This window comes from Epinephelus lanceolatus, chromosome 19, assembly GCF_041903045.1.
Source record: "Epinephelus lanceolatus isolate andai-2023 chromosome 19, ASM4190304v1, whole genome shotgun sequence".
Classification (NCBI taxonomy): domain Eukaryota; kingdom Metazoa; phylum Chordata; class Actinopteri; order Perciformes; family Serranidae; genus Epinephelus; species Epinephelus lanceolatus.
Window position 1 is genome coordinate 15452901 of NC_135752.1, and position 51926 is coordinate 15504826.

At 40.6% G+C, this 51926-nt stretch overlaps 6 protein-coding genes across 8 annotated transcripts; 4 read left to right on the top strand and 2 right to left on the bottom strand.

Annotated features, from left to right (window-relative positions):
• Positions 1-1218: 1218 nt before the first annotated feature.
• On the top strand, positions 1219-19681 carry LOC117269159 (alanine--glyoxylate aminotransferase 2, mitochondrial-like). Its single transcript, XM_033645981.2, has 14 exons — positions 1219-1662; positions 2711-2799; positions 2955-3145; positions 3263-3386; positions 3473-3567; positions 4669-4762; positions 6392-6485; positions 7139-7239; positions 8261-8353; positions 8722-8854; positions 9019-9107; positions 9250-9399; positions 14538-14636; positions 19173-19681. The coding sequence occupies exons 1-14, from the start codon at positions 1566-1568 to the stop codon at positions 19272-19274; spliced, it is 1551 nt and encodes a 516-aa protein (XP_033501872.1). The 5' UTR covers positions 1219-1565; the 3' UTR covers positions 19275-19681.
• Positions 19682-20001: 320 nt separating this feature from the next.
• On the top strand, positions 20002-32456 carry LOC117270074 (alanine--glyoxylate aminotransferase 2, mitochondrial-like). Its single transcript, XM_033647520.2, has 14 exons — positions 20002-20198; positions 21571-21659; positions 22625-22815; positions 22898-23021; positions 23100-23194; positions 23300-23393; positions 25019-25112; positions 30337-30437; positions 30602-30694; positions 30776-30908; positions 30994-31082; positions 31274-31423; positions 31531-31629; positions 31964-32456. The coding sequence occupies exons 1-14, from the start codon at positions 20102-20104 to the stop codon at positions 32063-32065; spliced, it is 1551 nt and encodes a 516-aa protein (XP_033503411.1). The 5' UTR covers positions 20002-20101; the 3' UTR covers positions 32066-32456.
• A 121-nt stretch (positions 32457-32577) lies between these two features.
• Positions 32578-41816, bottom strand: dnajc21 (DnaJ heat shock protein family (Hsp40) member C21). Of its 3 annotated transcripts, none has more exons than XM_033647631.2 (12): positions 41387-41816; positions 40628-40721; positions 40364-40487; positions 38817-38948; positions 38316-38620; positions 38046-38209; positions 37685-37781; positions 34574-34756; positions 34419-34467; positions 34179-34315; positions 33443-33533; positions 32578-33190 (listed from the first exon to the last, which is right to left on the bottom strand). In XM_033647631.2, the coding sequence occupies exons 1-12, from the start codon at positions 41481-41483 to the stop codon at positions 33029-33031; spliced, it is 1635 nt and encodes a 544-aa protein (XP_033503522.1). In that variant the 5' UTR covers positions 41484-41816; the 3' UTR covers positions 32578-33028. The 3 variants fall into 3 exon arrangements, with proteins under 3 accessions (XP_033503522.1, XP_033503520.1, XP_033503519.1); XM_033647629.2 differs by having other exon boundaries at positions 33443-33530; positions 34179-34318; XM_033647628.2 differs by having other exon boundaries at positions 34179-34318.
• Positions 41817-43185: 1369 nt separating this feature from the next.
• On the top strand, positions 43186-46269 carry bxdc2 (brix domain containing 2). Its single transcript, XM_033647650.2, has 10 exons — positions 43186-43366; positions 43747-43858; positions 43985-44028; positions 44110-44180; positions 44270-44319; positions 44415-44488; positions 44844-44894; positions 45114-45215; positions 45377-45505; positions 45591-46269. Exons 1-10 carry the CDS (start codon positions 43217-43219, stop codon positions 45831-45833), a joined length of 1026 nt encoding a protein of 341 aa, XP_033503541.1. The 5' UTR covers positions 43186-43216; the 3' UTR covers positions 45834-46269.
• Positions 46074-50285, bottom strand: rad1 (RAD1 homolog (S. pombe)). The gene is made up of 7 exons (XM_033647651.2): positions 50155-50285; positions 49178-49379; positions 48947-49055; positions 48627-48784; positions 48262-48362; positions 47723-47821; positions 46074-47141 (listed from the first exon to the last, which is right to left on the bottom strand). Exons 2-7 carry the CDS (start codon positions 49370-49372, stop codon positions 46964-46966), a joined length of 840 nt encoding a protein of 279 aa, XP_033503542.1. The 5' UTR covers positions 49373-49379; positions 50155-50285; the 3' UTR covers positions 46074-46963.
• Positions 50234-51656, top strand: c21h18orf32 (chromosome 21 C18orf32 homolog). The gene is made up of 3 exons (XM_033647652.1): positions 50234-50362; positions 50797-51012; positions 51265-51656. The coding sequence occupies exons 2-3, from the start codon at positions 50833-50835 to the stop codon at positions 51328-51330; spliced, it is 246 nt and encodes an 81-aa protein (XP_033503543.1). The 5' UTR covers positions 50234-50362; positions 50797-50832; the 3' UTR covers positions 51331-51656.
• Positions 51657-51926: the final 270 nt, after the last annotated feature.

Genomic DNA, 51926 nt, shown 5'->3' on the forward strand with positions numbered 1-51926 from the left:
CAGCTAACGGTTAGCCCAGCTCAACGTGCACACAGAAATAGTAATGTTTGTTCAATCATTGTGTTTATAGACTTTACAAACAAGCTCTGCTGGTTTTCTACCCAGAAGTATTTGTAAACAACAAGTCGATTGCCTCTATAGTCCGGCCGGACGGATGAGTCATGGCCTTGTAAAAGATTATGTTTGTTTCTTTTAGTTGGCGAGAATGTGTCGCCGCAAACGCGACAAACACCCACTAACTTTGACGGCGTTTGACTTTGTACCGCTACACGTGTTTCTAGTGGGACTATGTTTACAAGCACAAGAGTTCAGCGAGCCACCGAAGGACCGCCCTACAGATTTACTACTGGTTCTGCAATGTAGGGATTTTTTTTTTAAACTCTGAAATTGTATCCGCCCATCTAAACACAAAATCAGGGAGAAAGACATCAGTCTGAGGGTTAGGGTTAGCAAAGCGTCTGATTTGTGAGTCTAGACCGCAGCAGACCCGCTTGCATACAAAAACACACAGACAAACCTAAGTATATCGCTATTAATTATGCTTACAATGCTACTCACCTCGTGATAGCTTGGTCACAGCTGCTTTTTCACGTTTTTGTAAAGCAAAATATAGACTTTAAAAAAACAAAACGAAGAAAAACGGCCTAGATGGCATCTTTACATATTACATCCACTTATTAAAAGTTTAACTTAATTACTCCTTCAAAATCACCCCATAAGCCAATCTACCAAAAAAAAAAAAAAAATTAAAAATTTTTTTTTTATCGAGAAACACATTAATGGCGACGTCACATAGTCAGGAATAAAGATTTATTTACAGTTTGTACAGTAAGGGGACAGTAATAATAATAATAATAATAATAATAATAATAATAATATATAGGATATTTATTTTAATATGATATCTTATGTTATCTTCCTTCCAAAACTGGCATATTAAATTGATATTAAAACACTTTAAAACGTACACCTCTGTCGGGATCCTTCGGAAAACGGTGGAAGGCCAGGTGCGGGGTGTTCCACTGATAGTTCTTGCAATTGATTGCACTACACTTTTTTCTTTTACGTTTTTTCTCCTCTCTCCTTGACATCTTGCATGTTGTCTGGCCGCAACAGTCCAAGCTCGACAGTCCAAAATGGCGGCAGCGCTACCGCAGCGCCCCTAGTGGCTGTTGGCAAAAATTCAACGGAGCTTCGCCTCTTGGTATCCATGCTCTTTGGTTCAGTGTCACTCATGGGCCCATAATGGCCACAAGAGGGTTAGCCTCACATTACTTGTTAAATGCTTTTGTGTAACAGTTAAAAAGTCCAGGATGAGAGGAGAGGTGTATGACACATTAACATATACCCTATGTTATGTTGATATGCTGTTTACATGCTGACTTGTATACGTGCGCACACAGCCTGTGACGTAGCAGAGGGGCCACACTGGTGGAATTAGGTGGTGGTCGACTGAACGGACGCTGATCGCCCATCTGAGGAATTTTTCAGAGGCTGGAAAGCCTGAAGTAACCCCTGCTGCAGAGAGTCAGACGGAGAAAGGAGTCGGACAACTGTGTGGCAACATGTATAAAGTTGTTTCCTCTCTCAGAGGCCGGTGTGCAGTTTTAACAGGACAGTCCTGCTCTCGGTCCTCTTCGGCCAAACTCCACTTGGCAAGTGGTGAGTTTTAGCGAACGTTAATTGACATTAGTTGTTGTCTGTTAATGCTGCTTACACAGCCTGAAACTGGGGTGAGTTTAGGTTAGCTTTGATGGTTGGCACTGTAAGGTAACGGACAAACAGTTGTTGTTAAGTTTTAGCCAATAACATTAGTTCTTTCAGTTAGCAAAACCCGACTAAACGTAGCAAATTGCCCAGTGTTAGCCAAAATGAACGAGAGTGAACCCACAAAGCTGCCAAAAGTTAACTACATTAGGTAGGTGAACGTGAACCTAACACTGCTTGTTAATTCCTCAAGTTAATGCAGGTGAATACAACAGTGCAATAAATCCTGCCTTCATGAAGTTTCTAATGTTCACTTTGAACTATTTTAGATTCAACTTTATGTGTGACGTGTGTTTTATTATTCTTTCCACCCCAATTATATCATTGGGTATGCTAAATAACACTAACACCTGTCAGTGAAATGCAATACAGCCGAACCTGTACAGTCAAATCAGAACCTCTCTATCTTATTGCAGGACTGTTGTATTAGACTGCATTAATTTTAACTAGGTGTACCTAATAAAATAATACATGTTAACAGTAGAATCATTGTAGCATTTCCACTGCAATGTCTCTGGTTCATTACTCAAACAAGGCATGTGTTACAGGATGACCTATGAGTAACTACATCAGAAAAGATTGCAGCTGTATATGTCATTGCAAGAAAATAAGGTGATCTTAATGTTGTGGAAATGTCAGCCAGAGTTTACACTGATGAAATACAGACAGTCTGGCTTTGATGAAGTAATAATAGCATTAACACTAATTATTATATGTGTCTGTAGATGATAAGGGGAAAGAAAGATGTGAGTTGAGAGACCTCAACTCAAGAGAGTAAAATTTCAGTGACAGGTTGTTTCACAAATCAGTCCCAAATGTCACATGAAATGTCATTAAAGCTTTGATCAGTAGTAGCCAAGTAATGCAGTCAGCTCATGTGGCTCCTCAAAGAATAAATGTCCTTTACCTCGCTGTTTAAACTTCATTTGCAATTATTTGACAGGTGCATTATGTCAGAAATCAGCCTTCAAACACCCTCATACAGATGTCCCAGATATGCCCCCATGCAATTTCACGCCAGAGGAATACACGGTAAGAAAGAACAATATCCTGCAGGCATACAGTGTCTCTGTCTTGCACAGTTGGGTCCAGTATTCTGTAATCACTGAAGTAATTAACATAAAACGTAGACACTTGCTGGTTATGACATTGACTGTAACTCCTGCCTTGTGTATTCTTCTGCCCAGGGTATGTCCAAAGAGCGGATGATGGAGATTCGCAGACAGAATTGCAACCCGATGATCATGAAGGTTACCTATTATAAGAAACCAGTGTTTATCCACCAGGGATACATGCAGTGGCTGTGGGATGTGGATGGGAGGCGATATCTTGATCTATTTGCTGGTGTGGCTACTGTCAGTGTGGGCCACTGCCACCCGTAAGGTCCTTTTTCTTTGCTGTGTCACACAGTGGTACTAGGCTTATTTCTTAAGCACAGTTCGTAATGTTATTAATATATGTTCTTATATCTGAATCCTGAAATCTGTGGGTACAGGAAAGTGACAGCAGCCGCGGAGCACCAGTTGAAAAGACTCTGGCATACTACAAATATCTACGCCTATCCTACTCTACACAAGTACTGTGAGAAACTAGCTTCCTACCTTCCAGATCCTCTTAAGGTACCATGGAAAAAAAACATATATATTATAAGTATGCATAAATATGTGTAATTAAAATGTCTGCTGGTCTTTGTTTCCTCGTCCAGGTGATCTATCTGACTAACAGCGGCTCAGAAGCCAATGACCTGGCTATGCTGATGGCTCGCCTTTACACTGGCAACTATGACATCATCACTTTCAGGTACAATCATTATGTGCTTTATGATTGTGTAAAAAAAACAAAAACTGTAGCCTATTTGAGAATACAGATATTTTTTATGTTAGTCTAACAGGAATGCTCAAGAAATTACACCATGTAGGAGTAAGTAACTACTTTTTTAAATGCTAAAGACTCAAAATTCAAGATTCAAGATTCAAGATTGCGGTATTTTTCCCTTGGGAAATTTCTCTTGGATATAAAGGCTGCCACATAAAAATACGTACATGGTGCAGAACCTGGCGTAAAGTGCCTAGCACACACAAGTGCAGACATAGTGTATGCCCCTCATTTTACACCTTCCTTTTGTCCTGAGTTTAGGAGATTCACTGATAGAGTGATAGGGTTCCTATACCTATTAATGTATCTCCTCCTGTAAATAATTGGTACCTTGTAGCATCTACCTGATGGGATTCAGATTCAGATCAGTTATCTGTCATACACCACAAGATGCCAAGCCCATATGGGCTTACACGACATTATAAAACATTGTAACAAGAACAATAACATCATGGTACAAACCATATCTTTATAATGTCAAACATTAAGTGTGCTCATATGCAGTTGGTAAGCATTTGACACAAACCCAGCTAAACTCAAGTGTACATTCATCAGACATGGAAAACAAATCAGGACATCCTGCAGACAATTTAAGGAAAAGCTTGCATCTGAGATTGTGACAAAATGGACAGAAGAACAAAAAGTGTATTTCATTTTCAATAGGGTCCCACAGGTGACATTTTCTATTCTATTTCTATTTGGGAGCAGTTTGTATTCTTATTAGACAGGCAGATGTCTCACATGTTTTTAGTAGATTGTCCTTTTTCTGCCACTACTGTTGGAACAAAAATGGAATGTTCCATGACACAGAGACAGGGGGAGTACGCAGTTTGCTTAAACAAGAGATTAAAAAGATAAAGAGTCCAGCTCATACTCAGGAGTACGAAAAAATATTCTTTGTGAAAGTGTGTGTTTACATTACATTCATGTAAACATTTAGCTTGTCACACATTCTCTAGCTTGATTTAATTATAAACATTCTCCTAAAATCTGTCCTAAAGTTTCTGATTGATTTTTCTTTTTCAGAGGATCATACCATGGTGGCAGCCCACAGACCATTGGTCTTACTTCCAACGCAGCGTACAAATATCCCATTGCCAATGGTTTAGGCTGCACAAATGTATGTATGCATTAATATATTACAACACTACACAAGAAAAGCATTCAACTGAAGATGCACATTAAAATGTGTATTCTAATGAAGGTGAATAATATTGTTACATAAATGGTCAGATGCATTTGATATATAAACATCTCATAAAAGACAGAAGGGAAACTGAGTTGTGCACTTCAAACATTGTTTAAGGCCTTACCTCTTTGTGCTTATATTCTGTGCATTAAAGCCATAGTCGGAAACTTCTATAAAAATCCTTTATTGTCAGATTTGCTGAAACTGTCTCTATACTTACAGAGTATTACATCAAACAGAATTCACCCCATGTGAATGAAAACAACCGATCAGAGCCAAGGAGTTTGTAACACAGCTGTCAGTCATGTTAATAACTCCATGAACTGCAATCAGACTATTAAACTAGTAGGGCTGCCACTAACGATTATTTTCATTGTCGACTAATCTGTCGATTATTTCTTCGATTAGTTGACTAATCATTTCATTGAAAAATATGTTAAAATGTTGAAAAATGTCGGTCTGTCGCGCCCAAAACCCAAAATTATGTAATCTAATGTCTTGTCTCGTACTCACGCCAAAGGATTTTAGTTCACTGTCACGGGAGAGTGTGTAATGCTGCCAATATCTGAACGTAAGAAGCTGCAGTAAGAGTATTTTGGGGTACTTTTATAGTGCTTTTCTATGAAAAATGACTCACGATTAGTTGACTACTAAAACAGTCACCGATTATTTTAATAGTCGATTAGTCATCGATTAGTGGACTAATCGTGGCAGCCGTATAAACTAGGCAGTGCTGATCAGACGTAAATCAAAATTCTGTTACTGAATTCCCTGTTTAATGCCTCAAGCGTTAAAATTTTTGTGTACTGTTTACCTGTAAAATGCAAAAGTTGGTCTGGGGCCAGGTCCCAAACTCTGGGTCCGCAGCTTGTCTACTTCAATCAGGAGAGACTTAGAGAAAAGATTATTTTTTTTACATGTGCACATAAGTATGAGAACTGTGAGGGAGGGGAAAAGGGAGCTGAGGAGCTAGACGTGAAGAGGAGTGGGCTTTGAAAGAGCTTGTCCTGGGCTCTGAATAAGGTGACTGGAAGTGAATGGGGTGGAGAAGGGCTATACGATTATGCTTAGAATGACAGCTGACAGGAGCAGAGAAGAACAGTGATTTAAAGGTTGGCAGCAGCAACATAAATGGCTGCAGAGATTGTGGCAAAGTTCGATTGGCTAACCAGGAGAGGGAACACCCATAGTCAGCTGATTGGTTGAAGTGGTGGGTGTATGATAGAGAGATAGTTGTGAATGGAATAGCATAAAGAAAGTCTTCCTGATTGAACAGTTGCATTTACCTTACTTGTGTTGGCCCGTAAGCATTTCCACGTTATCTACCTTGGCCCCCCTTGAAAAAAACTCTGGACACCCCTTCTTTAATTGCCTTATTATGTTTCACAGCATTTTGCATTAAACCGCTTCTTACAGTTTCCATATACAGTATATCTAAAATACCGGTGAATAAAGCTGTGGTATTATTCCAAGTACCATGATGATTTCTTCGTGCTGCGTTCATTATGACTGTCGCTGTCAGGTTGATCTAGCTGACAAGGTTTCTGCCCAAACAAACAGACCATGTGTCCTGATGTGTTCGGAGGTCTATGGGGAGGAAGCCACTGCAGGGACTCTCCTGTGCAGACTATCAGAGAATGTAGCTGTGCCCAAGGTACAAAAACACATGCACCCATGGCTCAACACACTCACACTGCTCTCATAAACAGGAAGAAATATGACCTTTGACTGTCAGATTAGGCATCACAACCCCTCTGCAATATTCCTACAAAACATTAACCCTACTGTATTTAATGTATTGAGGTCATGCACAGTGATAAACAATGATTCATGCTGGAGGTTGTGTGTGTGTGTTTTTAATTTTGTCAGCTTTTGTCAGTTTAACCCTAAAAACGAGATAAAAGTACTGAATTTCCTGTATAAAGTTCAAAGTCTCCCAATGTTGATCATTTACCTATCTTAACCTTTTACCATTTTCCAGAATTTGAGCTATACAGTATGCCTGTTTCTCAGTTAGGGAGCTTCCCTGGAAATGATTAGTATGTTAGCATACCTACATGTCTGTTTACACGAAACACACAACCGTTATGGTGCAATATGATATCAATATTAGTCAATAACTGCCGCTGTGCTGTGTGTGTTGTTGGCTTTTATGGTGGTGGGCAGTTTGAGAATTTTTTCATGATATCTTTTCATAAATAAAAAGATGATCTTGTGTGTAAAGATGAGCATTATTGCTTAAATTTTCTTTTTGTATAGATATGCTAATGTCTAAATTACTTGACGTCACTTTGTTCTCTCCCACAGGTCATTGCATGGCACATGACCAATACATTGGACAGCTCAAGGAGACATTTGCTACCAGCGTCCCAAGTCGAATTGCTGCTTTTTTTGGAGAGCCGATCCAGGTATTATATTCTGTTGTGGAGTAGTACAAGATATATAGTTTTAGAGTCAACATGTAGTAAATGTTTTTGCATGTCTGATCTGTTGCTCTGCCACATTGAATATCAACATTATCGACTGTATGTCTTTATAGTAATATTTAAGCAATATCACATGAGAGGGAGTGATGTACTGTGATATCGTCACGGCTGTGATTCGGTCGTAGGCACGAGGCCGCAGGCTTTTATACAACAGTTCAACAGTTAAATAAGCAAGGCTGATTAAGAAATGTTGAAAAATGAAGACAAAATAGATAATTTAAGCATTTTATTTGTCTTCCGCCAACAAAAATAGTTCCCTCAGGACTCCGCTGTCACCGTTGCTATGTAACGCAGACATAGTGCGCCAGGCACTTACTCTTTATACACATTTATCTGCACGTTTCCATTAATTGTGCAGCCGGTGAAATAAGTCTCTGGTGACTGCATGGTGGACTGTCGCTTCACAGGCACAGCCGACTCTGCCTTCTGATCTGACAGTATGTTGCTTTTCTCCAAGTCATTGAGCTCCGCTGATGAAACACTGACAAACCTGGATGTGTACTCAGATGGATTCAGCTTCTCCTCTCCCTCATCTTCCTCTGATGACCATTCATAGTTCAATTCAAAACTTATTTTAGGAAATAAATCCATATTTTAGGCTGTTTGACAGTGGATGAATTAATTAGCCTACAACGCAACTGCTGACCTAACTGACACTGACCGTCAGTTTTGATTTGATTGTTGATTGCAATCAGCTGTGAGGCGGAGTGATACATACACAGTGAAATAACCGTGATGTTGTACTCCAATATCATCACGGTTTTACTGTCTCTTGACCAATCAGATTGCAGGGCCGGAACTAACTGTTTGTATAATAGCCAATAGATTATGACGACCGACATCTTTGTTATTGTATCATCCTCGTTCAGTGTTTTCTCATGTTCAGTGTGACTGCTTGTGTAAATGAAGATTGGTGGGATGTGAATGTGTTTGATTCGCACAGGGAGTCGGAGGAGCTGTGCAGTACCCCAAAAACTACCTCAAGGAGGCTTACAAACTTGTGAGAGAGAGAGGAGGGGTCTGCATCGCTGATGAGGTTTGACGCACATTTTATATGTCTTAAATATTTTAGATGGATTTACTGTTTACAATTGAAAAAACAGTCATTTGACCCATTGCTAATACAAAAATTTTAAAGTGAGACACCTACTGCTCATAGGACAAGTCAGTCATTGAGTTGAGTTGGCTTATTACTTATCTTTACAGAATTACTTGTCTGGCAAGATAAGGATTTCTGCACATATGAGCTTACGGTTCCACGACAAAGTTACTATATTATGTCCAAGAGAAAGCCATATAAAGTAAACACCATGTAACATGGGTTTATGTGGTTTATTTCCATCTTTTTAGCCCATCTGAATAAAAAAATTAAATAAACGTATCAATATGTTTTGCACGTGACAGGTCCAGACTGGATTTGGGCGAACAGGAAGTCACTTCTGGGGTTTCCAAGGGCATGATGTCATTCCTGATATTGTTACAATGGCAAAGGGCATCGGTAATGGATTCCCAATGGGAGCTGTTGTGACGACACCAGGTGAGAGAATACTGTAAGACATGAAAACTTTCATTGAAAATCATAAAGATTTATTGTGTGAGTTGAGAGTTTGGACTCAAGGTCAAAGTCAAGGTCAAATCAACATCATAATTTAAAGCAGCAGTTAGTGGAGGTGTGAACTTGTTTATTCACGTGTTTTCCAGAAATTGCAGCCTGTTTTGCAAAGGGGGTTCACTTCAACACCTTTGGAGGAAACCCTGTGGCTTGTGCCGTTGCTTCGTCAGTGCTCGATGTATGAATTCATCAGGAGAGCAAGCTCAATTTGATCAAAACTCAATGTGTTTCTGCAAATCATTATTGTAGCTGTATTTGAAACACTGCATAACCACAAAAGCACGCTGAATTCAAACACAACTTTTTTTTTCCCTCAACAGACAATCAAAGAAGATGGCATACAGCAGAACACTCTCACTGTGGGCACCTATCTGTTGACAGAACTGGCAAAACTCAGAGACAAGTATGAGATCATCGGTGATGTCCGTGGAAAGGGGCTACAGATCGGTGTGGAAATGGTCAAAGACAAGGTACTGAGTTTGTAACAGAAGAGACACTCACCTCCCCTCACCTCACATGCTTGAACATGTGTGTGTTGTCTGTGTGTCTGCTGTGCTGTGCCTCCCAGGGGCATGGTTCAGCAGTGCCCCAGTTAACCATTAGCAGGAGCAGCAGTGACCTTCTGTAATTTTTAAGAGAATAATCTCAGCTGTGGTACGCGTCATACTCACTTAAAGTTCTGGGCCCATATTCACAAAGATTCTCAGAGTCCTCTCAGAGAGCTCCTAACTTAGCCTAAAAATTCCTCGCAAGGAATCTTAGCTTAAGAGTGATTCAGGAAGTTTCTGAGAGCAACTCTGAGCAAGGAGGGGACAGAAACGTTTATCTTAGTAAGTAGGTGTGGTTGACCCCGTTGCTAGATATGACGCTGTCTTCTAAAAGCTGTGATTGGTTGTTACAAAAAAAAAAATAATAATGCGCCCCTAGAAATGAATGGACAGTGAAATCAACCGATCATAGAACTTAGACTGTAGGCTATTAAGAAATGTGTAATCGTGAAAATAATTTTATGTCATGATGATGAAACTGAGCAAAATTCAATTAATTATTACACAGCTTCAAAATGTTTGAACGTACCTCATTCACATTATTATAGACTATTGATCTGCTTATTGTTATGTTTACTCGCCGTGCTGGTAATTTTACTATTTAATCTATTTGATATTAATGGTGGATGCAGACTCAGCTGTCAGCAATTACTGTGATTGCTGGCCTCCTTGTAAAAAGTGGTTTGATTTGGCAGAATGACCAAAACAACGAATGAAATGGAGAAAAAAAGAATGAGAAAGCCGAACTGGACAGAAGAGCAGTGTCTGCTGTTGGCGCAGCTCGTGGAGGAGAACAAAGGAGCTTTAAGAGGGAAATTCGGTCCCGGGATCACGGCACAAGGGAAGAGGTAGACTTGGGAGCGCATTGCCCGACAAATCAATGCGTTGTTCCCTCTCCTTATATGCACAAGCGATGAGTGTGAGAAGCGCTGGTACGTGCTGCAATCCAAAGCGGGCGTTACTGCGTTACTACGCTGGGTGGGAAAAGTAAGCTAATCCCTGATGAGGTCAACCACAAACATTATCCCTGCACTATCACACCGGTAGCGTCTTATTAAAACACTGTCGTTCAATATACAGAGAATATCTCTCCTTCCCCTCTGTCTTTCCGCCATCTTCTCTGTTTAAGACACTCTTAAGGCCAAAACACACCGGCGGCGTACGATGCGCGTCAAAACAGCCGCCCCCATTATTTTCTATTTACAAACCCACACCGGCGGTGGCTTGACGCGCGTCGACGTGCCACGGCACTTTACGCTATTGTCCTATTTTTCCAGCGTTGCCGCCCTTGAAAAAGCGCTATTTTGTACTTCCCAGCCTAGCGGACTGGAGTGTGCAATAGAAATCTGGTTGACGCCCCGCAGCGCAACGCTTTTTGTGTGTGTTGGAGGCGGCACTTGACTCGCGTCAATGACGCCGCCGTCATATGACGCCGCCGGTGTTTTGGCCTTTAGGCTTCTTAAAAGTCCTCCTCCCTCCTCTTAACAGTTTTTCACCTTAGGAACTCTCTTAAGGCCTAAGATGCTTTGTGAATAACTTTTATCTTACCAAGGGAAAATTCTAAGAAAAATCTTAGAATTCGAGGAATTCTAAGATTTTTCTTAGAATGACGTCACTAAGAGCTACTTTTAGTCTTAGGATTCTTTATGAATATGGGCCCTGACATGTATTTTTACACTGTTGATACTGTCAGATGTAGTATTTAAGAGAGAGAGCCAATAGAAACTCACTCCGGAGTAAAAATTCAAATTTAGTCTAATAATTTGCGTTGAATTTTGGCCAGTCTTCCTGTGAGCTGTTGTTTCTCGTGTGTTCATGGTATAATAGTGTCGCCACCAGACAATCAGAGATCTCTGGCTTCTGATAGTCTGGGGACACTCCTTTCTACAGTGTGTTTAACACACAACAAAGCAACGCCTCTTGCATTTTTGAAAAGGACACGCCCTCCTGGAAATGTGCGCTCCCCCTTTTCTCGTCCGCAAGGAAACAAACACACAGAGAGCTTGAAAATGGATGCCGAGAGATTTAACTCTGTTATATCAAACGTGTGCTCAGTCCACAAGATTGTGGAAATGAAGGACTTACAGCAACTTGAGCCATTTTGTACCGCTACACGTGTTTCTAGTCAGACTATGTTTACGAGCACAAGAGTTCAGCGAGCCACCGAAGGACCACCCTGCGGATTTACTATTGGTTCTGCAATGTAGGGAGTTTTTTGAAATTGTATCCGCCCATCTAAACACAAAATCAGGGAGAAAGTCATCAGTCTTTAGTTAAGCAAAGCGTCTAAAGACTGATTTGTGAGTCTAATGGTATAATGGTTTGAGAGGCTTTCCATTTGCTACATCCAGTGACGGACTGGGACCAAAAAGAGGCCCTGGCATTTTTGACACAGAGGCCCTATGGTGGTGCATCGGCCAGCCAGGGGTGAAAAATTTTCATATTATTTTACAAAAAAAAATGCATTTTTACATCATTTTAGATCATCAGTTCCTTATTTGTGAAAGAACAGGCGTGGTGTCTCATATCCCCACTCCCACATATTACTAGGTACTATGATTGATGATTTTACACATACTAACATAAAAAACACTACCATTGGCAGAACGTTTCAGAGTGCCACAGAGACACAGACTGTTCCACAACTACCATAGAAACTCACTCACTCACTGCCTTGATGCACAATAGAAGAGGAGATATACAGACACAGTCATTATGAATGCTAAAATTGATTTGTGGCTTGCATGGGAGCATGTGGAAAGCTAACCATATGATGAGAATGCAGAAATTCAGAACACACACCACGCAATCAACTCACTACAATTGCACTGGTACAGTAGACACCAGTGCACAGCACACAAGATAATAAGGCAGCAGCAGAACCCCCATAAATTCAGGCACGTTCAAAGGCCAGACTAATAACCTCAGTTAATAATACTAGCTCTATGTCTACCAAAACACGAAAATCTGAAATCAAACACCACACAACTTCATCCTAAAGTCTTAGCCTACTTCCACCATTAACCATAGGCGCCCCCTCTTGGACAGAATACAGCACAACCAAATTATAACAACAGAAATATTACATATGCATATTACAATAGCTTCACCAAAACATGAAAAGAGCACTGCACAGCCACAGTGCACATTTCAGTAGCTCTATCAAAAGCACTAGTTACAACAGAAACAAGAAGGACCCTATGTGTTATAAGCCATAATAAATGTTACAGCAGCCACAATGCATATTACAATAGCTTCACCAAAACATGACAAGAGCACTGCACAGCCACAGTGCACATTTCAATAGCTCTATCAAAAGCACTAGTTACAACAGAAACAAGAAGGACCCTATGTGATTCAAGATTCAAGATTCAAAAATAATCAATACTGGCACTGGATGATAAAAATACATAGAGGTACACAGTACCCAATGCACAATGCACAATACACACAATACAATTCATAAGGATGTGTTTAACAATCGGACAGCAGAGGGGATGAAAGACTTGGAAAAGCGATTACCCTTACGAGCAGGTTGGGCGTAACAATGCCCTGAAGGCAATAGTGAAAATTCACTTGCTAAAACATGCCCGAAGTACTTAGAATGCTGTGTGACTTCCTCAGAACCTGTTGCTCCCATAGAGCACCTAGGTCTCTCTGCTTAAGTCCGATAATCTACTACAGTGTTATAAGCCATATTAAATGTTACAGCAGCCACAATGCATATTACAGTAGCTTCACCAAAACATGACAAGAGCACTGCACAGCTAGAGTATAAAAATAAATATGTGTCTCTCAGTGTCTTCTTTTAAATCTCTTCTTACTCACATTTATCGTATGGTCTTTTCTTAATTGATGGTAATTAATTATTGTAACTCTTTTTAAATTATTTGATGTTTTATTGTTTTATGTACTAATTGTTTTAATTGTGTAATTGTTTTTATTGTTAAGCACATTGTAACTCCGTTTTGAAAGGTGCTATACAAATTAAGTTATTATTATTTATTATTATTATGTCTTACCTTTAAGTAGTTAGCAGGCTGCGAAGGAGTTTGCTCTTCTCTGAGGCAGAGGCCGTACTGCTAGCTGCACTTGCTGCAAAGGTGCTCGGTCTGTCGCCGCCGGGTAAACACTTTTTTGTAAATAAATCTGATATTTTAGCATACTTTTCACTCTCCGCGAGCATAGCTTTCCTTTTGTTCTCTCTTTTTCTCCGCTCCACCCTTCTCCACCCGTCTTTTCGTGCCTCGATCCATTTTCTTTTCTTGTTGTGATGTTGTCGTTGACGTTGAGTGCATTACCCATCATTGATTTGTCACTTGTCAGATGTCAAATGTCATCACTTAATGATCGCGAGAAAATGCTTGATGACCAAAAACGGTAAAATATTACCGGTAGCCCCATTTCACTCATATTTATTTAAAATTATATTTAGGCTACTAGTTATATGTATATTGTGGCTGATAAAAATGTTTTGGACCGCCAAGAGAAGATTTATTTATTTATTTTTAAATTAATTTATTTTTATTTTTTTGCCTGGCGGCCGCAGGACCATGCAGCCATTCTGGCATTTGCCCAAATGCCAGATGGCCAGTCCGTCACTGGCTACATCCCAGATTTTTCACTGTTTAAGACTGCTGCAATTTAGATTGATTCTGTCAAGGAGAATGATCTTTAAATGCATGATATCAAACACAGGATAACTGTAATGGAAGCCGAGAAGGAATAGCAGTCAAATGTAGACATACACCAAGACTAACTGAAAGGATTTAAAGCTACAGCCTCAAAAATGAGCATCACATTGATTAAATACCTCTAACAGTCTTAATAACAACAATGGCACCCTTTAGGTGTCCCTCAAAGAAAAACCACTCAATTTTCTATGTGAGAAATACCAATGGAGTATTCAGATGTACAACCTCACAAGTTAATTAGCAGTCAGAGGTGAGGTGCTTATTGAACACAGTCAGTCACACCATGTTCATAGTTAGTTGCTTAATTACCATGGTTACTGTAACACATCCAGCCTCATATATCCTTTACCTACTCCCTGTCCACAGGCCAGTAGAGAACCGCTGCCCTCTGAGGCAATGAATGAGATCTTTGAGGACGTCAAGGACATGGGAGTCCTGATAGGAAAAGGAGGAATCTATGGACAGGTAGCAGCACTCACCTTCTCTCCCTCTCTCAGTGTATTTTTTGCTGAGTCAGCATGTGTTATAAACACAGCTGGTGTTTAATACATATTCTTTTTTTACCTTTAGCGCTACTTGTTTTGGAGTGAGTTGGTGTGTGTTGGAGATATCAGTCATAGAGATGTCTGCCGGGGGAGGCAGTAGCTCAGTCCATAGGGACTTGGGTTGGGAACTGGAGGGTCACCTGCTCAAGTCCCTGTCCGGACCAAATATGGAGCGTGGACTGGTGGCTGGAGAGGTGCCAGTTCACCTCCTGGGCACTGCCGAGGTGCCCTTGAGCAAGGCACCGAACCCCCCAACCGCTCGGGGCACCTGACCAAGGCAGCCCCCTCACTCTGACATCCCTCCACCTTGTGCATGTATAGGTCCTGTTTGTGCATGTGTGTTTCTTTCGGACACTTGTGTTAATGACAAAAGAATGAAAAAATTGAATTTCCCCTCAGATCAATAAAGTGTGTATATATATACAGTACAGGCCAAAAGTTTGGACACACCTTCTCATTCAATGCGTTTTCTTTATTTTCATGACTATTTACATTGTAGATTCTCACTGAAGGCATCAAAACTATGAATGAACACATGTGGAGTTATGTACTTAACAAAAAAAGGTGAAATAACTGAAAACATGTTTTATATTCTAGTTTCTTCAAAATAGCCACCCTTTGCTCTGATTACTGCTTTGCACACTCTTGGCATTCTCTCCATGAGCTTCAAGAGGTAGTCACCTGAAATGGTTTCCACTTCACAGGTGTGCCTTATCAGGGTTAATTAGTGGAATTTCTTGCTTTATCAATGGGGTTGGGACCATCAGTTGTGTTGTGCAGAAGTCAGGTTAATACACAGCCGACAGACCTATTGGATAACTGTTAAAATTCATATTATGGCAAGAACCAATCAGCTAACTAAAGAAAAACGAGTGGACATCATTACTTTAAGAAATGAAGGTCAGTCAGTCCGGAAAATTGCAAAAACTTTAAATGTGTCCCCAAGTGGAGTCGCAAAAACCATCAAGCGCTACAACGAAACTGGCACACATGAGGACCGACCCAGGAAAGGAAGACCAAGAGTCACCTCTGCTTCTGAGGATAAGTTCATCCGAGTCACCAGCCTCAGAAATCGCAAGTTAACAGCAGCTCAGATCAGAGACCAGATGAATGCCACACAGAGTTCTAGCAGCAGACCCATCTCTAGAACAACTGTTAAGAGGAGACTGCGTGAATCAGGCCTTCATGGTCAAATAGCTGCTAGGAAACCACTGCTAAGGAGAGGCAACAAGCAGAAGAGATTTGTTTGGGCCAAGAAACACAAGGAATGGACATTAGACCAGTGGAAATCTGTGCTTTGGTCTGATGAGTCCAAATTTGAGATCTTTGGTTCCAACCGCCGTGTCTTTGTGAGACGCAGAAAAGGTGAAAGGATGGATTCCACATGCCTGGTTCCCACTGTGAAGCATGGAGGAGGAGGTGTGATGGTGTGGGGGTGTTTTGCTGGCGACACTGTTGGGGATTTATTCAAAATTGAAGGCACACTGAACCAGCATGGCTACCACAGCATCCTGCAGCGATATGCCATCCCATCCGGTTTGCGTTTAGTTGGACGATCATTTATTTTTCAACAGGACAATGACCCCAAACACACCTCCAGGCTGTGTAAGGGCTATTTGACCAAGAAGGAGAGTGATGGAGTGCTGCGGCAGATGACCTGGCCTCCACAGTCACCGGACCTGAACCCAATCGAGATGGTTTGGGGTGAGCTGGACCGCAGAGTGAAGGCAAAGGGGCCAACAAGTGCTAAACACCTCTGGGAACTCCTTCAAGACTGTTGGAAAACCATTTCAGGTGACTACCTCTTGAAGCTCATGGAGAGAATGCCAAGAGTGTGCAAAGCAGTAATCAGAGCAAAGGGTGGCTATTTTGAAGAAACTAGAATATAAAACATGTTTTCAGTTATTTCACCTTTTTTGTTAAGTACATAACTCCACATGTGTTCATTCATAGTTTTGATGCCTTCAGTGAGAATCTACAATGTAAATGGTCATGAAAATAAAGAAAACGCATTGAATGAGAAGGTGTGTCCAAACTTTTGGCCTGTACTGTGTATATATACATATATATATATATATATATATATATATATATATATATATATATATATATATATATAAATAATAATTCTCTCAAATATGATAGAACTAGTTGGCACTTGGCTCATGGTGCTCAAATGCTCAAAGCGCCAACAAAACAAAACATTTCCAGAAATCATGACCTGATTACTCAAGATAATCCACAGACCTTGTTAGCAGTTTCATGTTTTCTTTTCTTAACTACACCCGCCACACAGAAGGAACATGCATCTATTGCTAGCTCACTTAAAACCACTAAGATAGTTATTATAAAAGCTTAGCTGAGGAAGACGTCTTTAATGTAGATGGGGCCATTCACATTTTTGCATTGGACAGTTTCATGTATTAAGCAGCCCATCCGCGAATAGCAGTGTCAGAAAAACACCATTTTTTAAATGTGAAACTGCTTGACTTTGTGTTTTTACCAGGTTATATCACCTGGTCCATTTGTTTACGGCAGAAAGAGACCTCTGCAGGTATTTTGGCTCCCAGTTAAAACTTCCTGAGCAATGAAGACTGAAAGAATTATAACCAGAAGAAGTTTCAGCTGGTTGCAATCTGCAATCCTCACCACTAGATGGCACTAAATCCCCCTAAATCGTACACACTGGACCTTTAACATACAGTCAGGTCCATAATTATTTGGACAATGATACAGTTGTCGTCATTTTGGCTCTGTACACCACCACAATGGGTTTTAAATGAAACAATAAATACCTGCTTAAAGTGCAGACTCTCAGCTTTCATTTAAGGCTTTTTTCAAAAATGTTGTATGAACCGTGTAGGAATGACAACCATTTCTTCACACAGTCCCCCGACTTTAAGGGCTCCTAAGTATTTGGACAAACTAACATAATCATCAATTAAACAGTCAGTTTTAATACTTGGTTGCAAATCCTTTACAGTCAATAAGTGTTGAAGTGTTGGACACGTAGGCATCATCAGATGCTGGGTTTCTTCCCTGGTGATGCTCTGCCAGCCCTTTACTGCAGCCATCTGCACTTCCTGCTTGTGTTTTGGGTGTTTTGCCCTCAGTTTTGGCTTCAGCAAGAGAAACGCATGCTCAATTGGATTCAGGTCAGATGATATGACTTGGCCGTTGCAGAACATTCCACTTCTTTGCCTTCAAAATGTCTTTGGTTGCTTTTGCAGTATGCTTCAGGTCAATGTCCATCTGCACTGTGAAGCATCGTCCAATGAGTTTTGAAGCATTTGGTTGAATCTGAGCAGATAATGGTGCCCCAAACACTTCAGCTTTCATCCTGCTGCTCTTGTCAGCAGTCACATCATCAATAAATACAAGAGAACCAGTTCCACTGGCAGCCATACATGGCCATGACATAACAGTACCTCCACCATGCTTCACTGATGAGGTGGTGTGCTTTGGATCATGAGCAGTTCCTTCCCTTCTTCCTTCTCTTGTCTTCCCATCATTCTGGTAGTTGATCTTTGTTTTATCTGTCCATAGTATGCTGTTCCACAACTGTACAGGCTTTTTAGATGGTTTTTGACAAACTCTAATCTGGCCTTCCATTTTTAAGGCTAACCAATGGTTTACATCTTGTGATAAACCCTCTGTATTTATTCTAGTGAAGTCTTGTCTTGCTGACAAGAGCAGCAGGATGAAAGCTGAAGTGTTTGGGGCACCATTATCTGCTCACATTCAACCAAATGCTTCAAAACTCATTGGATGATGCTTCACAGTGCAGATGGACATTGACCTGAAGCATATTGCAAAAGCAACCAAAGACATTTTTAAGGCAAAGAAGTGGAATGTTCTGCAACGGCCAAGTCATATCATCTGACCTGAATCCAACTGAGCATGCATTTATATTGCTGAAGCCAAAACTGAGGGCAAAACACCCAAAACACAAGCAGGAAGTGCAGACGGCTGCAGTAAAGGGCTGGCAGAGCATCACCAGGGAAGAAACCCAGCATCTGATGATGTCTATGGGTCCAACACTTCAGGCAGTCATTGACTGTAAAGGATTTGCAACCAAGTATTTAAACTGACTGTTTAATTGATGATTATGTTAGTTTGTCCAAATACTTAGGAGCCCTTAAAGTTGGGGGACTGTGTGAAGAAATGGTTGTAATTCCTACACGGTTCATACTATATTTTTGAAAAAAGCCTTAAATGAAAGCTGAGAGTCTGCACTTTAAGCAGGTATTCATTGTTTCATTTAAAACCCATTGTGGTGGTGTACAGAGCCAAAATGATGACAACTGTATCATTGTCCAAATAATTATGGACCTGACTGTATGTGTGTCCCAGAAGTGTCCAAAGTGCCTGCTCTGCCTTTACTGTGTGACACAGAACAAAGCATGGAATGCTCTTTAATGTCCCCTCTTGTTTCCTGTTTTTCTCGGCACTTCAGACCTTCCGCATCAAACCCCCGATGTGCATCACAGTGGAAGACGCTAATTTCTTCCTGGCAGTTTTTAACAAGTCCCTCCACAACTACATGGAAAAAAGATGAAAGTCACATGAAAGTCAGTTGGATGTCATTGTTCTAAGGACCAAAGCTGGAACCCCTTTCAGCAGTGAATTGCATTTTGTACATCCTTTAAAATGTTATACATGTCAGTATCAATCATTTATACTACCTCTGCTGTTGCCTTTTAATAGCAATTTTAAAAGGGACATTTAAAACTATGTTTAACTGTGTATTAATTAGAACACTTTACATAACTCACTAGTTAAATGAGAAAATAATATTGTAAAGTGCCTTTCTAACAACTGACTTAAAGTTCATTTTGCCTGTTTTGGATCTGTTGAATCATGCTGGGATGTAACATAGGCCTATGATTGTAATTTCTGGATACATGATTTGTTGCTGATTATGGATGTGAATGTTACAATAATAAATCTGAGCTTCAGGAGCAACCATTTGTACTTGTACACATTGTTAACACCGCCCCCTGTGGGTATTAATTTTCTGACAACCTGCTGCACTCTTCATCAAAGCACAGTGACACTTACCACACATCAAACTCCCACTCACTTCAGAGTGAGGTAGGTGTCTTCTCTGGCCTCCAACAGGAAAGAACCAGCACCAACCACCCAAACACATCTGGCCTTCTTTCTCACCTTGGTCAGTGAGCATGTAGTGGATATCTAGTAAATCTCGGTGCCAGTAGTTATATATTTATCTGTATGACGTTGCAGACAAGTAATTGTTTTGTGGGGTGACGGTGCCATTGGTTGAGCACTGTCCACCCATCCTTTAGAGAAGAAGCAAAGACTTAAGTGAGTCTGCTGCTGAGTGTCAGAGAGTGAAAGGAGTGTGTCCTCTACTGGTTCAACATGTACAAAGTTGTATCCTGTCTAAGTGGCCGCTGTGCAGGACTCACAGGACAGTCCTGCTGTTCACCCGGTTTGGCCAAAATTCACCTGGGAAGTGGTGAGTTACCATGGAGATTAACAAAAACGTAATTTGTTGATCATGGTCTATTGTTGATGCTTAGGAGGTGGTTAATGTAACCATTATGTTTGTCATAGTAAGCTTGGAATACAGTCTTTATTATTATCATTTCTGATAATTTATATCATCTTGTTAGCTCATGAGTTAATTAGCTAATCAATCAATTCAACTTTATTTACATAAAACCCATTAAACAGATTACTGCACTTCAAAGTGCTTTTGAAACAATTGACAAATAGGATGTTAAAAAAGTTAAATGTTAAAATAGAAAAAATATATCACAATGATCAACAATGGAATTTTGATTAAAGAATAAATAGATCAAATATCAAATATTAATATATTAAATATAGATTAAATAAAATAAATGATCATGATATATATAAAATGATAAAACACTACATAAGAACCAGACAAAATAGATGGGTTTTTGGTTTATGATAAAAAAAAAAAATCAATATTTTTCAGATCCTCTTGATCCTCTGTCCAGCAGCTTGGAGCATAGTGACTGGAGGCAGCATCGCAAAATGATTTTGCTCTGTTAAAAGATGTAATTAGGTGAGATTAGATTAGAAGTAATGTGTTATAGGACAAGAAAATCTGTGTCCCATACTCAGGAACCAGAAATAAACATTGCAGTAGAGATTGGTGTGCCACACTAGCTTATGTATTCAGTGCTATTCAAAAATAGACTGTCTCAGGTACATTATGCAAACAAGACTTGAAATGATGATGTAAGACTTAAGGCATCAAATTAATAACAAAATAAAAACTTGCAAAGATATAATTCTGCACCCACTGCAGTCAAATAGTCAAATTATCAAATTTGTAACATGAGTGATCAAATGAAGGGTGTATCGTCAAAATGTAACAAAATTTCTCCAGCAGATAACAGCATTTATTTTTTCAAAAATATCAATTATATATCTGAGTTCTGGTCAGACTGGGGTAATCAAGTTGTATTTCCTGTGATACATGAGGTGAAGGTAATGTTTGTTAAGTATTAACCAGATTGTAAGATGATCAATCATTGACAAGATAATTCAGAATGAAAACATCAGATACAACTATAATGTTTTACATCAGATGTGTTTTTCTTTAGATAATAAATAGCCTGGTTTCAGATCTCTGGGTGGCCACCCACATCTGATTTCTATTTTTCTATTCACTGGCAAATAGCAAATCAGGCTAAACTATAGGTTCTAGATCAGAATGAAATTTAATTTAGTTTCAAGACCTCACAAATGTCATAATAAATATCATAGTAAGGCTTTGATCAGCTCATGGAGTTCTAAAAAACTAGATAATCCCTTTTACCTTTTTCTGAATTTCAATCAAAACCATTTCACAGGTGCAGTATGTCAGAAACCAGCCTTCAAATACCGTCCTGCAGACGTCCCAGAGATGCCCTCATGTACTTTCAAACCAGAGAAATACAAGGTAAGAGTTGTGGCACCCAGACAGTGTCTGCCCCGCACTGTTGGGTCCTTTATTTTGTGATGACGTCCCTAAAAAATCTAGAATACTTTTATGCTATATACAGAGTTGGTGCACTAAAATATTCATCTTAACTTGGCAGGTGCTGCATGTGATTTTACCCCAAAATTAACCAGAGAACCTGAAATTATCAGCACACACTACAATATCTTGTGGAGCTTTTGGCCACTAAATCAAATCAGCTTTATTGATCCTTTTCAGGAAATTGATTTGTTGCTGCAGCAACGACACAACAGCCACAACAACATGCAACCAAAAAGGACAACACAATACTTGTTCAGTGCACCACAGAAAAAAATCACTAAGAAAATACTAAAATATAGGACGGAGTAATGTTTTGTGTCATGTTTTCTTCCATTGCAAACGTGAGATATTTTACTGGTTAAAGGCCCGATCAAATTCGACATATGATTGAGTTTATCTGCATGTCCTTGGAAAATTGCTGTTGCGAGAAGCTTGCTGTTGTAGGGAGTAGCTTACAATAAGGGATAGCTTACAAACTAATGGCTACCACAAGTCAGTTACAATTATGGTCACAATACCTCTCTCATTGTACCATCATTTATACAAAGAATTTAAATCAATGTGAGAGTTTTAAATGGGTTTACTTGACTTCCCTAGTTGCTGCAATTCCATTTCAATGATTCACCTTTGCCTCAAAATCGTGCCGTTTTAAAGGCTGGTGTGACAAAGCTTTATGCGCCTGTTGGCGGCGCTGCAAAAGCCAGGGGTTCAACCAAATAATCAAGTCACATCCTCTGGAGCACATAAATGTCTGTACCGAATTTCATGCCAATCTATTTTCGTCTTTAAGACATTTCTCTTATTGAGAAGGTCTGTCCGAGAAACTTAAAAAAGGCTATGATCCTTCTGTACTGTAACTCTCCAATGTATTTACATTTATTCAGGGTATGTCCAAAGAGCGGATGATGGAGATCCGCAGGCAGAACTGCAACCCGATGACCATGAAGATTACCTATTATAAGAAACCAGTGTTCCTCCACCAGGGATACATGCAGTGGCTGTGGGATGTGGACGGGAAACGATATCTGGATCTGTTTGCTGGTGTAGCGACTGTCAGTTTGGGACACTGCCACCCGTAAGGTCCTTTTTCTTTACAGTGAAAGCATTTTGAACATCACTGTTCATTGTTGCTCTGACCCTGACATCTGTGGGTATAGGAAGGTGACAGCAGCTGCACAGAGGCAGTTGGAAAGACTGTGGCATACTACAAACATCTACGTCCATCCCACTCTCCATGAGTACTGTGAGAAACTAGCCTCCCACTTACCGGAACCTCTTAAGGTACTGCAGTGGATTTTAACAGCAGAGGGCAAGTCAGCTGTAATTTAAATGCCTCCTGTTCTCTGTTTCCCTGTCCAGGTGATATACCTGACCAACAGCGGCTCAGAAGCTAATGACCTAGCTATTCTAATGGCTCGACTTTACACGGGCAACTTTGACATCATCACTTTCAGGTAGAAGTCTTATCCTTATGTGTTTTATCATTACATTAAAATTAAGGGGTTTTTTTTGCAATACTTGCTAAAAATATTCAAAATGTATTATTTTTCTCTCTCCAGAGGATCCTACCACGGTGGCACCCAACCGACCATGGGTCTGACCTCCAACTCTTCGTATAAATACCCCATCGCCACTGGTTTAGGCTGCGCAAATGTATGTATACACTGATGTACTGCAGTGTCAGGTCTTCAGTCTTTGACTAGCATGCCCTTCTCTCAGTCAACAATGAGTGGATCTTCTAAGTGCTTATTCATTCAATGACTCATTTGCAGGGCTGCCCAGGCTAGCAGCAATTATGTTCATCCTAAATTTAGGTAATACATAACCAAATTTATTTTGATACAAAATATTCATTACTAATTAAAACAACAATAATAAACAATGTCATTAGAGAGACTATGAGTAAAGACCCTGACACAATAAGCTGATGGTCAGCTGTCAGTCAATGTTGGGCCATTGGTGAGCATTTGTTGTGGTCGTGGATGTGGCGGGCCCCGCACTCTTTCTCCCTGTTGCCCCTTGTACGCTTTTTTTTTATTCTTTTGGTCTATTTAGCGTGTTAAATCGGCAATGGCATAATGGCATGTCAGTCTGATTGTCAGTTCAGCTCAGTGCACAGGAAGAAAAACGAAAGTGAGGAAAGTAAACAAAAAGCTGAAGTCATGAGGAAGAAAGACCAAAAAAAACCTTTTTTTATTATATTTCTGTAACCGCTCTTTAGCAGAAATGTCCTGTGATGGTTTGTGTTATTGTTCACTGGAGCACAGTAAATATGCTTTGTTCGGTCAACATTGGATTGTTGAACTAGCATCAACAAGTCTTCCAGTTTCCCAGTACAAACTACTGCAGTCTGTTGGTATGGAGGGGTATGTCCTTTTACAGAGGCACAGAACATACGTGCTAGTAGCCCATCGACTATAGTCTTTGTGGTGTGTTCATGTGCAAATTTTTGACTGAGACACAGGCAACGTGAGGCGACGCAGCAGGGGGCTTTCGTCGCCGCTAGTTCTCTAAAGTTGGTTTGGTGTATCTTGGCCTTAAAGCAGATTTTGGGGGAGCCATTAACTCGACCTTATCAGGGGCCCAACCATATTGTGGGGGCGGTCCTAGTTGTTTGTACATGTACTGAACACCTCTAGCACACTTAGATTTTATTTTATGGGTATTTTGATGACAGCATTGACATGACCAGTGTCTTTGATCTAACTTTCATTCATGATATATTTCATAGGGACAGATACAATAAATAAGGACAAACAAAAAACTATCCAATGCAAGTTTAATAGTGTCTATGGAAGAGCTTTTAAGAAATAGACTGAGATAGAAGTAAGGTAAACTGAATAAAGCAGATTTCAAGTGATCAGGTGGGAAGGAAAATGCTGTCTGAGCAAACAATGTTTTGCAGAAGGCAACCTTACAACTTGATGCTGCTCTGGTGGATCTGCTAAAGCTCTGTAATCTCTTGATGAATTCGCAGAAAGGCTGAGGAGTAAGTCCAACAGTGTGCCCCGTCCATGCTGCTACACACATCATCCAAACACAAACACATAATGCCATCACTAATGAATCTATGCTGCTTACTAGCCAGCTGTTAATAGATGCAATAAACTGCATGTGGGCATTAATTGAGCTTTCTGACTTTGCCTTTTACGTTGTGTAAGTCAGTGAAGGTTATATTGCTGTGGAGTTCCTTGGTGATTTCTCTGTGCTGCATTCATCGTAAGTAACTGTCGCTGTCAGGTTGATCTAGCTGACAAGGTTTCTGCCCAAACAAACAGACCATGTGTCCTGATGTGTTCAGAGGCCCGTGGGGAGGAAGCCACTGCAGGGACTCTCCTGTGCAGACCATCAGAGAATGTAGCTGTGCCCAAGGTACACAAACACACACATCCATGGCTCAATACACTCAGACTATCTCTTAGTGTCTATGGACTAAACATCACAATCCCATTTGCAATATTTCTACATAAGTTAATGCAAATTATCATATAATTATTATATTATATGACTTGTATTTTATTATTTTAGAATATATAAATCAATGGCATCACATACAATACAGAATGCATTCTATTCCAACACAGAATATGCCCACCCACCATCCTCCCAAAGCAAAGAGGGGTCATCTGAGCAATATGGTGGCTATGTATATCTCAAGCAAGAATAAATAAGTAAATAAATAAATAATGATAAAAAATTTTTTTTAGAAATAATAATAATAATTTAAAAAAAAAAGTAGTAAATAAATAATAATAACTTCTATTCAAGACAATTATTGAGCATTCAGTTATTTTTTACATTGGTACAAATATAGTGTCAAGGTACATGCCCCACTTCAGGAAATACTTATCCGCTCTGTCCTGCATCCTATATGACATCCTTTCATATGCAGCTACTTTACATAATTCAGTCACCCAGTCCTGGAAAGAAGGTTCTCCATGTTTCTTCCAGTTCCTGAGAATGATCTGTCGCCCAATCATGATAGCAGTTTGTGTCCAGGATTTTAGTGGACAGGGAAAAGCAGAGAGCACTTTACAGTCTCCTAATATATATATATATAACTTGGGGCAGAGGACAAACTGTCCTTTTATGACATTGACAATATAACAGTGAATCTTCATTGTACCTTCATCCACACAACACTTCCAACAAGTAGCTGAATCTTTTAAACCAAGTCTGAAGAGCCCACTCGGGGTCCAATAAAATCAATGTAGAATCTTTAATTGAATAAGTCTAACCCTCAAGTCCCTTGACATTGTTCGGGAATTACCACAAACCTTAGCCCATTCCTGTTCATCATATTTTACCCCCAAGTCTCTTTCCCAGGAAAGTCTCAGGGCTGAGATCCCTTTCTCCCCCTCACATTCCATCAGCATCTTATAATATTTAGCTGCTTCGTGGCCTTTCCGCAGTATCTGGAGGATTTTATCTAACTTTTCTGCTGGCTTTGGGGGGTGTAACCTCGGCCCAAAAGTCCTCTGTAGTACATGGCATAATTGAAGATATCTCCAGAATTGGGTTTTGGGTAAATTATAATCCTGTTTCAGGTCATCAAATGTTTTAAATGTATTGGCATTGTATAAACTGTCTAATATAAGGATGCCTCTTTCTACCCAATCCTTTCAAATGAATACTTTTTTATTAATGTTTAGCTTAGGATTTAACCAAATACTAGCAGCCTTGTTTAAATAAGGATGGAAATCTATCAGCCCTGAGATCTTTCTCCATATACCTTGAAGATGAGATACAACTGGATGAGTCTTTATATGTTTAGATCATTTGATGGACAAACAATGGAGGAGAGGGAGGGGTGTCAATGCAGACTACTCTGTACTGTACCATGGGGGGGCTCTCTCTGGAGGTAGGACCCAGTGCGCCAAGTGCCTGAGATTAAATGCATAATAGTAGTGTACTAAATTTGGGAGCCCTAAGCCACCACTGTTGACTGGCCTTTGTAGTTTTTTCATATTCATACGTGCTCGTTTCCCATTCCACAGAAATTCTTTAAATATATTGTTGAATCGTTTGAAGTAACTGTCCGGGATTTTTAATGGCAGAGAGTGAAGCAGGTAGTTAATCCTGGGGACGCAGTTCATTTTAATGACGTTAACTTTTCCCCAGAAAGACAGATACAGTGATGACCAACGTTTCACATCAATGTCCAGTCCCTGTATCAAGGGGTCAAAGTTCACCTTAATACTCGTACTCGTCTGTACTCGTACTCGTCGTCTTCCGCTTATCCGGGTCCGGGTCGCGGGGGCAGCAGCCTCAGCAAAGAAGCCCAGACAGTCCTCTCCCCAGCCACTTCCGTCAGCTCTTCCGCGGGAACCCCGAGGCGTTCCCAGGCCAGCCGGGTGATGTAGTCCCTCCAGCGTGTTCTGGGGCGGCCCCGAGGTCTCCTCCCGGTTGGACACGCCCGAAACACCTCCCAAGGGAGGCGTCCGGAAGGCATCCTTACCAGATGCCCGAACCACCTCAACTGGCCCCTCTCGATGTGGAGGAGCAGCAGCTCTACTCCGAGTCCCTCCCAGATGTCTGAGCTCCTCACCCTATCCCTAAGGCTGAGCCCAGCCACCCTGCGGAGGAAACTCATTTCGGCCGCTTGTACTCACAATCTCATTCTTTCGGTCACTACCCAGAGCTCGTGACCATAGGTAAGGGTTGGAACGTAGATCGACCGGTAAATCGAGAGCTTCGCTTTCTGGCTAAGCTCCCTCTTCACCACAACGGACCGGTTAAGCGCCAGCATCACTGCTGACGCCGCCCCAATCCGCCTGTCAATCTCAAGATCCCGAGATACTTAAACTCCTCCACCTGAGGAAGGACCTCCCCCCCGACCTGGAGTGGGCAATCCACCCTTTTCTGGCCGAGGACCACGGCCTCAGACTTGGAGGTGCTGATTCTCATCCCAGCCGCTTCACACTCAGCTGCGAACCGTCCCAGCTGGAGGTCACTGTTCGATGGAGCTAGGAGGACCACGTCATCCGCAAAAAGCAGGTACAAGATCCTCCCATCACCAAACCTGACACCCTCCACCACTCGGCTGCGCCTAGAAATTCTGTCCATAAAAGTTATGAACAGAACCGGTGACAAAGGGCAGCCCTGGCGGAGTCCAACCCTCACCGGGAACAGGTCCGACTTACTGCCAGCCACACGAACCAGACTCATGCTCCTTCGGTACAGGGACTGGATGGCCCTTAGCAAGGGCCATCCATCCATAAGCCTTCTCCAAATCCACAAAACACGTGGACTGGTTGGGCAAACTCCAATGCCCCCTCCAGCACCCTGGTGAGGGTAAAGAGCTGGTCCACGGTTCTGCGTCCGGGACGAAAACCACATTGCTCCTCCTCAATCTGAGGTTCAACTATCGACCGGACCCTCTTCTCCAGCACCCTGGAGTAGACCTTACTGGGTAGGCTGAGGAGTGTGATCCCCCTGTAGTTGGAACACACCTTCTGGTCCCCTTTCTTAAAAATGGGGACCACCACCCCGGTCTGCCACTCCAGAGGCACTGCCCCCGATGTCCACGCAATGTTGCAGAGGCGTGTCAGCCAGGACAGCCCTACAACATCCAGAGCCTTGAGATATCCAGGACGAATCTCATCCACCCCCGGGGCTCCGCCGCCTCGGAGTTGTTTCACTACCTCAGTAACTTCTGCCCCAGAAATTGGACGACCCGCCCCCGAGACACCCGTCTCTATTTCCTCACTGGAATACGTGTTGGTGGGATTGAGGAGCTCCTCAAAGTATTCCTTCCACTGCCCGACAATGTCCCCAGTTGACGTCAGCAGCTCCCCGCCCCCACTGTAAACAGTGTGAGCAAGTTGCCGCCTTCACCCCTGAGGCGCCAGACGGTTTGGCAGAACCTCTTTGGAGCCGATCGATAGTCTTCCTCCATGGCCTCACCAAACTCCTCCCACGCCCGAGTTTTTGCCTCCACGACTGCCGCCACTGTGCTCCACTTGGCCCGCCGGTACCCGTCAGCTGTTTCCGGAGACCCACAGACCAACCATGCCCTGTAAGCCTCCTTCTTCAGCCTGACGGCTCCCCTCACCTCTGGTGTCCACCAGCGGGTTCGGGGATTACCGCCGCGACTGGCCCCAGCGGCCTTGCGGCCACAGCTCGCAACCGCCGCCTCGACAATGGCAGAGCGGAACAAGGCCCATTCGGACTCAATGTCCCCCTCTGCTCTCGGGACGTGGTCGAAGCTCTCCCGGAGGTGGGAGTTGAAGATCACCTGGACAGGTTCTTCCGCCAGGCGTTCCCAGCAGACCCTCACTGTTCGTTTGGGCCTGCCAGGTCTGCGCGGCGTCTTCCCCCACCATCTGATCCAAATCACCACCAGGTGGTGATCAGTTGACAGCTCTGCTTCTCTCTTCACCCGAGTGTCCAGAACATATGGCCGCAGGTCAAATGATACGACTACAAAGTCGATCACTGACCTGCGACCTAGGCTGTCCTGGTGCTACGTGCACTGATGGACATCCTTATGTTTGAACATGGTGTTAGTTATGGCCAAACTGCGACCCGCACAGAAGTCCAATAACTGAACACCACTCGGGTTCAGATCAGGCAGGCCGTTCCTCCCAATCACGCCCCTCCAGGTCCCGCTGTCATTGCCCACATGAGCGTTGAAGTCCCCCAGCAGAACAATGGAGTCCCCGGTCGGGGCACTGTCCAGCACCCGTCCCAGGGACTCCAAAAAGGGCGGGTACTCTGAACTGTTGTTCGGCGCATAAGCACAGACAACAGTCAGGACCCGTTCCCTGACCCGAAGGCGCAGGGAAGCAACCCTATCAGGGGCAAAATGCCCCCGACAGCATAGCTCCTAGGGTCATTACTTAACACTCAAAGCACTCAAACTCCTCCACCACAATAAGGTGACGGTTCTCGGACCTCACCTTAATAATATCCTCCAAATTAGAGGGAAAAAGGATACCAAGATATTTTAGCCCCTGCTTAGGCCATCTAAATCTGCCAGCTTGAAAGAGTGTGGATGGGCAATGCTTAGTTAATGGCAGAGCCAGTGTGAGTGAAGACAGTCTCCCTTTAACTGATGTTGTGGTTCGGCGTATGTCCTCAAGGCTGGCTAGGTCGCTGGAAATTTTTTGCAGTGTGGCAAAGATATTAGCAATGTCCTGGCTGACACGAGCTGCCTCTGGGGCCTCTGAGCCGCTGTCGTCGCCATCATGGTGTGCGTGTTGCTGCCACAAATGCTTCTTAATGTCCCCGCTTTTGAGTTGTTTTGCCAACTTATGTGACCAGGAAAGTTTTTAAGTACAAGACACGTTTGTTTAGTTATTGTTAGGTACTAATTGTAGGATTAGCTTAACGATGCTAGTCGGAGCTTCTGCTCAGGCAGCCACCTTTACCAACCGCGTCACGTGACTCCAATGCAAATTATTTTTAACTTCCACAGAAAATGACGATATGAGACATTTGTCAATACTTTTGTATCACACAGGAAGACATAACAACTTATTAAATAATTGCTCAGCCCTTAGCTGCTGTAAAGTCACACTGTAGGAACTATTTTGGGAACACTGCATTTTTACAGGCTAATTTGTCACTACAACAGTTTTCTTTAATCCCACAGGTCATTGCATGGCCAAAGACCAATACATTGGTCAGCTCAAAGAGACATTTGCTAGTAGCGTCCCAAGTCGAATTGCTGGTTTCTTTGCAGAGCCGATTCAGGTATTATATTCTGTGTTGAATTTTAATTTTGAGAAAATCAAAAAATAAAATCTTTGTTGAGTCCTTTATAAGTACGCCATCCATTTTCACTGTTTCATCTTCTGTATGACTGCCTGTGTCAATTAGATTGGACTGTGAAATATGAATGTGTTTTGCTTGTACAGGGAATGGGAGGAACTGTGCAGTACCCTAAAAACTACCTCAAGGAGGCTTACCAACTTGTGAGAGACAGAGGAGGGATCTGCATCGCTGATGAGGTTTGATATATATCAAATTATGTTATTTATAATTTCAATTTATAAAAAAGAAAAGAAACTAATCTGTTTTGCATGTGACAGGTCCAGAATGGATTTGGGCGAACAGGAAGCCACTTCTGGGGTTTCCAAGGTCACAATGTCATTCCTGATATGGTTACAATGGCGAAGGGCATTGGTAATGGATTCCCAATGGGAGCTGTTGTGACGACACCAGGTGAGAGAATACTGTAAGATACAAAAACCTTGTCTGAAGCAGCAGTGAGTGTAGGTGTGAGCGTGTTTTTTTTCATGTTTTCCAGAAATCGCTGCTTCCTTTGGTAAGGCCCTCCACTTCAACACCTTTGGAGGAAGTCCTTTGGCTTGTGCCGTTGCTTCAGCAGTGCTTGATGTAAGACCTTATCTTCTCCTTCCACATCAGTCCTCTTCATCAGAAAAAGGGTTTAATTTAATCAAAATCTAGATTTGTATTATTACTGTAGCTGCTGTTGAAAAATCCATAATCACTTAAGTACACTTAATGTAATAAAGATGTGATCTCAGCTGCACTTAAAACACAACTGACAGATTTTTCCTCGACAGACGATCAAAGAAGATGGCATACAGCAGAACACTCTCACTGTGGGCACCTATCTGCTGACAGGACTGGGAAAACTCAGAGACAAGTATGAGATCATTGGTGATGTCCGTGGAAAGGGGCTGCAGATCGGTGTGGAAATGGTCAAAGACAAGGTACTGAGTTTGTAACGGAAGAGACACTCACCTCCCCTCACATTACTATGGTTACTGTAACACATCTAGCCTCATTTATCCTGTCACCTCCTCTGTGTCATCCACAGGCCAGCAGAGACCCACTGCCTCCTGAGGCAATGAGTCAGATCTTTGAGGACGTCAAGGACATGGGAGTCCTGATAGGGAAAACAGGAGTCTACGGACAGGTAACAACATTTAATTTGAATTTTGAAGTAGCCTCTTCCGCTGTCTGTATTTTGCATCTTCTGTTAAAATTAGTTGCAATTTCCGCAGTTTTCCATACACTCTACACATTAAATAACTACTGTTATGAGCAAATTCTTAATTGCAATCGTTAACTTAAAGGTTTAACCAGTCAATGAGTACTCCCATTATCTCTGCCTCTTATCATGTGTGCCAGAAATGTCTGCAGTACCTGCTCTGCCGTCAGTATGAGACACAGCACAAAGCACCTGACCCTGTAACGCGCATTTCACTAAAAATCTCTCCTTTTGTTTTCTTGTTTTCTCACCACTTCAGAACTTTCGCATTCAGCCCCCCCTGTGCATCACAAAGGAGGACGCCGATTTCTTCCTGGCAGTTTTTGACAAGGCCGTCCACAGCTACATGGACAGAAACTGAATAGATCAGAGTAACTCGATGCCAAGGACCAAATCTGGAGACCTGCCCAGCAGTGGCCTGTGTTTTTGAAAATCTTTTAAAATGTAATTATAAACTTTTGCCTTGGTGTAGCTGTGTATTATATCCTAACTTTTAACTTAACCATGATCTGCATGTTGCAGTTATAAATATGCCTTCACTACAGTCACTCCAGCTCACATTTGCTTTCTTTCACATTAAGGTCTGATAATGATTAAACACACTAAGCATACACCTTATACATGTCTTCTGCTGTGTTTAGACCTACTGAATAATATATATATATTTAGAATTGTTTTGCAGACTATATATCTGAATGTAATAATTTAAAGTCTGATTATATTTTTAAATAAATATTTGCTTAAATGTGCCATTTTTTGTCTCCAATAAAACCACATATTAAAGGTTCAGGTGTGTTTTGTACAGACACACCACACACAGGGGTTTATTGTTAGTCATGGTTACTAGTTGCATTAATAGGAATCGATCCAGAGTTGTTGTATAAATACCAACGTGCAGTTTTTTATTTTCATGATGCAGTAATACTACAGAGCTCTTCATGCCAACCATGAGGGATGAATGCCAAAACGTTAGAGAATCTGATGATAACAGGGATAAAGGTGTGTACTGTGCACATCCTGTATGGGTTGTCTTTACTGGTTTCTCAGTGCAGAGATGTTCATAAATTGCTTGGAAAGGTAAGTTTCAATCATGGCAATCTGGAAGACTCATACGACAAAATAGTCTCAAGCACTCACACATTCATAACTGTCTCACTGAACAGGATTATTGTGAAATAAAAAAAAAACCTAAATGCTCTCTGTCAGCCAAACAGTCCGTTAAAAGTCCACTCTCACAGGCTTTTCTTTTAATTAATTTTCCGTGGTTTCCTGTGTCTCTGCCAAGTCACACTCTTCCAGGTTTGTCCGCCCATTTGAAGATGTGTTATCTGCTCTTCTTTTTGTCTTTCTTGCTCTTGCTCATGGAGCTGTGAGTAGCGTTTGAGGTGACAGCAGTGGCGTGGCCGCTGGTCTTCAGATGATCAAACAGCTTGTTTCTTGTGGAGAACTCGTTGTTGCAGGTCACACAGCGGAGGTTTACTTCCTTCTGGAGGTGAAAATGGGGATGTGTGATTTAATTATACAAGTATGGATCAATCATTTTCTTACAATAAATAATGTAATCAGGTCCTTCATGACAACTTAAAGGGAGGGAAAAGGAAAAACTGATCCTGTTAAGACTGACAAATGTAGACACGTGTGGGCAGAGGAGATTCATAATAATAGATACATTGAATGAAAAATGGTGAACAATAACTCCAATAAAATCCTCTTAAACTCTGGGTTTAACTGTACAAACCTCAGTGATCTGTTCTCCTCCTGTGTTTGACTTGACATTCTTTGGCTTGTCTTTTCCTCCAGCCTTCTTTCCTTTCGTCTTCCCCGAGCTGCTGAGGCAACATTTAGATGAAAAAATTACATTCTAAACTGCAAGGCATACGTTGTTACGTTTTAAAACTCTAAACTTATGTTATCCTGATTAATTTAATAACCTATTCCTCTATTTCACACAAGGTGTGTGAGGGTATCAGACAATTAAATTTAATGCTTTTAAAGGCCTTTTCAAGATCATTTTTACTACATTTAAAATAGATTTTTTGAAAAATCAGATCTTTCTTATTCCGGCATTGCAGATAAGTATAAGTGCAAGTAGTCATTCATTTTGACAAAAAGAAATTAAAAGATGGATAAATGAGTTTGTGGCAATTAAGACTATTAAATGACTTCCAAGGTCTAATATTTAAAAATCGGGTTTAACTTTTTAAGGACCTGCACACCCTGTCACATAAAGAATGGAGTCATTGCTTTCCAAGTGTCCCTGAAACATTCTCATTACCACCTGACTGTGCAGTTCATCTCAGCTCTATGGAGCATTTTAGCATTTTATAACTCATTATTTTGTTTTGACACCCCACAACTCCACTGCCATTAAGCTCATCACCAACAGGCAGTTGTTGGAAGCAAAAAAACTCCAATAAACCAACTTTATACAACCTGCCAAGCACCAAACAACTAACAGATAAAGCTGGACTGACCTCTTCTGACTGACTTCTGTGGGAGGAGGATCATCCTGCGTCTCAGGCTCTGTAGTGTTCTCTGACTTCTCTGGGGCTTCTTCCTCACAGGTGGTGGGCTTTGGTTTCTCCTCCTCCTCCGCCTCCTCTGGTGCACTCTGCTATGGAGGAGGAGAGCATGAATAGAGAAGGCTTTTAAGACAGATTCACTTCACAGTAAACCAGTCACAGGCTGCTGAACGAATGAAAGATGTTACTCACCTGCACTACTTTCTGCTGTTTCTTTTTCCTCTTTTGCTTTTTGGACAGCCTGTGTCAGTGAAACAATATTTCAGACGTTATGTAAAAATTCTGATGCGTCACAAGTTTTAACAACCCCGACAACCAGGTGAAAATTAAGTAAGTAAGCTACACACTTTTGCCTTGGCTTGTCTTCCTCCTCGTCTTCCTCCTCCTCCTCCTCTTCTTGCCCATTTTCTTCCTCTCGTCCATCCTTTTCATCCACGTTCAAACCAAGTGACTCCTCTTCTTCCTGCAGCTGTTGCCGCAGCAACGCCACCATCTCCCGATGCTTTTTGGATTTTTCATGGTTTTTCATTCTGCAGAGAGCAAAGAGAATAATATAAAAGGTATTAATAACACAGATTTAACAGTGTGTGAAGAGCTTGAAACCACTTTACTGATTTGTATTATCACCAACAAGTATTAACATAATCATTAAAAATAATTAGATATTTCCGAATGCAAAAGCTAAATTTGCCAAATTAGGGCACTTAAGGAATACTTCATCCACAAAATTATAATTTATATATCAGTTACTCAGTGTTGTGTTGCACTCTTTAAGGAAACGTTTTTCTCGCATGCCCCCATGGTAAATAAAGAATTCAAAAACTGAGAAAATTCTTGATGAATTAAAGTAATTTGGGTCTGCATTTAACAACAGCAAAACAATGTCAAAACATCCATTTAGAAACTCTGACAAAACTTGTGGAGTATAATCCAAGTCTCACTCATCAAGTCGTTTGCGCAATGCTTCCCAAACACATGCATTTTCACTAAAACGTAACAATATGAAAAACTTCCACCTACATGTAGCGCGCACTGAGCATTGTCAGAGCTGGCTCAACAAACAAACGCAAGAGGGAATGTAACTGCAAGGGATATTTATTTAACAAACGTAGTCAACAGAAACTAAGGCTAACAAAATACAACAATCTATATCTGTAATGTGGAATGTCAGCAGTGACTGCGGGTGCATGGCTGTGTGTGTGTGTTGGATGCAAGCTAAAATGAAAAGGGACAACAGGTGAGCTGCAGGGTCAAGCTGGGAATGGGAAGCCAAGAGAGAGACCGGGCGGATTCCACAGGTGTTCATAGCCGCAGCCCCGCCCACTAAGGCACACACCGGAGGCCCATGATCAATCATGCTCTGAAACAGAAAGGAGAGAGGGCGAGCAAGACACCACATACGCACACATACAGATCCAAACAACCCCACCCCACTTGGGGTTGTCACAGCATGCCTAAACATGTGCAAGAATTTGAGCTTGAGCAGAGTTCACATGTATGTACATGCCCGGCATACGTCTTGTCTGTGCGTGAGACTATTTGTATGGATGTCTTTTCACCCTTTGTGGTCAAGGGTGTAATTGATCGTTTTTGACAACTATTGATAGTACCTTTAAATACCACCTTAAAATCTGTTCACGTTGCCTTGTTTGGTGTCTTTTTTTAGCACAACCTCACCTGTGTGACTTTGCAATTATTTTTTCATTTTGACATACTGTATTAGCACATTGGACAACACCACCAATAGGAAAGGGGGTGTCATGTTTTTTTTTGGCTTGCAGGCACTTTCTGCTTGTGAGCATTTTCTGCTTGTGAGCACTTTCATTAGAATAGCTTGTTGTTGTTGTTGCCTATCAACACAATTTAAAAGCGGTATATAGTTTGAAGTTTCTACTTCTGTCACAAGTTGAAACAGAGACTCAGCGAGGCTGCCTCTTGCTGCTACGCCATCTTACATTGGTCATGTGATTGGGACACACCGGCATGTCCATGGACTCCAGAGGGTTAAATAGTGAGGTTTAAAGGAAAATGCATGTGTTTGACTGGTTAAATGAGACCTGAATTATACTGCATGCGTTGTGTTTTGCTATTGCAAATTGTGAACCTCCTTTACCTTTTTAGGATTCTTTGGTTGCTGTAGAGACATGCAAGAAAGACATTTTCTTCACAAATTAAGCAATATCACACTCGAGCTCGTGATGTTGTACTGTGATATCGTCACTGCTGTGATTCGGTCGTAGGCACGAGGCCGCAGGACAAAATAGATAATTTAAGCATTTTATTTGTCTTCCGCCAACAAAAATAGTTCCCTCAGGACTCCGCAGTCACCGTTGCTATGTAACGCAGACATGGTGCGCCAGGCACTTACTCTTTATACACATTTATCTGCACGTTTCCATTAATTGTGCAGCCGGTGAAATAAGTCTCTGGTGACTGCATGGTGGACTGTCGCTTCACAGGCACAGCCGACTCTGCCTTCTGATCTGACAGTATGTTGCTTTTCTCCAAGTCACTGAGCTCCACTGATGAAACACTGACAAACTTGGATGTGTACTCAGATGGATTCAAATTCTCCTCTCCCTCATCTTCCTCTGATGACCATTCATAGTTCAATTCAAAACTTATTTTAGGAAATAAATCCATATTTTTGGCTGTTTGACAGTGGATGAATTAATTAGCCTACAACGCAACTGCTGACCTAACTGACACTAACCGTCAGTTTTGATTTGATTGTTGATTGATTGTGAGGCGGAGTGATACATACACAGTGAAATAACCGTGATGTTGTACTCCAATATCATCACGGTTTTACTGTCTCTCGACCAATCAGATTGCAGGACCGGAACTAACTGTTGTATAATTCAAGGTAACACATGGTTAGTAATTGATATACAAATGGTCATTTTGCTGGTGTAGTATTTTTCAAGCCCAAAGAAATCAGTCATTTCAAACTGTATCATTTGTTTTCCCTGTGCAGTACCACTGAGTAAAGAATATGAAAACAAAACATTAACAAAAGCTTTGAGAGGCTTCGAGCAAGTTGATGAGTCAGAACCAAATCAATTAGAAGATTCCACCAACACATCCTGTAAACAATGATAATGAGCTTTCCATTCAAGTTTGACATGTATAGTTTTGCTCCATTGTTCAGTTTCATTGTTGGGAATATTACTCCCTTTGCCACAGAGAGCACAAAGAAAACAAAAGTTTTCAGCAAATTAACAACTACAATCGTTTAGGAGTGTAAAAAAAAAAAGATTTATTATTACTTCTCCACAGATTCAGTCACATCACATCCACTGCGTCACTAACACTTTCTAATACCAGGCTGAAATCAATGAGTCACCACTGCAACACTGCATCTGGACCATGTGTGGGTTAATCGCTGCTATAATCAATCACAGCTTAGCGAGGTGAATTAGCATGTAAGTGCAGAGTGTGGGTGATAGGTTACTCACGCTTTATCTGATTTGAAGGATTTGTCACAGGCTGGGCAGTACAGACCATCATAATAATCATCGATTGTCAGTTCGTCTCCATCAGGCTGCTCTGCATCTGGGAATTAATAATTATGGGTTGAAAAATAATTAAAGGCACCACAAACACATACAAACATGTAAAGTTGGTGACATCATTGGCTCATCTGATGGTCCATGCTAAGTATTTCCTTCTGCCTGTGAGACCCTGATGTGTAGTTACGTTTTTGAGGAGATGCTTATCGGTTACTGCGTAGCTACAGCAGCGGCTTTAAGTACGACACATCTCCTTAATGCAGAGGTATAAATGAAGCTCAAATCTCAGGCACACAGTCTCACTAACCTCCTTCTTCACAGTTCTTCTCCCGTGTGTCCATATCCAGCTCTTCTTCCTCACTCTCTGATGCATCTCCGAACTCCTCTCCGTACTGAGCCTCTATCTGCTGCAGCTCCTTCTCAAGTTCAGACATGGCCGCCCAGCTCTGCTCCTTGTACTCCTCTGCCAGTCTTTAATGGACATGCAATTTTTATTTATTAAGTATTTATTAAGAGGGGGGAAAACGCCGCAGAAGAATGAATGTGACATTTACCCAACTGACCATCCATCACTTACTTTGCCTGGTTGAGCTTCTGCTTCCGCCTCAGCTCCTCCACCTTCTTGATCTTCTCAGCGTTTTGCTCCTCCACCAGCTTCCTGTGGGCCTGCACGCGCCGGTCACGCTTGCGAACAAAAGCAACGAGTTGTCGCACGAGCTCGTTGCGCTCCTTTCGAGCCTTTTCTCTGGTCTTTTTGTTCTCCTTCTCCATGGCCCTTTTCTCCCAGCGGTTGGAGGCCTGCCTCGTGTCATATTCCTCCTTCCAGGCAAAGTTTTTACGAGTGCAGAAGCTCTGCCAGTAGCCGTAAAACACATGCACCACCTGTAATATGGAAATAGAGACTGATTAAGTACACCAGCTGAATAAAAATCTTTCTGATTCACTATTTCAACTTTTTTTACTCACATATATTACAAAAAACTATTTTATTCACTTAATTAAATTGTAAAAGAACTCTTACATCATCCATCAAAGGAACAACCTCAAGACAAGTGTTTTTAGTGTGGTGCTGGCTTACGGTATCATAATCGCTCTCAGAGTCTCCAAAGGGAGGAAACTCCTCCTCATCATCCTCATCTTCCACCTTGCTGTGCTCCATCTCCTCCTTTACAATGGACTCAAAGAGATTCCTGTAAACTGTGTAAAAGCCCTAAGAGACAGAGAGTAGATAAAATGAAGAGGTAAAAATTAATGACAAAATAAATATTGGGAGATGTACAAAAAATGTCTGTTACCATAACTCTGACGAATTAAGCTTCTACCACCAATTTAAACAGCAAGTGCTGTAAGTCACGTAAAGGACTCATAGTTCTAGAAATTTAGACCAAATAATTCTACCTGGATTTAATCAAAATCTTGGGTTCATTTCCCGTGCTGTTTTGGTAGACTGGCTGTGTGTTCTGGCACAATAAAAGGGAGGCTGAATGGGTTTTTTTCTAGCTGCCCACATTCCTGCAGCCGGTCTAGGTGTTGTCATTAGCTTTTTTGATAATCTCACTAATCTCTTACTTGTACAATCAACCAACAAGGACAGAAACTACGACCTGTTATTTAGTTGTATGGTGCCAGAACTCCTGGTTTACACTGACTTTTTTTTAAATCAAGACACTTTCAATCATGGTGTATGGTTTGTGTTTTGAGTTCAAGATTTCATTTCTAGAAGATTAGCAGTGATGTTGATCCTATGTGCGACAGGTGTAAACAGTCTTCAGCCACTTTATGTCACATGTTCTGGTCATGTCCAAAACTATTTCATTTCTGGGATGTAATATTTTAAACTTTTTCAATAATGTTTGGACAGCTGTTTGCCCCATCTATGTCCATGGCATTATTTGGAGTAACTTCTCCAGATGTTGCCATGAACCCAAACGGACATTGTCTCTTTCTGCTCACTTCAGGCTAAAAGGCTGATCCTGTGTAAATCGAAGGACCCTTCACCTCAAACATATGGACATTGGATTAAAGGAGATATGAATCATTTACAATTGGAGAAAATCTGCAGTTTTATTTAAGGATCAACTGCACGTTTCTTTGCCACCTGGCAACCACTTTTAACTTTTGTAGCAAATATGGAAGCTGTAGAATTAGAATAATATTATTATATAAGTTAATTAATTGCTTTTCCTTTTCATTATTGTTTTTGGCTATTGGGTTTCCTTTCCCTGGTCTGGCTTTTTCTGTTTGTTCTTGGGTTGGTGGGTTGGTGGGTGGGTGGGGTTGTTTTTTTTGTCCTTGTTCGTTCTATGTTTGTTTGATGATGATCTCTGCATCTTTATTGAACTATTAATAAAAATACCTTGTTTAAAAAAAGATTTCATTTCTAGGCCATTTGTGCTTATCTCTGTGCCGCTTCATATTTACAGTAACAGTATTTCTTTTCCTCCCCTCCTCAGAATCTAACATAAGCAAAGTAGAGAAGAGATTGGATGATGTTGACTATACATCATAAGTGACATAATTAATTTCTCCTCCACAGGATGAGACTCCAGGGGATGATTGAAAGATGTTTCTTTGGCATTTCCTTGTCTGAAGAAGAGAAGTGAAAAAACAACCACAAACACTAACCTTCTCATCATCTCCGTATCCAGAGAAGCAGCTGACTGTGAAGTACTGCAGCAGGTCAATGCTGTCATCTTCATAATCTCCACTTATGCCTCCTTTCAGAAGAGCCTCCCTGTGATTGTCATACCTGCCACACAGGAGACAGAGCCAACATATTGAACACATACTGTTGTAGGGATATACAATGGCTAAGATATTAATACTTTTGAAATTAGAGCCCTGTCGCTGTTGAGAGGCTAACAGACGTTGAGATGAAACTGTACACACCAAGCTCTCTCCTGAGGATCACTCAGGACATCGTAAGCTGCCTGAATCAGCTTGAACTGCTCCGCTGCTTCCTCAGCATCGTCCAGATTTTTATCTGGAAATATCAAACAGAAACCACAGCTAGTGATAGAGTGAAAAACTTTACAGAAAGCTTTAATGACAATCTTGTTAGGTTTGAGTTAACAGTATCGCATGCTGATGCAAGACTGAAGAACTGAAAGTAGCACAAAGCAGTTTAAAGCATAGCATCTTCACAATTTTCTCATAGTAAAAAAGACATCAGACAAGTTTCAAATGCACATGAATAAATCAATACTATGTCATTAATATATAATGAAGCGTTACAATATCATATACAATACCAAAAGTGGATGCTTCCTTTGAGTAAGTGGTATTTGGCAAGCATAAATGAGGCAAATATTGTACTTTTATTATATTATCATTACACTTAAGTGACAGGTGTACTTGCTGGCTTGACTGCATTAGGTCTTAATGTAAAGCAAATAAAGTCATAAAACTCAAAGTGCGTTTGGAGCCTTAATATACTACATTTCACCATCATAAAGCAGTGTATTATTACAGTGAGATGCCACATTATTCTACAGCTAGACTACAGCTTTTGATATTATACCAATAGTGAATTCAGAATTTTTACCTAAAACAAAGTGTTATATATGAGCAATATTGATACTATTACATCAGGGATACAATCATCCTGCATGTTTAGTCCATAAGGCTTATAACGTTATCATAACTTACCTGGATGCCATTTCAACGCTAATTTACGATACGCTTTCTTCAAATCATCGTCTCCTGCGTCTCGTTTTACACCCAAGATTTCATAGTGACACTTCATGATTGGCTAACTGTAAAAAGAAACTCCACTCTAAGAGAAATACTCAATAAATATGTTGTTCACGTTGTCCCAGCGACGCTAACGTTAGCATGCAGCTATGCTAACTGTAGCATGCTAGCAACCGGGTAGCATATGTATTCTATCTCTTAACCGATCCAGACTTCTCAGGTGGTAGCAACAGCGAGGTAATTACTTGGCCTTACATATTTAAATACGGTATATAAACGGTCTTAAATAACTGTCAAACAGCCTAAATACACTAAATTACTTTTCAATGCCGGTTGTTGGCAGTATAACCAACTGACAAGTCTGTACTGTAGAGTGCCGCTATATATCTCGCGAGAATTGATCTTCTTCACTTTATAATATCGGTAGACTGCAAGCTACAGCCATGTGTTGCTGACCTCTACAGTTCAAATTAAATCAAAATCTTGTTCACTCGATAAACATTATATTATAAGGCTTTATTCTCTCAGGAAAAGACCAATGGGATGTTACTATGCACGTCTAACAATATAAACACTTAAAACTCATGTTCACAATTATGATTCATTATGTTGCCCTCCATTATTTTATGAAATGCATTTCCAGCCAGCCCAAACATGGACTGTAACATCAATTAAATACTACAGTATTAATAATTTACAAGGTACATTGAATACCACATCTCTCTTTATTCCATATTTCTATAATGAATCTGTGATTGTAGATTGATCAGTTATCATACCATGATGCTCTCTGGTGGTGACAGGGACAGTTGCACCTTACTTGCATTTACACAAACCCCCTTTTCATGAACGTTTCAAACTATCTTTTATACATACACAGAGTGGGTATTTTATAAGCTAATTCCAAGAATTCTTTTTTGTTTAAATCTGACCACTTAAGGGTAAAATTAGATTCAGAATTGATGACTACAGCATGTCCTCACTAGCATGTTTCTTTGAGTTGAAAATGTGGTAAACATACAAAAAACAGTTATCTAAATAAATGCAATATGGATAATTTCAAGAAATTAAAGAATTAAGTGATTTATTTTATAGTAAATCATTTTCAGAGGGTTTTGGGGGGACAATATAATCTACTGAATTACTTGTTCATTCCAAATCTTAGACATTTCTGAAAAGAAAATCTAAAATCTGTGCTGAAAATTGATTTCAGTAACATGATAAGAGTATTTATGTCAGTATAGAGTTGTAGGTGATTTTTTTTCTCTCTCAATACTGTGTTCATTTGGTTCATTTTGAATAAACAGAACAAAAATATCCATTAAAAACCCTCCCTTCCACACCACTGACACAAAATTTCTTGGGGAATAAAACCAGAACCTTAAGCATAATATTCACATAAATAAAGTAAAGTATAATAGACAGACTTTACATGATTAATAACATGATTAACAATAATTAAAAACAAAACAATACTGGTACATAAATCTCCCAGAAGGTTACAGTAGCCTATAAACATTGAATTTGTGTGGTAACTATCATAAACACTTACAGAATTTTTTTTTTTTTGTAAGAGGCTACACTTTGAAATGCCAAACTTTTCCTATGTTGTTTATACATTATTGTTTACTGTTTTTGGTTTATGCTTTCTGTGCTTCTGTATATGACGCCATGTGTAGTACCTGCAGTACCACCTCCGCGCCACCAGGGGTCTCTCCCTCTGCTCCACCCGCACGTGTGATGTTTGAGTTGGATTTTTCGCGAGACCCGTGTCGGCGTACAAACATGTCGGCGTTCAAGAGAAAACGTGGAGGACAGGCTCCTGTTAATAAAAAGGCAAAAAAAGTAAAATTTGTCGCAGATGGAGGTGAAGCACCGGCAGAAGCCGAACAAGAGAAGAAAAATGAAGTCACGATTCCAGCACCGGTTTCTTTGGTAAGTGCGCGTGCTTGTTATTAGCCACAGAAGTTGGTAGCTAGTTAGCTAACTGACGTTCACCAATACACGGGAGTTATGTTTTCTGTAAGTTATATATTGTCATCTGTACACTAACACGGTGAACAGTCTGTAACTATAACAAACACATTGAACTGAGTAATTTAATGAGTAACGTTAGTAGGATAAAGAGAAAGTCGTTCACTATAGCATACTCAGTCTAAGAGCAACACTCCTAACATAGGGCAAAGCATACATGTTTGCTCAGTATTACCCGGCGATTATTTAAAAACTAAGAGGCCAACTGGATGAATGGGGCAATGTTTTAAACTCCGTGTTTTAGCTTGTGTTAATGTTATGACATACATTCTCTAAAACAGGGTAAGTGGACCAACAAGGAAAGGGTTCTCATTTTCTCCTCAAGAGGCATCAACTTCAGAACCAGACACTTGATGCAAGACCTGAGGACCATGATGCCTCATGCCAAAGCAGGTTAGTACCATGTTTCCTTCCTTCATCCAGCTACATGTGTTGTTACTGCATTGCTGCTTGTGTTGAGCAGAGATATAGGTTTTGTCAATGATACTGTCATAGCACGGTTTTTCTTTTGTCTGTCAGATACAAAAATGGACAGGAAGGACAAGTTGTTTGTCATTAATGAGGTGAGGTTGTTATTTATTTGGACACATTCTACATAGGGTCAAATATGTGACAGCACAACTAAAGATCATCATTGTTTACAGGTGTGTGAAATCAAAAACTGCAACAAGTGCCTCTTTTTTGAGGCCAAGAAGAAGCAGGACCTCTACATGTGGTGAGTGTTCACTTGCTCCTAAACACTAAGCTGTTCTTAATAATTACTGTTCTAAAGCAATAATATGTAATATTGTTCCTGCCTTACAGGGTTTCAAACAGCCCTCATGGACCTTCTGCAAAGTTTCTGGTTCAAAACAGTGAGTTACTTCTGTCCTGCAATCCTCAAATGCAGAAGACAACATCTGTCATTGGCCATGGGGAAACACTGGTTTATATTATTGTCTCTTCACAGTTCACACACTGGCTGAGCTCAAGATGACAGGAAACTGCCTCAAAGGATCCAGGCCGCTGCTCTCGTTCGATCCTGTGAGTAACACTGGCCGTAATTTAATCTAGAGTATATGTCAGTGAAGGGCAGCTGTGTGCCATAAGGACCTTTTAATTCTGTCCAAACATGACACCAGATTATTTCAATGATTAGCACACAAGTTATTTTGATTCAAATTAAGTCATCTATAACATGTCAGATAAAAAATACTAACCTTTATGCTCCACATCACTGTCCATCTTGGGGGAATGGTCCTGTATTTCCCAGCTGCTTTGACAAACTGCCTAAAATATGCATTTATGCACGTTGACATCTGATAGATCAGTGAAGGTTGCAACTTGTCAGAGTCTGAATAAGAGCTAAACTATTTTGTCTATTTGTTTTCTCCTACAGAAATTTGACACAGAACCACACTTAGCTTTACTGAAGGAGCTCTTCACCCAGGTGTGTATACAAGATGAGGATGCATGTTTTAATACTGATTACACTTTTGGTAATAATTGAGTAAAGCAGATCTTCTGTCCAGCTGCAGCCAGAGGATGACATTGTGGAAATCTGAGAGGGAGCTGTTCAGTCTTATTAAACTGGAATCTTCAACAATTTAACATTTGGTTGCTAATTTTTTTCATTTTAAGAAGTACTCATTACGTTTTACTGTTGCAGACATTTTCCACCCCACGCTACCACCCCAAGAGTCAGCCTTTTGTGGACCACGTCTTCACATTCACCATTGCAGACAACAGGATATGGTTTAGAAATTACCAGGTAATGTTGCACTATTCTTGGCAAAGTCCGCTCTGCTTACGTTAACATTTTACAAGTATTTCATTTGTTTGGGAAGTAAAATGTATCTTCTGTTGTGGGTTCAGTTTTCAGAGACTTTATTTGCAAAGTTAATTCTGCAATCATTTCTGTGTCATGTTCAGATCATCGAGGAGGATGCAGCTCTAGTGGAGATCGGCCCTCGCTTTGTTCTCAACCTCATCAAGATCTTCCAAGGGAGCTTTGGAGGGCCTACGCTGTTTGAAAACCCCGGGTTCAAGTCCCCTAACATGGTACAAATCCAGTGCATGTGATATGTCTGATTAATTACTATCCTACATCATACATTTTCTGATTGTGGATCCTTTCTCTTCACAGCACCGGAGAGAGATCCGACTGGCTGCAGCAGCCAAAGTGCGTGAGAAGCAGATGGTGAAGGAGATGCAGAAAATGAAGAGGGCCGAAGCGAAGGAGGACGTGACCAAAGACGTTACGGCTGACGTCTTTGTAACACCAGCTGAGGAGAAGCCTGTTCACATCCAGACAGAAGCACCAGCGCCAAAGGTGGCGAAGAAAAACAAACACAAAGCTTTCAAAAGACAAAGGATGGCGCGTAGGTAACCAGATGGACTCAATTACAGAGTAAATAGCTCACTGCTTCCATGATTTAATATTGTCTCAAGAAAATGTGGTAATGCAACAGTGCAGTCAGGTCTTAAGTCCACTATTGTGAGCTTTTTTGTTAAGACTATGTGCAGATTGTCAATCAATTATCACATTTAAGAGAATTAGAGATAATCTTAAATCTGCACGTTGTTTTCAGTGTCTGTTGCCATAATCTGTGGATTCACACAATATGTATTTTCCTCCCTCACTCACAAGGACTGTGCAGATTGTAGCTGGTCATTAAGGCCTCAGCTTTTACAACACTGCAAACGATATTTGCCCATCCATTTTGATAAAAGTAAAAATTCTGTCAGTGTAAAAAAAAACGTGTTTATTAAGTTGACTACAGTTGTTTTCTATGTCATGAAAATAAAACAATTTAAACTTACAATCTCCATCTAATTTATACTCCCAACAAATGTTTGTCAAAGGTGTAACTATACACATTCAGTATCAGAAGTGAAGAGCTTCAGAGAAATCTAAGACCTGTGTGTAGGGAAGACTTTCTGTACACATACTACACTAGACAACTGTAGGAAAATGTATTCAAATGTGTCATGTCTTATTTTTATGGGCCTTCAACCAGCTAACTGCATGTGTCAAAGGAAGAAAGGCAGAGAAAGGTCCAGAAAGATGAGCTCAACCACTGTTTGCATTAGACTACAAATCACGTAGCTGCAGGCATGTCAAGGGATTTCTTACTCAAAATACCTGGGTCTCCATAGTAACAAACAACACATTATACAGTAACTGTTGATACAATAGTTTTCCATATCTGTCTGTGAAATTATGTACTCTTAATCACAGTGCTCTAACTACACAGACTGACGTAACGACCAGGTACATTATCTCTGCACAAATCCAGTGGCAATGCTCAGCTCAAATGCAACTGTTGGCAAATGATGAACCAGTTTGGTGATGAACTTTCCCACCTTGTCCATTATCCATGAAGTCCACCATTTAGTTCCTGTGTGCACCCCACTGTCAGTACTGCCTTGTCAAGCAGACTTTGCCTCCTCACTCAAAGCAACAGGCCACCACTAAAGTCAAGGTGCTTATTTGAAGAAGAATTTAACTGACTGTGATCACTCCTCTTCCACCTCCTCATCAGGACAACAATAATATTCTACAAAGCAGATGTGCCCGTCATCATTCCTGACCAAGTACTGCAGAGAGAGGAAACCCCTGCTGTCTGTCCTCACAGAGACTTTACAGGACAAAGCCAGGGCTTTGGTGGACGGCTTCAGCAGGGACATCTTGTACCTGTCACGGGTTAACAGAAAGGACAGATTTAAGACACAATTAAGAGCTTTAATAAAAGTCATTATGGGAACATACAGAGACAAGAGAGGTACTAGAGTGGGACTTTAAAATGTAAGAATGTGAAGGTAAAGGGGCAGAGGTCACCATTTTTATAGATATTTAGACATGACAGCAAGAAAAGCATTGGTGTAATTAATATCAATGGTTTCACTGGTGTGGTTACATGAGACAGTTAACTGGAACAAACCTGTTATAAAAATTGTAGCTGCGCTGTTCCTGTCCTGACAAATAAAATGTCTCACATCAAAAAGGTCTATTACAAAAGTAGCTCTGAAAGGAGATGTATATGAACTAGATCTTAATCATTAGTTATCAGCTTTTGAAGAGAGTCCATCACCACTCTCACAGAGCAACGTCAAGCAACTAAATGAAATATGGGAAATGAATACCCCCCATTTTCTGTCAATTCATCGTCTACTTTGTCTTTCTGCCTCTCTTTTCTTCTAGTGGTTGTGTTACTGTCTCTAGTGCCCCTTGTCCACCTCAGAGTTGTAACAGTAAAATTATTTCTCCGTGCCAACCTGTTGGTTTGTGTCTTGTTGCATTTGAACAGCTCCATCATGTCGGAGTCTTTGGGATAATCATAATGGGCATTCCCAGAGTTCCCAAACGTAGACAACCTGAGAACAAACCAAAAAACACGGAAACTGAGAGATAGTAAGAAGCATCTCTAAGCAATACTTGTAACACTCAACAATTTATTGTTAACACAGAATGGCAATTAAATTTCCATTGAAAAATTACATTTTGCTGCAAGAGAATCCCCAAAGAAGGTCCTTGTATTGAAACACTGCTGTTCAACAAATTTAACAAAAGCAATGACTGTGCAGGAGGTGATGTCTGTTACCTACAATCAGTGTAATCAAATGAAAGAAGGCTAAAGAAAGTTTAATTGCTGAAAGAAGATTAAATGTATTTTAAACATGCTTCTTTGGAGTTTAAGCACTATAATCAAGAACCAAATGTCCTGCATAACTAGTATAGTGTAGAACATGTAGGGATGCTTTAAATACAAAAGATACAAAAAATAAAAAAAGCAATTTCAGTTGTGACAACACACCTGAAGTATGGCTGGCTGGGGGACATGGTGATCTGTAGCACCTCACTTGTCATGTCCAGTTCAGAGAAGGCCTCCTTCAGACTCTCTGACTGCAGGATCACCTTTAAAACAAGGGACCAATGTACACACATAGTAATCAGTCAAGTGCCATTAAAACAAAACTTGCAGATTCTGTCATATGTATTCCTAATGGGTTTATAAAATATACAAGTCACTGAAAGAGAAGACAAAAGAAAAGGTGCATCTTTACTTTCAACTGCAGCCTCTAAATAGATGGGTTCATACGAATTTGTATTAGTTAATCTGCCAAATTTATGTAGAAGTAAAATATATCTCTTTCAGTATATGAAATTGTGAAAGCCAACCTTGTTTGTGACATTGGTGCTGCAGAACTCAAAGTCAACTGGCTCTTCTGGTTCCTGGGTGTTGATCTTGCACACAGTCACTACCCCACCCTCTTCCAGGAACAGGGTCAGAGGATAACCGTACCCCCTGTAGCACATCCGCAAGGCTGTTGATACTCCTGCAACATCACAGGAGGGTGATAGTGAAAATGTTGAGTCACAACCACGACAGATAATCTGACTATGACTACAGAATAACACAGTTAGTAAATTGGTCCTTAATTGAATAATAACTGTTGTTTTCTTTTGCGCACTCTCCAATCAGCTTTCCTTATCTTTACCTGGCACTGTGCTTCCTCCAAAGATATTGAGGCAGTCCAGCAGAACTGTGAGGTTGACCTGAAAACCCACTGAATCTTCCTTTATGGTGAACTCTTGGAAGATCTCAGCCTGGAATACAAAGAGGACAAATCTTTTCTATCGAGTATCACCATTATAATTAGGAGGAACTCAAGACTATTTTCAACTGGATCACTTCCACTGAATGAAATGATTCAATGAAAAAAACACACCTGGATGAAGGCATTGGCTTGTAGACATTTAGAGTCCTCCACAGTGACCTTCAGGCCGTTGGGTGTGGCGTTGAAGATGGCATGGTCTTTGAATGTGATTGCTTTCAATATGTTGGACAGATTGCGAGCATTATCCAAACTGGCCATTAAAACGTATTGTTCATCTTCAGCTTGTGACTGGGTTAACAGAGGCATTGTGGCACTGAATAGGAGATACACAGAAATTTACATGAAACATTTGGATGGCAAATGTTCAGGGGGGGTTTAAAACTGCACAAAAACAATAAACAGCAGCTTAAATATAGAATATTTCGATAACAGCTATGCATCTTTATCTTGCGTCCCCAGAGTCTGGGCTAAACATGGAGAGCAGCATTTAGTTTCTGTGCACATTGCACATATGTAGAACAAACTGACAGAAAACTCCAGGTCTGCTGCAACTCTAACATAAGATATATGTTGTGTTAACTCTATGAAGTTCTTTTAAATCACGACTGAAGACTTTTATTTTGCCGCAACCTTTTTTTCATTTCTTACACTGCGCTGTAACTTTTAGAATTGTATTTTATACCTGTCTTCGTTTTGTTGTGAATTTGATTTTATATTCTCTAACCCTTTATTGTGTTTCTTTTATCACGATGTCTATGCTTTTGATTATTTACGTAAAGCAATATGAATTGCCTTGTTGTGCTTATAAATAAACCTGCCTTGCCTTATCTTTTACAACTTGGATACTTAGTCGAAAATGTTGATGTACCTATGTTGACGCATAAAACCTGCTGTCTGTTTCTGACCAATTTTAAGCCTGGCTATATGAAGGCACATCACATGTAGCTAACGTGAGGTAACACATAAAACAACTTAAATAACAAACTGCCGTGAATTCCAGTGTTATATATTGTTCTATCTAGAAAGCCCGGTGAATAAACTTATAAAAAAATGTTACTGTTATCTGTGAGAATGTGTCAGACACTTACAAAGTTGTACTTCAGAAACACGTATGGCTGTGTTTTGAAGAAGGGCGCCCAGGTTTGCATCAACTTCCGCTTCTCTCTTCTTCTACGGAAGTAGATTCTGCGCATGTGCAGTTGCATTCCGGAGACTTCGCCGATACCAAAACACACGAGAGTTTTCCTGTCTACAGCGGCAGTAAGCGACAATATCGGTGTTTTGTGATCCACAGAGGTAAGAAATATTGCTCAGTCACAGTTACATGGCTAGAAAAATGTTGTTAAGTCTGCAGGTTTAATATCCTGTTCTTCATATCTGTTACGTATACCGAGAAATGACAGAAAGCTAACGTTAGCATTATAGCTAGCAGTGTCTCTGATGACGTTGTGACACGATCTGTACCAGAACAGGTTAATAACACACCAAACGGACCTCAACAGGTCAATAATTAATGTTACAAAGAAGAGCTAAAGACGCAGCCTCTGAATTACTTCTATGGTGTTTTCAAAATAACATTTAAACACCACGGAGAGAGATATATTGATAGATCCAGTCACATGACTTGTCCAGTGAAATAGATATATATGTCGACCTTCTTAACACAAAGTTTCACACCTCTGTGGTCACTGAGTAACTTGTTAATCATGTGTGTTCTTTCCCTGCTTTAGGTTCTTCATTTTGGGCGGCCTGTCTGAGCCACAGTCATGGTGTGCATTCCCTGTATTGTGATTCCTGTCCTGTTGTGGGTCTACAAGAGGTTCCTGGAGCCTTTTATCTATCCCTTCATTTCACCTATTATTAATACATTCTGGACCAAAAAGGCGGTCCAGGAGACGGGTGCTACTGACCAAAAGGTTAACGAAAAGAGTAATGGAACTTGTAAGGTAAGTTAACTTAAAAGTAGAAAAATCCCATGTTTCCACAACTGACCCAAACAGGAACCACTTAAACACAGCTCACCCAGAGGCTTTGAATGTATTTCCAACAATTTCGTAACATCAATTAATGTAATTGAATTTTGCAGGTTAAGTTGGGTTTCACTTGACCAAATGATGACTGATAGTGGTGTTAGTTTTAGAGCTTCTCTCATGATTTTGTGTGTCACTAACAGCACTTCTCTTTCTTCTGTGTTTCAGCTTGAAAGCAATGGTGAAGCTACTGCCAATGGATCCACTATAGCAGCAGATAAGAAGACAGATTGACAGCTCCAAATGTTTATAATGCATCTAAAACTGTGTAAATATTCCATTAATATAACTTAGAGAAACTATGAATTAACTTATCATTCTTCTTTGAATTACATGGTTTTCAATAACCATCCATGTTGTGCATACCTTGCTTTTAATTTTTCTTTTCCATTTGTATCACAATAACTCTAAGAAATTGGTTATTGTTGATATGTTTTCCACATCTATTATGAATCGATAAATGCATTTATTGTGTTGAATATTCACTTTCAATGGAATAGCTTTTCTAAGTCAAACTTGTAGTATAATGACTGAATAAAAGAAAATCTTCAAAAAAGAAAGATGCTCATTTATTGATCTTTTAGTAAGCTGTGCTTCTGCTTCAACTAGCTTGTTTACCTGGTATTGTAAAGCAATTAAGGGCTTGCTGTTTATATTTTGTGACATTTTAAATGATATACATGTGACATCAATGTCATACCTATGCAAAATGGTTTGACAGCAATTTGATCATTGGTTTTCGATGAAAAATCATAAAAGAAAGCAAGATTTTAGCACTTCCATGACCATTCTTACATGTATTGTGAGAATTATGCAAATTTTAAAGATAA

Excerpts from the sequence above, each read along its gene's own strand:
- LOC117269159 (XM_033645981.2), top strand. The coding sequence starts at position 1,566 with ATGTATAAAGTTGTTTCCTCTCTCAGAGGCCGGTGTGCAGTTTTAACA. Across the intron at positions 1,663-2,710 it reads CAAACTCCACTTGGCAAGTG|GTGCATTATGTCAGAAATCA; the intron begins GTGAGTTTTAGC and ends ATTATTTGACAG. Across the intron at positions 9,108-9,249 it reads TTGCTTCGTCAGTGCTCGAT|ACAATCAAAGAAGATGGCAT; the intron begins GTATGAATTCAT and ends TTCCCTCAACAG.
- LOC117270074 (XM_033647520.2), top strand. The coding sequence starts at position 20,102 with ATGTACAAAGTTGTATCCTGTCTAAGTGGCCGCTGTGCAGGACTCACA. Across the intron at positions 22,816-22,897 it reads AGTTTGGGACACTGCCACCC|GAAGGTGACAGCAGCTGCAC; the intron begins GTAAGGTCCTTT and ends CTGTGGGTATAG. Across the intron at positions 30,438-30,601 it reads TCTTTGCAGAGCCGATTCAG|GGAATGGGAGGAACTGTGCA; the intron begins GTATTATATTCT and ends TTGCTTGTACAG.
- dnajc21 (XM_033647628.2), bottom strand. The coding sequence starts at position 41,483 with ATGAAGTGTCACTATGAAATCTTGGGTGTAAAACGAGACGCAGGAGAC. Across the intron at positions 40,722-41,386 it reads AGCGTTGAAATGGCATCCAG|ATAAAAATCTGGACGATGCT; the intron begins GTAAGTTATGAT and ends TGATATTTCCAG. Across the intron at positions 40,488-40,627 it reads GATCCTCAGGAGAGAGCTTG|GTATGACAATCACAGGGAGG; the intron begins GTGTGTACAGTT and ends CCTGTGTGGCAG.
- bxdc2 (XM_033647650.2), top strand. The coding sequence starts at position 43,217 with ATGTCGGCGTTCAAGAGAAAACGTGGAGGACAGGCTCCTGTTAATAAA. Across the intron at positions 44,029-44,109 it reads AGTTGTTTGTCATTAATGAG|GTGTGTGAAATCAAAAACTG; the intron begins GTGAGGTTGTTA and ends CATTGTTTACAG. Across the intron at positions 44,489-44,843 it reads CGCTGCTCTCGTTCGATCCT|AAATTTGACACAGAACCACA; the intron begins GTGAGTAACACT and ends TTTCTCCTACAG.
- rad1 (XM_033647651.2), bottom strand. The coding sequence starts at position 49,372 with ATGCCTCTGTTAACCCAGTCACAAGCTGAAGATGAACAATACGTTTTA. Across the intron at positions 48,363-48,626 it reads GCACCAATGTCACAAACAAG|GTGATCCTGCAGTCAGAGAG; the intron begins GTTGGCTTTCAC and ends CTTGTTTTAAAG. Across the intron at positions 47,142-47,722 it reads AACAAGACACAAACCAACAG|GTACAAGATGTCCCTGCTGA; the intron begins GTTGGCACGGAG and ends AACCCGTGACAG.
- c21h18orf32 (XM_033647652.1), top strand. The coding sequence starts at position 50,833 with ATGGTGTGCATTCCCTGTATTGTGATTCCTGTCCTGTTGTGGGTCTAC. Across the intron at positions 51,013-51,264 it reads AGAGTAATGGAACTTGTAAG|CTTGAAAGCAATGGTGAAGC; the intron begins GTAAGTTAACTT and ends TCTGTGTTTCAG.